Below are 71681 nucleotides of genomic sequence, written 5' to 3'. Positions count from 1 at the left end.
ACTTTAATTTATATTTGCTAAGTTGTGACTCTTAAGCCTCTTAAAGACAGTGAAGATGCAGATGGGCAAATGTAGTTTTTTTAATACTAAAAATTATGACAATCTTATAATTAGAACAATCTCATCTCGTACGTGCTGAAGTTTGACACAGTGCATTAGCTGAAGGTTAAATTACAACAAAGTACAGCTGAAAAGTTCAGAAGAGTAAAACTTCTCTAAAAAAAAAAAAATACATACACTTCTTTAATTCACTGCCACACATTTGTTCTCCAGTAGCTGGATTCACATTTTGATTTCTGGGAGGGAAAGTTTCATTCCCTGTTTGAAGTAGTTTTTGAAGGAAGGAAAAAGGTCACTTTGAAAACTGTTGACGTCTGCAAACGGGGGAAAACTCCTGATTGATTTATGTTTGTTTGTACCATGTGTGATGGGAACTGAAATATTAAGTAAAGGGTGTGGGGAGGGCATCAGGAATCCTGTATTAGAGAAGGTCAGGTTCTATTTTCAAATGTCTTAATTTTTTCAAGACTCTGGCTTTCTCTCACATTTAATAGTTATGGCATTTGCTGTGTAAATTCCTAACTCAAATATATCAGCAGAAAGATGACCTTGCCAGATTGCAGAAATATGCTAAATATTAAATCCCTGAAGGCTTAGGCTTCGCTCACACATGCAAAGAAGTTTCAAGAAATGATTATGAAATACAAATACGCATCACAGCTACACTGAACTTACATAATATCTTAGACAAGAAAGTTAAGTTTTGATAGCTGACTTTTAGATGCCACTGCCACAGGAAAATTCAGGAAGAAAGATCATCTTGGGATGCTAAGGGAAACATACTCCACACTATTTTTCATGCAAGAAAGACAGAAGCTCTCTTAGTTTCCCTAAAACTTGAGCTGAATCAAAATACCAAATCAAAATGCTTTTATCTCTCAGAATTCTTTAAATGTCCATGTGTTTGTGCCCACACAGGCAATATCTGGAGCTAAACACATCAATTGGATGCCCTGGCCAAAAACTCACCTCATACCTTCATATCTCAGGGCTGGCATCATCTTTAATTGATTGATTGCCCAGAAAAAAAGAGCTGAAAATAACCTGTGCTTTGAGTGCCAGTTCAGTTAATGAGCTTAACTAGATAATCCTGCCAGGTCTGAAGTTAAATACCACAGCTAAGGAAAGGTATTACCCCTGTTTTCCTCCTCACTCTGACTTTACCAAGTGCACAGTTCCAAGATAAAAGACGAGGGGCACAGCCCAGTGTCCAGAAAAATAATCCAAACCACTTCAATTTTGTACAGGAAGAACACAAATTCTTCCATCAACACCTCAACAAAGTTTTAAAAGTCAGCTTCTCATTTTTTAATAGGAGAAACTACCTGACTCTTGAAACGAGTAAGCAAAAAATAAAAATAAAAAAATAGAAAAACCCACAAAAAATGGGAAAAAAAGAGAGAAAAAGAACTTTTAACCCCAGAGACTGCAACGTGCTCCTTATTTTAGCAGTGCAGCTCTTACCAAGGTAAGCTAGCAGAGGTGCAGTGAGCTTTTCTAAAACTTCAGCTGTATCCAGACTCTCTCATGTTGCACTAAGTGGGAGAATAACAGAGTTATTCTGCTGAACAGGGTATTTAGATAGAAATCTCTCTCAGATCAATTAACTTGGTTGACTGTACGTAGGCGAGAAACAGATTTCTCTGAAATATCTGGCCTTAGTTAATCAGGGAAGTGATCAGGCTGTGTCAGTGTCAGGCTGTAGCAATGAGCTCTTTTTCTTTCTTTTCAGGTTAGAGGATGAAGGATCCTGTAAAAATTGTCAATTTCTCAGTTATGATTCCCAACTAATTTTTCACTGCAGAGTGAAAATCCCTAAATTGCCATGAAGTCATAAATACCCTGGGTTATGTAATCCAGCCTCACATCCTCATTAAAAGTGATGTCTTCAGCATCATTTATTAATTCCTCATTTTTTCCCCAACTTTGGTGAAAACTGCCTTGCAAGGATTGCACCTCCAACACCTGTCACTGAGGGATTTTTTGTTTGTCCTTTACTGTGACTTTCCAGTCTCTTAACTATTTCCCTCTGGTATCACATGAGCATTTCTAACACAAACCCTGCTGCAGTGAATGTGGATGCTCGATATAAATCAGGAAGGAGCAGTGGATTGGATCTGGAAATGGGATAAACTCCTCTCCACCTCACCAAACTGAGGTGATTTTGCTGCAGAAGGAGGCTGGACACTTCCAAGGGTTGTGTCATGGGCTTACTTTACCTTTAAGAAAGTTAAAGTTGTTGGGGACTGCCTGGAGCCTTTTCTCCTGACCAATTATCGGTCATTGCTGAGAATTGACAGCAGTTTTAGCCATTGAAAAGTAAAATCAACTTGTGAACCCCACCTTAAAGTGTAAAACCAGAACTCTCTTGTTCTCTTTGTTTCCTGGCTGTGAAAGGTAGCAGAGCTCGGGCTGGCCTCCGGTTCCCTGCCCAGGCCATGGGGGCCGGGCTGGGCCTGCCACGTCTCCCGGCCGGGAGATGGGGCCTGCGGGGGCTTGCCCCGGGCCAAGCCGGGCCAGGCCGGTTCCTGGCTTGGCTGCAGGTTTTGCTGTGATGGAATTTACCAGAAAACTGTCGAGTAAAGAAGGAGAAGAGCTCTAAGCCTGCTGCAAGCAGAGACGATGACCATGCTCTCCAGAGCAGCCATGAGGAACTTTCCATCGCAGACAGCTCCAGCTCCTGTTCAGCAGAGATCACCGAACCATCTACAAAAGCTTGGGCAGGATTTTAACTCTTTCTTATCCAGATGAGACTTGCGGATTAATCTTTTTATCCAGAGAGAGAAAAGGAGAGTGATCAACATGAAAAGAGACTTTATAAACTATTAGTGGCAAAAAAGAAAAGAAACTTCAAGAAAGGTAGAGAATTAAGAAGATGCTTTAATTAAGCTGAAATATCTTTATGTTAAAACTATGGGGATGGACAATGAAGTCCTGAAAAAAACTCCTTTAATTCATGATAGAGTGTGGGGAGGAATAGAGTGTTCAAAGTGTAAATTTGAGTAAAAAGTGAAGTAATTGTGGTATAGTGAAGTGCTGGGAGATTTGAAGCCTTGAGAGGCAATGAGAAAACTGTTTTCTAGTGAAGCTCACAAAAACAGATGAAGAATACTTTTTGCCTTTGAATAACTTATCCTTAAAAGTGCTATCCTCAAACTAATGACCTATAACACATTTCAGAGTGATGTGGAATAGGAGGGGTGGGCTCTGATAACAGCAGCTCTGAGCAGCTGATATCAGAGAAACGGGAAACTATAACAAAAAATAGTTTTCTTGTGAGAAACTCCATAAATTAACAGAAAGGAACTTCTGTTTCTCTACAAAGACTCATGAAAAGACTATAGAAGGAATTAAGAATTGTTTAAACCATCAAAAATTCTAGAGTTTTTGTCTCTGTTGTCATGTGAACAAAAGAATGGTGGGCAGTGAGAAATGAAAAGGTTTTTCTAAAAGTTTATTCTGGTGTTCTTATTCTTGTAGTTTGTCAATAAACTTTCTTTATTCCTTTTAAGTTTTATGCCTGGTTTGCTCTTGTTTTAATCCATATCTCACAGCAAGAAATAAGTAATTCTTTTTTTCCCCTTTTTGTTAATTACTGGTTCAAAACCACGACAGGTTGGCAGCCAGATTAAATCCTGAGAAGTGCCTATATAGGGGGTCAGCTTGGTTTTCTGTCAAAAAAGGGGAATTTCAGCACCAGGAGAAGGTCCTGTTCCTCCAGAGTTCCTCCAAACTCTCTCTGCAGGCAGTTCCTGCACAGCAGATTAGAGATGCTGATATGCAACCAGACAGAATTTGTTTGGCTTTGTTTCTGATTCCACAGACACATCAAAAAACAATCAGATGTCACTGCAGCTATATTTACAAATGGATGGCTAATAAGTGGAAGCTGGTGCAAATTAAGTCAGATTTATTTCACTCTAGGTGAGAGCTTGTTAATAACAGTGAAATGCACGAGGAAGAGAGGCTCTGCTAAATCTCCCTGCTTGGCAGAAGCCTCATCCATCACGGACTTGCTGCAGTTGGATATGGCACATTTACACAGACTGTGAAAGATTTGCAAAAGCACCCAGGGGATTAAAGTGCACGAGTGCCAATGACTTTAAATGGTACTTGCTTTTGCAAATTTCATCCCCTGAGACTTCAGTAAACTCAATAATGCACAAAAATACAGTCTGAAGTGCAATCCAGCTTTACATATGCTGGGCAAGTCTTGCTTTTGTTTTAATTTGGCTGGTCTTTTAAGGGGAAAACAAAAATGATTGGATTTTTTGTTATTTTTTGGGTTTTTTTAAGAAATTATCAGACTGGAAAGTAGATTTTTAAACAATACTTAAATTCTAGGCTCACAAATACAAAAGTTTCTAACAGCCAACAGACCTGATGGTTTTTTTCAGCGTGAATCAACAGGTTTTATGTCAGAGAAGAGGCAGGCAAAAGGAATTAAGTGGCTTTGACTAATCATCTCACCTAAAGAATATCGCTGCTGACAGAGCACAGGAAAAGGGAGTTACAGGAGGGAACAGAATAGCCTAAAGCACACAAACAAAAGTAACCTTTTAAAGTTGATTTGCATCAGAGGCTGTGGACCATTGTCTAAAAATACTAATGTTGACTCCAGCAAGCTAATCGAGCCTTATGCAGTGTATCAGGAGCAAAGCTTTTCAGCTGGGAATGCTTTGGCAGGAAAATTGAGAGTGAAATTCGGTTGCTAGGACAAAGAACAAGCAAGCCAAGTGCGTGCCTGCTCATGCCACGAGAGCTAAGGCATGATCTGAAAGCCTGGAAGAGCTGAGAAACCAAACTTTCTGTGTACATGAGTCCTCCTGGGCCGCGTGGTTTTATATTCCTGAGCTGCAAGACATTTTTCAGTGGCGTTTTGCAAGTCCCAGACTCATCACCTGCTTATTGTCAGCCCTTTCCAGGGCAGAGAGGGAGAAGGACGCTCCAGAAGTGGCAAGCAGGGGATGTCTTCAAGGTTTCCTGATGAATGATCCCTGTGGATGAAGCAGTGGCTTCCACACACACACAGACCTGTTTTGTATCAATATATTACAATGTCACTCCGGTCTGGCTGGGTGGGAAGATGACAAAGCTCACCAAAGCAGCCCAAGAGCTGCCCCCCTGTGCCTGCAGAGTCACAGGATCCCAGAATCAGCAAGGCTGGAAACATTTCCAAGACTGAGTCCAAGCTGTGACCCATCCCCACCCTGTCACATCCTTGGACACCTCCAGGGATGGGGACTCCACTGCCACCCTGCACATCTGTCTCAATGTTTAACAATCCCTGCAGCTGGAAAACCTGAATTTCTGAGGAAATTCCTCCTGATGCCCAGCCTGAACCTCCCCTGGCACATCTTGAAGCCCTCTGCCCTCCCCAGCAAGGGAGGCTGAGCTGCAGCAGACTCTGTGTGATAAATTCTGAGGTGATAACTTCCAGCACCAGGAGCAGGGAAGCAGCTCCAGGAGCTGTATCTCACCTTTATGGAGCACATCCTCCCTCATGCTGCAGCCCTGCAGCGAGGTGGCACCTGAGGAAAATCAAAATCAAGGGCAGGAGCAAGGTTTATGGCGTGCTGGTGCACCCAGGGAAGGAGCTGTGCACGCAAGCCCGAGCTCTGACTGCACTGGCACTGAAGGAAATGCTGTGCAGATGAAAAAGGGATGTTTATTATTTGGGGGTTTGTTTCCTCAAAGGAGAATTATCTGTTTCTGTGCAGGCAAAAAAAAAAAAAAAAAAGTCATAGAGAGTCATAGAGAGAATTTCCCCTCCTCGCTGGATACTTTCAGGATTTCCTTTATTCTTTTTACTTTTACTTTTTGCTTTGTTGCTAGTCCTTGAAGCTTTGGCAGCTCTAAACTAAAAATACTATTGAAAATTAGTATTATTGACTACAAAGTGTGCAGGATTACAATTTCAATGTGCAGCACAGAATCAAGATAATGGACTTTTAATTCAGATGACAGGCACTAAGTCATGTACATCTGTGAGAATGAAGCAATAGCAGGTAGCTCTCTGGTGCCAAGAAAACTTGTATTAATGGAAAGTGCCTCTATGAAAGGACCATTAACTTCTTCTGTATAAAAGTATGAAGAATATGATGTGTAATCCAAGCTTTCCCCTTGTGGGCATCCACACAGCAGTTCTGAAAAAGAGCAGAAATAGAGGAGCTAATCATCCATCTTTTTGCTATGCAGCAGATGTCAATAAACTGGAGTTTGTGTTCCATTCCACTAAAATCCCAATGTCCCAGGCAATAACCTGTCTTTCAATAAAGCCAGGGCTAATGTCCATTGAGATGTGAGCTAATGCTGAGTGGAAAATGACTTCTCTGTTTACCTACACCCAAATTGCCTTTTATTCATTTTCGTTTACCAGATAAAACCAATTGATTGCCTCAGCTTATCCTTTGTAAAGAAAAGGCCTTTGTGAACAGGGGAACATTGATGGCACAACAATTCCAGCGGAATAAAATTGCTTTCCCCGTGAACAATGATTTTAATGTCTCCACAGATGATGTCTCCCCATCCCCTTTTTAAGCCCTGGATGCAAGAGGTGGTTTGGGTGCTCTCCAGAGGCACCATATGTCAGGGGGAAGTCTAGAGGGCAAACTACAGGCTGACTGATCAAACACTGAGGCTTTTATTTTTAACTCTGCCAGAATTTCCACTGCACAGCTGTGATCCTCAGCTGCCTGCCTTGCATAACCTGGGCACGCTGCGATACCTCAGCCCTGCTGCCCAGGTATCCCTGCAGACAGCACCACATGGCCTGGTTTTATATAACTCCAGGGGAAATCTGGGAAGTTAAGTCTGGAATCCACCCCACCAAGCACGAGAGTGAGTGGGACACAATCACCTCCCATCCCTGCCACCCTTCCCTCTCCTCCCACCCTTCCTGCCAGCGCTCTCTGCCCACACCCCGTGCCTCCCCCTCGAAGCGCTGTTATTACACCTGTCCCCTTCACCTTCCCCAAAACCCTTCCCTTTCCACTGCAGGAATCCCCTTCCCTGCTCCCAGGCTCTGCTGCCATCTCCATCCTCTACCCTTTGGGAGGGTGGTGGCTCCATTAGAGCTCAAGGCTCAAATGCTGGTGCCTATTTTGGCCTTTTTTGCTGGTGTTTTGGCACTGAGATTTGCCTGTTCTCAGAATTTATCACCAGGTGGGCAGGTAAGTGCCCCCATCAGGCCCTAAAAGGCTCCACCTCAAGGTTTGCAGGACTGCTCTGAGTTTTGTCAAAACACCTGATAAATGAGAGACTTGACACAAACCTAAGAGTGCCTGAAGGGCTCTGCTACATCCCCACGAGATCTTAACTCAGACAGGACACGGCAAGCCCTGTGCAGAGATGGGGAAATTGGGATGTGCCCAGAAATGTCCCTGGTGCCAGAGGGGACAATTTGCTGCCACCACAGCTGGGTTTGGTCCCAGCAGGAGGAGGGTGACAGCCCTGCCCATGCCACACAGAGAAAAGGGTCAGCATGGCTTTTGTGTGTGTGAACTAAATGTGTTTTGGAGAGATCATGGCTTGGCTTGGCTTGGAAGGGCTCTTAAAGATCGTGTAATTCCAGCCCTGCCATGGCAGGGACACCTCCCACTGTCCCAGGCTGCTCCAAACCCATCCAGCCTGGCCTTGGCCACTGCCAGGGATCCAGGGGCAGCCAGAGCCTGCCCAGGGAACAATTTTTTCCTAATATCCAATCCAAAGCTGCTGTCTTTCACTTTGAAGCCATTCCCCCTTGTCCTGTCACCAGCTGCTCTTGTGATGCCTGTCTTTTGGAAACCTGTCAATTTTCCCCTTGCTGTAGTAATTATTGTTTCTGTTATTAATCATTGCCATCATCTTCTGCAGGTTTTTTTTGTTCTTTTTTTCAATAATTCACTCTATTAAGCACAGGCTTGGCTCCCAACAAGAAATTACAACGGCTCAAGGCATACAGGGATATAATTTTGCCAAGATCTGCAAACCAAGCACAGAAAGTCACTGTACTTTGTGTACTTGATGAGGCCAACAGATCATGTGCTCACACCCCCTCCCTTTGTCACATTAGTCCTCAAGATTTCTGCAGGAATATTCTTGCTGGAAACTACCACTGAATGTGAGTAATAGTATCAGTTTGGCCTTTGTGGAAAGATCATTAAATCACAACGCACTGAGAAGGGACAAGAGTCCTCAGGCTCATTTCAAAAGCTATTTTTAGCTGTGGATATGAAGACTTTTCTTATCAAATAATTAGTCATCAGCAGTAAAGGCAAGTTAACTTTTCAGAATAAAATAGGAAGTCATTGAAACCTTTTCTGAGTTTCCAAAAAAAGATTGATTTAGAGATCATTGAAGCCTCTGCACCTGACTGTAATTATTTAGTAACAGAAAATGGGAAAGCACCAAAAAAAAAAAAATAATTGAAACTATTACAATTCCTGCCTTATTTGAAGGAAAAAGTGCTGCAGATAAAGACATTTACCCAGATTTCTGTGTTGTATTATAGAGGTGCAGGGGGATCATAAAATTTTTTTAAAAAGATGTTTTACAGCCAGAGTAGTCTTTTGCAGGAAAAACAAAAAAAGGTGAAATCCTGAGCAGCCAGAGAGATCATACAGCAACTCCATATTCTTGGGAAATGATATTCTGACTACAAAATAATGCTGTCACAAAAAAAAAAAAGCCAAAAGCCATGTAAATTTGTGGTGAGGGGCTCGTCACTTGTAAAATAGTGGAGATAATGATGCTGCTGTGCCTGGCACTGGGTACATTTCATCTGGATGGCTGCATTCCATCCCAGGCACACAGATAAATTGGCAGAGTTCAAAGGAGAGTAACAAAAAAGAACGAAAAGGGCTGAAAAGGAGACCTACAAGATAAGATTAGGGAAACTGGGTATAGCTGGACTGGAACAAATTAATCTAAATGGCAGGAGGGAGGATTTAGGTTTTAAGTATGAACCAACCTTTATAGCTTTAAGAAAAGTTCAGCCATGGAACAAGCTGCCAAGGAAGGTTTTAGCCTTACCATCACTAGAGATACTAAAAGGCAGGAGACCATCTGTCAGGGAGAGTTTAGGGATTTAAAAAAAAAAACAGAAAAAAAAAAATGCACTGCCTTAATTTAAGAATTGAGCTAAATAACCCATTCGTGACTAGACTTTAAGGGATTAGAAATGGCACAGCTTCTCTTTTGAGGGGAAGCTCCAGGATCTTTCCACTCTGAAGATTGTCTTGATCATATAAACCAATACAAGGGATTTCTGCTGTTTTCAGATTGAGAAGGATATTTGCATTTAAATGCTTCCAGGAGATAGATGTCTAAATATTAACTTCATCATATTGATAGTACACTCTGCTTTTTTCCCATCAGGCCTTGAACACTTGTCTAGAGCTAATATTGAATAAAGAATTATAGAACCATGGAATATCCTGAGTGGGAAGGGACCCATAGGGATCATCAAAGTCCAACTCCTGGCCCTGCACAGGCATCCCAAAATCCCACCCTGTACCTGAGACCATTTTCCAAACACTCCTGGAATTCTGGCAGCCTTGGGGGTGTGATCACTACCCTGGGGAGCCCATATAACAAATTATCACCTTACTTCTTCTTCTCTGGGACCCTTTTCTCCCCAACCTCAGCTCCTCTAAGAGGCACTCAAGGCAGTCCTGTTAAAACTTCTGGAAAATCCAGGTGCTCCTGGGTTACCATTTCCCACTGTCATCTCCACCAGCAGCAGGTTTGGGAAGCACAGCTGCCATGGGGCTGGTGGTGATGTATCATGGCTGTATTTTATCATATTGTTTCTCTCTCAAGGCTCCTAGTGAAGTTGCTCTTGGGAAGTCTCTGAATTCTGCTAAATAACATTTTCTATCTAAGTAAGATTTCTAGAATATGTTGTTAATTTGCCCAGGAGCTGAGGCCAGTGGGAGCAATGGTTTGAACAAGGCAGGTGTTGAGCTCCTCCACAGGCCGTGGGTGAACCTCATGCAGTCCTGGTGATTTATTGGCATTAATTTGTTGATACTTGAGGGTCAGTTCAGATGGGATATTGGGATGGAATTCCTCCCTGGCAGGGTGGGCAGGGGCTGGGATGGAATTGCCAGAGCAGCTGGGGCTGCCCCTGGATCCCTGACAGTGCCAGGTTGGACACTTGGAGCACCTGGGACAGTGGATGTTCCCTTCCTGTGGAAGAGAAGGTTAGAAAGAGATGATTTTTAAGAACCCATCCAACCCAACCCATTCCATGGCTCGATTCTATGATCCTGTGATTTTGCCAGGTTGCTCCAAACTCTGTTGTGGGAGCCTCTGCTCTGGGCATTAATCCAAGACTCATTTCTACTTTCTGTAAAACCTCCACTTCCCCCACAGGCCTGGCTGTGGTTTACTTTTCTGTCTTTAACTTGATAGACTCCACATTCTTTGCTGTTTTCCTTGTGTGGGCACTCCTGTGCTTTTTGATGGCTTTTGGTTCCTCCTATTGTTCTCCTCTGTGTTTACTTCCACAGGTTATTTTATGGCCCAGGCAACGATGTGAACTAAGGATTTCAAAGGCTCAGGCAATTGTTCTGATCACTCAGCTGTAGGTTTTTCTCCTCTGGGATAATCTGGCAGCAATTTGGAGCAGAGGCAGCATGGATGTGTCCAGGGAGGGTGTAGGTGTTGGTGGTGGGAGCCAGAACCCATTTCCTGCAAAATCTACTGCTCTGAATATTCTTCCATGTTACCTAAGGGAACTTTATCAGCACAGATATCCCCCTAATTTAAATCTTTCTTTCCATTATTCACAGTTAGGCAGAGCTCAGTGAGTGTCTGGAAGTTAAAAGGCCCACATTATCCCTGGAATATTTAACTGTCTTTCACCCATCCTGGTTTAATCCAACTCCTTTTCTCACCTCAGCCAAACCCAGATAGGTCTTTGAAAAAAGTGAGTTAGTGGTAAGAAAAGAAATTAACAGCTGTCACCTTGGATGTGGGCAAAGGATGAGTGAAGATCACGACTCAGGAGCAAGAAAGCTCTTGAAAGAGCATGAACTGAACCTGTGTGCAAACACATTTGCATAAAAAGGAAATTGTCTGTCAGGGGCAACCGCAATTATTCCAAATTTCATGCCAGATCACTGTTTCCTCGTTGTGTTTCACTGTACATTAGGGCTGTGTCTGTAAGATGCACTCTGAACTGAATGTTGAAGAACAGCCCTGCTGCTGAAAGAGCCGTAATTCATTTACTAGCAGCCCCTGTTGCTGAGCTTCAATAATGCAATGGTTTTCTGTGTGTCCCAACCATATGATTACTCCTGTTGTGTAGGAAATTTAAGTCCAAGGAATGTCAGATCAAATATAAAAGCCTAGTGCTTACCCATAGTTTTTATTCAATTAAGTAGCCATTACAGAGCTCATGCTGTTTCAAATGACATAATGCAGAACACAAATGCAGTCTTTTATTACAAATGTATGTTCATCTAAACAAAATGGCACCAAAACAATCCAAAGCCATTACAATTTTTAGATTATTATGCTTAGGCTATTATTATATGGTGAGCAGTCGCTGTGAAAGACAAGTGGGGGAACTGGGGCCTCCACGAGCCACACTTTGAGCACAGCAGCGCTGTTATTTGAGATTTGTGAAATTTTTAAATGCAGAAGAACAGTGCTGATAAAAAAAATAATGAAAGCACTGAGCTAGAGCTTGGAGGATGCTTTGGCTTTGCAGGTGATGAGTGGGAAAGTCATGCCTAGGACCTGACACAGACAGAAGTGGCACAGGCAGGATCTGGGCAGCTTTAGGTGTTTTGTTTCTAGAACAAAATGAGTTCTAGAACACTCTGTGCCTTCCCACCCAGTCTCAAACACTTCACCAATGTTTGCAGATACTTTCTTCACTGCCCACAGGATTTCTCCTGCTCAGCATCCCTGAGGGCTCCCCGTAACCAGCAGGGAGCCAGAGCTCTTGGCACCACCACTAAAATGATGCCCAGCATCACAAGTGCCTTAACCTGCAGGTGGTTTTTCCTTTTTCTTTGTAATCCCACAGCTCTGCACCCCTCCAGCATTGCTGCCTGATGGGCTCCTGTGGGAAGGTCATGAGATCCCTCCTTTCTCTCTGTTCCTGCCTCCTGCTCTGCCTTTCTGTTTAAAGGCAACTAATGATGCATTTGTCCCTTGCCTGGTGACCAAACTCTCCTGTGGAAGGTGGGAGAGGAAGAAAAGAATCCCCCTGGGCAGAGCTGGGAGTGCCACCTGGATCTGTCCCCCCTGGAGGAGTGAAAGGCTGGCAAGGCTGTCACCACTCACTCCCCAGTTCCAGACACGTCGTAGCTGCTTTTCGTTGATCCAAAGCTGGGCTAGCAGAGTGATAAAGGGGCTCAAAGCTGAACACACAACAGTGCAAATGGACACAGGAAGCCTCTTATTTACTCCTTAAATACTGAAAATAATAAGGAAATAGAGATGGCACAGAAACTGTTGTTGCTTATGTAGAGACTGAAAAACAGCATCAAGAAATAAGAGTTTAGACGGTCAGTTTCTATTTTTACGGACAAAAATAATTCCCAAACTTCCAAAGGTATTTTGTGTCTGGTTTATTATTTTCTTTCCATAACAGTCAATGAGGTCCAAGATCTCTGAATGTTATCATGCAAAGAGGAAGGACAGGCACAATTTCCCCACTCAAACCACTTTATTGACACACTTGCAAGACAAAAATAAACTGTTCCCTGCTTCCTACACCCTCATGCCAGCTTCTGTCTGCAACTTTTTTGTTGTTGTTGTTTTTACATTCAGCTCATTACGAGAAAGTCATTTTATTTTCACATTTTGCTGGCAGCTGGAATTCTCCAAATGAGGGAAGCAGGGCTGGGATGCATCTCTCTGATCCCTCAGCAAAAATCCCTGCAACATACGGTGCTGTTATGACTCTGAGCTTTAGGTGGAGAGGGAAACAGGCATCTGGGCTGGGTTCATTTGTAACGCTGCACTTGCTGGATTAATATGGAAAGACAGATGAAGGCAGACACTTTAATTACTTCACCCTAACTTTTTATTACAACATCAAGTAAAATGGTGAGTTACAGAGGGTAATGGGTGTGAAACATCTGGGATGAAGTCGCACACAAGCTCATGGGTTGTTATCTGCCAATGGGGTTTTAAATATTGATAATTTCTGTACATGCATCTTTGTGTTATTTCTGATCTTCTGGATAAATCATCTCAGGATTACTTTGTTTTGCGCTGTGAGGTAGCTACTAGGACTGGGACCCCGCTTTTTTCTTCTGGAATTTTCTGAACTGGGACTGTATCGCCACGGCCGCCCGCTCTGTCTCTGGCGCGTCCATGTCTATGTCAAACTCCTCCTGGACCTTCTTTTGCCCATCTGCTCAAAGGAAACAGAACAAAAACATCAACAGGTGTTTCAGACAGGGATAATCACTAAAGAGCACAGGTGGGAAATTCTGCTTCTTTCTCTTTCTTCACTCATCCAACATCTGGGCAAGTCCCCCCAGCCCAGGGAGCCAACGGTGAGGGACACAGGGACTCTTCTGTGCCACCTGGCAGGGAGAACTTAAAGGTCTTTTCCAACCTAAATTATTCTATGTTTACTCTATTAAAAAAAGGGCAGATTAAAATACTTTGAAGTAAAGGCATTAAGACCCTATTCTTATCACACTTCCAACACGAGAGGAAGAGATAATACTTCCTAAGGCTAATTTCCATCCTTTCCACTCATTTCCTGCCTCATCCCTTCCAACACACACAGCTCTTTCCCTTTGAATCATTTATGTCCAATCTCTCCACCACTGAGCTGCTTCCCTCACTTCTCTCCAGGCTCTGCTCTTGTCTTTCATCCTCGATCCTTGGCTCTTTGCCTTCCTTTATTCCCAGGCCTCAGCTTTCCCTTCAGCTGCATTTGGCCTCCACGTGGACAACCCAGCTGACTCTGCTGAATTTTCCTTCACCCACCTACAAGTTAAAAGTGCAGCCCTGAGAAATTTCCTGCCCTGGTTGCAAAGATAACCCTAAAATGTCTGGAGTGAGTCAGTGGGAGCACACATTCACCCCACTAACCTCGTCACAGCAGCGAGTTTTTCACCACAGACTTGTTTGTTAAACTCATTTATGTAACTGCTGTGTGAACGTCACACCAGGAGCCTGCAGGGAGCTCGACTTGGGGGAATTCACCCATTTTGAAGCACTTTGCTTTTAACTCTTGGCATTAATACCTCCAGGACGCTCATCCCCAAGTACCATAAATGCAAATAAAGGCAACGCTTTCCAAGTATTATTAAAATGAAAAGAAACTTATCCCCCGTTGTCTCTGTCCTGCACAGAAAACAGGGATGCCATTCCATGATTTTTAGCATGAGTCCTGCAGTATTTCTTGCCTTTACTTCTCATTCTTACTCAGAACTCAGTTTTTATGTCCATTTTCCATGGACCACTCTAAACTGAGAAAATATTTGAAGGGAAGGTTTTGCAATATTCCATATTGATTTTATTTTAACTACAACAACCAAATAAATGCAGCTGTGCTAACCTAAGAGAAATGTTCACTTAGTATTTTATTAGTAAACATTATTATTTAGTAAATATATTAGTAAATTAGTGTTTAGTAAACATCTAAGAAGAAAGATGAAAATGGAAGCAGGAAGAGAAAATCTGGATAAAAGGAACAGCTTGAGAGCTCACCAAGTTTTATTATACAGGCTAATGAAAAGCTAAGCTATCAAAACAATGATTTTTGTGGAAGAAAATCAATCCATTAACTTTATGTCATTAAATCACAGAACCACGTCATTAAATCCGAGAATTCTGCATGGTTTGTGGAACTACTGGAGCAATACAACCACCCTAATTACAAAAATACAATTACAGTTTATCTGCCGTGGGGAAAGGGACATGAAGGTCACAAGTGACACAGCCAAGGGAAAACTGGAACTGATTTTCATTTGGTATTTATGGGTTAAAGGCTACCTAACAGTAAAAGTGGAGTCTATCCATAGATTTTAGCCTTTCAGTGTATTAATTACTGTCCTTTGGAAATGCCAGTTGGGAAGACCAGATGGGTGGATGAGTAGACACAATTGGGTTTGTATCTCTTGATGAAATCTGGTTTGTACAGCTCATTTCCTATTAGAGCCAAGTTTTAGCACTATCTTAACTTGCAACAGTGACTCAGCAATCTCATGTTAAGACCTAAGAAAATGCAGCATTTAGTGTAATTCGCCTCTAGAATTTCCAGGACACTTAAATCTTTGATTGATGTGTATCCTCATCACTGCCTTAAAAATCAATTGCAGCACAGTAATTTACAATGTCTTAAGGTTTGACTTCCTTTTATTTTTTTCTGACTCGCTGTTCTTGACATCAAAACCAAAATTCCATACGCACTCTTCCTATATTTCTATTTTTCTATCACCACTGAGAAATGGTAGGATGAGAAATTTTCAGCCATGACTTAAGACTTGTGATTAAGAAATTAGAAGTATTCAAAAGGGCCAAGATATTTATATGAATAATGAAGAAATTAATAATTGGCAGATGGTAGGGAAATATAATGTGCGTAATACACATTATAAAGCAACATATGCATTATCTATATACAATGTAATAGACATACCTGTATAAATTACCTTCTCCCTATGCTCATATTTCACTTTTTTATACATGTATGGTCCATCCACATTTGCATACACAGAGAATATCTATTAATAAATATATATTTGCACATACATAGAGAGTTTAAGTCCTCTGTTAAATCTGAAAAGAGATGGATTGGGTATTTCCCAAATTTTGGGAGTGGATTTTCTTGGAGTTCTCCCCAAACCATTTTCTATTGATACCTGTCACAACACAGATACTTTAACAGATGGACTGTCTGGAGAGAAAATTCAGTGGGGTGCCAGCTCGGGTTTTGTCTAAGGGAATAAAATTTTAGCTTTTATCTTGAGCTGCTTTCCTAAAAGCAGCCTTGTGATTTTGCACACCCTGCAAATGACATGGTTTTACTGGTTAGGAGCAGGAGTTCCAACTCCCTTGTGACAAATCTCTAAGGTCTCTTCCAACCACACCATTCTATGATTCTACAAATTAAGAATTAACCATTTAATTAAAATGAAAACCCAGCCTGGGCTTAGGACCTGCACAGACTAGAAATCACCTCACTGCACTGATAAAAAGACTAAAAGCCTTTTTGCATCCTTCCTACTCCATATCCACCATGTCACGCTAACTTCTACCTGTCAGTAGTTGTTCACGTATCTCAAGCGTGCAGGCTGTTGGATTTGAGTCCTCAAGTCATTAAATTTCTGCACAGAGATGAAAGCAAGCCCGTAGAAACGCTCCTCTTTCATGCACCATCTCCCACTCCTGGTTCTCCTTTCACAAGGGATAATTATCTTGGAAATTGTGTGAAAACCCAGGAAATTCTCTCTCTCAGCAGGCCACAGCACAAGAAAGCACTGGCACAGGTTTTACTCTTGGACTTGATTTTTTCATTCCTACTGGTGAGGGCCAACCATTCTGATAACAAACCATCTTCTTCCAAGCTACCTTTATGTGGCAATAAAGGTGGATCAGGATTCCACCCTCTGCCACACAAAACCTTCTGTTGTTATCTTCACTTTCTAAATTACACGATGATTCCTTCCACATGGATATCTGAGGATCACTGGGCTATACCCACCATGAGAAAACCAGGGAAAACAAAACTGCTGTCAGCAGACTTAAACTCAGGAGCTTCTTGTGATTTTACGGGATTCAGAGATGGTTGATAAGCCCTGGGCTGCATTTTCTGCTTTTTGTGGGGGGGATCTGCTTTCACCATAATAAATAAATGCCCCTAACCCTTCCCACTAAACACAGCTATTTCAAGGCTTTCCCTGAAAGATTTTCCCTGGAAGATTGCTGGACTCTCCTGAACACAGCCTGACAAACCAGGGCAGTCAGTGCCTGTCCCTGCTAACAGGGGAGGTGAACAATCCCACGCCAGCACTTGCCAGATACAACAAAAGATCATTACCCAATGAATTTTCCAAAATCAGGTGTTTAACCACGGACTGGCTCTGGTGCACATCTGTTCAGTGGTGGGACAAACTCCTTGGAACACAACATCAACAGCTTGCTGCCAAGGGGCAGCCCACACCCCAGCACCACCACACTGCAGGGCTGAAGCCAGAGAACATTTCTAGGGTGCAGGTTTTCCCTCACCACAGGCAGCACTCATCCCAGCAGGAGAGCCTGAAGCAGCAACTAATGAGCTGCTTTCCAAGTCTCCCATCATCTTGTGCTGTTGCAACTGAAAAAAGATCTATGTATTCCCTTTCCAGATGAAACACTCAGCATTAGAATGCCGTCTCCATGATCTGCTACAGCGCCTCGTGAACCATGGCAAACACTGGATGGATAATGAAGCTGAAGGAAAACAATAAAATCTTACACATAAATCTACCCATCAAACTCTGAAGAAATATGGTGCAAATGTAATTATTCACAAGTTTGCCTCCAGCTATTTCTTTCATTTACTTTTCAACTATGAAGTAAAATGAATTCTGACAACGCTGGGAAAAAGAAACATTGCTTATTCCATATGGGCCGAAAGTCTAAAGCAGTCTTGTGTGACATTTGAACACAGCCTAAACAGACCAGTCCTGCCCAAAACTGCTCAGGGAAGGGAAGAGGTTAGTGGGGTGGAAAAGGGGACTCAGTCTTCAGTCTCAGAAATTCCCATCTTCCAGATGAAACAGAAATTGCTCATCACATTCTGGAAAAACCATTCAGCTTGAAAAATCACACGGGCTGAAGCCTCAGACTGGCATTTCACATCTCAGGCGCCATCCTCTGCCCCTGCTCACCCTGCTCACATCTAACAGGAGTTATGGGCCCAGACCAAAGATGGAATACACTCATAAAAATACTGCATTTTTCAGGGGCTAAACTGCAGCGTTTGGGAAAGAAGATTCAATGGAGTGTGGGACAGAATCATAGTGCCCCGTAACAGGCCAGAAGCGCTATTTTGCCTCAGGCAGGATCATTACCTCCCACTGCTCCAAAGATTTTTCAAGCTGTGACAATCTTTATCCCAAGCTATTACACCAGCCTGTCCAATGAGGCAGAAAAGCCCCTAATTAAAGAGGACCAAAATGGGCAGGAATCACATGGATGCTGACATCCATGTGGAGCATTATCCTTATGCGATGGGAAGAGTCATTTTATCAGCCCAGACTCCACAGAGAAACCAGACAGCTGGAGAAAACATATGGATGCTCAGAGGTGTGGAGGCCACACCTCTCACACACACTCCTCACAAGCAATAGTTTCAAAAGCCAAGAACTGATGTTGGCCATTATTTCCTCTCTGTAACTCCTTGAAGGTAAGGAATTAAGAGTCCCATTTTTAGGGGAGTTACAGAATCATGGAATGGCCTGGGCTGGAAGGGACCTTGGAGATCCTCCAGTGCCATGAGCAGGGACACCTTCCACTGCTCCAGGCTGCTCCAAGTCCCGATGTCCAACCTGGCCTTGGACACTTCCAGGGATGGGGCATCCAAAAAATTTCTGGGCAAGCTGTTACAGTTCCTTACTAAGCACAAAGTAAAGAATTTCCTCTGATATCTGACCTAAACCTACTCTCTGTCACTTGGAAGCCATTCCCTCTTCCCAGCTCCTTCAGGCCCTGCAAGGCCACCCTGAGCTCAGCCCAAAGCTTCTCCTGGCCAGGCTGAACAATGGCAGCTGTGCCAGCCTTTCCTGCCAGCAGAGCTGCTCCATCCCTCTGCTCATCCTGGAGCCTCCTCTGGGCTCTCTCCAGCAGCTCCAGCTGCTCCCTGGGCTGGGCCCCAGGGCTGGGGGCAGCAGAATCCCCCCCCACCTTCCTGCCAGGGACTTGTGCAGAGCCACAAGGGCCCCCTGAGCCTCCTTTGCTCCAGGCTGAGCCCCTTTCCCAGCTCCCTCAGCCCCTCCTGGGGCTCCAGACCCTTCCCAGCTCCGTTCCCTGCCCTGGACACGCTCCAGCCCCTCCAGGGCTCTCCTGCACCAGCCACAACTGGAGCCAGCCCTGGAGGGGCCTCTCAGAGCCAGCACAGAGGGACAATCCCTGCCCTGCTCCTGCTGGACACACAATTCCTCACCCAGCCCAGAGGCCCAGCTATCTTGGCCACAAATATTCAGCTTCTTCATTAATAAGCACAGAATTTTTCTCTAATTCAATGAGGAACAACAATAATTTTCCTTCCTGCTCATTAAAAGTGCTGCAGGGTGAGATGCTCGTTTTGTGACAAGGACTCCATCCCTGAAGCTGTTCTTGTTTCGTCACTCCAAAAGGAACCCAGACATTCCAGGGCCACCTTCCCGAGTCCAGGGCTCACTGTTCTTTCTGTCAGGACAGAGGCACTCGATGGTGGGGAATTATAGCTTTACACAAGGGGTTTTTGTCTTCAGGTTTTTAAAGGTGGAAGATGCTGGGGAAATGGGAAGTCCACAAGAGAACCATCTCTGAAATTGAAAAGCAACCCCTGGAGCTCAGCAGTCTCATGAGACTTCAAAAGCTCCACATGGAAAAAATAAAGGTTATCATTAATGATAAGACTAAATGTAACGGCTATTTTTATCTTAACTACACCAACTGGCCCCAGAATATCACTCAAAGCAAGCCAGAAATAATTAATATCATTTGATTCAGCTGTAAATTACAATTTGGTATAAAGAACATGACCTTATTAGGCAACCAGAATCTTTTATTTTTCAAATTGACCTTTACTTTCAGAATATGGTGTTGCTATCTCGAACTCAAAAAATTAGTTTTGCTGCAGAAAATAATGGCTGTTCTTCTATAATTTTAAAAATGTTATTTCAGCATGAGGCTTTTGAAATGTCTGATTAATCTTTTTTTTTTTTTTCCTAGTTGTAATAATGATCGAGAACAGGAATATTATTTCTGACATAAGATAAACGAAGTAGCACAAAAAATATGTACATTGGGGTAACATAATGGAAAAGAAAAGAATAGCAATAAAATTCAGTTTACAAAACCAGCATTCTCAAGTAGACTGTAGCCAACTACAGATGAATTGATTTTGCTCAACAATTAATATAGAAACAAATATTGTTTTTCCTTAAATGCTAATATTAGTTAAGCAATCATTCCTCATCTTCAAAGTAATTAATGGATCACTGCCAACCTTTTAAAATGGTTTACAAACTCATAACTGATGCACAGGTAGGTACATAATTCATGGGAGGCATGCTGGGAATGAAACCAGAGGCCCTAATTCACATTCCCACATGGAGATCAAACTTTCTGGAAGTTTAACTGGGAACCCAGCAAACAAAAGCAGCCATCTCAGCTCTATAATCTCATCTCTCACCAGCTAAAGCTGTCTGAGGGGTGCTGAACTGGCAAATTCAGTGGCAGCCTCTGGGAGCTGAAAGGAAATGGTGCTGGGGATCAACTGCTGGCACTGCCGGAGAATCACAGAATTCCCTGAGCTGGGAGGGAGCCACAAGGAGCATCGAGTCCAGCTCCTGTCAGGTCCCTCTGGCCCTGCAGAACGATGCCCACCAGTGAGGACAACACACCCAGCCCCAGCTCAGCCTCTCCTCCAGGTCAGGATGTCAAAATCCTCCTCACAAATTCAGCCCAGAGCTGTGGGAGTCTCGTTCTGCAGCTCCCTGTGATGCCCAAGGCTCCAGCCAAGTTTCAAATGGAAATTGTTACGACACAATTTTCATTTCCTCTGCCATTTCCAGTTCTCATTTCCCCAGTTAAACGCTGTGCCTTTAACCAGCTTTGCTGTGGAGGGAGCTGCATTTCAGCAGTGCATGAAGCAAGCTGCCCTCCTGACTCGCTCCTCGACTGCTTGATTAATATATGATCATTTATTTCCCTATTATGGTAGCATCCAGGCTCTCCCAGCCCGAGCTGGGAGCCCTAATGTGGTTACAAATGCAGAACAATAAATTCTTTCCCCTCCGCCGCCCCTCAGTGCTCTGACCTTTGCAAAAGTGTCTTCAGCAATAACGTTTAAAATAACAACAGGAGAACTTCCTCAGGGCTACCTCGACACCAGCACATTATCCAAGGCCCCAACACAGCTCAGCCATCATCCACAGCTTCCCTAAATATCTGAGAGGTGGTGCAGTCATGGGCATGGCTGGGATTGTTCCAGCCAGACTCTGCCCATGGACTGTGGTGGCAGAGTGTGGGACCCCTGGGTTGGTGAAGGACAGTTTAGCCCTTTTGATTCAAGCCATGCTGCACCACTTTCCATCAAAACCATCTAAAAGGCTCTAAACCCATCTTGTTTCCTAAGAGAGATGTTGCCCCCAGAAGTTCCAAACACTTTTGTACTCCAGACTGCAAAAGAGCTGCTTCAAAATGAGCTGGCACTCGCTGTTAATTGTGGGGTGACGGATGGTACCTGAGAGCACTCGCCAGGAAAACCCAAAACAGGATTTCATCTTCCAGTGCAGCACTGTCTCCCTGGGCTTTGCTTTCCAGGGATGCTCCCTCACCCCAGCACCCCCCTGAAGAGCAGCTGGGGAAGAAGCTCAGAGAAGTGGCAGCGATCACAACATGCCACACAGGAGTGGCACGAAAGGGGCATCAAATCCGTGCCTGCCAAAGTGACAGGAGCTGGTGAAGGTGGCACAGGTTACAGAGCAAAACCTGTCAGTCACAGAAAGGAGAGGAATCAATCAAAAGCACTGTGATACAGAGTCAGAAGATGGGTTTTTTCCCACACACAAAGAAAAGAAAGACTTTGACCTGCTCATCTTCAAAGTGGAAAATAAGAAATAAGGGCATTTTCTTGGAGTCACTGGATACCAGCATATCTGTTAGCAACTAATGAGAGGCTATTTTAAGTTTACAGGGTAATTTTAATAAAAACTACTTTATGAGCACTTGGAAAGTCACACTGAGAAAACACTCTCCTCTTGTAAAATCCATCACAGGTTTTAATTACAAATGACTTAATCCCACACTCAGAGGTGCACAGTGTAAGGTACAGGAACTGAGCTCTGCCATTCAATATCACATTCTCAAGCAAAGAAGATATTGCAGAGGAATTGTTCCCTGTGAGGATTGGGCACAGAGTGCCCAGAGAAGCTGTGGCTGCCCCTGGAAATGTCCAAGGCCAGGCTGGACAGGGCTTGGAGCCACCTGCATAGTGGATGTTCCCTTCCTATGGAATGAGATGATTTTTAAGAACCCTTCTGATCCAAACCATTCTATGATTCTATTTCAGTATTTTCTAAGCCTTGTAAATATGATCAGTAAGAAGCACTCACTTTACTGCACAGATTAAGTGCAGAAACAAATAACTTTAATAATGGCCAAATAGTGCAGCTTTTATTTGCACAAACGTGGGCATTGCTCCATGCTGGGCATTGCTCCCTGATAATTAATTTAGCACAATCACACCACAAAAAAAGCCACTGCTTCAATATATGTAGCATGTTTTTTTAACATCTTGCACTACCTGCCAGTTTGGGGATGCTTGTGGAGGCAACTGGTCAATAACTGGGTAGAAGTGGAGCTTGTGAGGTTAAAAAATGCCCAAGGAAGTATTTGGAGTCCTTCAGTGACAGCAAAGAATTGTCAGAGGCTGGGATGAACAAACTTGCTCTAAGACATTCCTTTAGGAGATGACAAAAAAGTTTGTCACCCCTCCATGAATCCAAACTCAGCCCTTCAGGAGACCCCAGAAATGTGATGGATTTAAAATCCAGGCTTCTGGAGCAGCTCCAAGGTAGTTCAGCCTGAGCAAAGACCAGGAAACTCTGATGGACATTGATTTACCATGAAACTTGGCCTGCCAGTGGGTCTCACATGCTCCTGCATCACTTGGCTTTGTTACTTCTGCTCCAGCATCCACAAGTTCAGCCAGAGTGCTGGATAGATTCAGTCTGACCAGAAATTTTACTGAATGTTCCAAAGAATGAAATTTTCTCACAAAAGGCACAGAATTTTAATATCTTTCACTCCTGAAAGAAGTCACCCAGCTGTAGTTTTCCACCATAAAGCAAAGAAATCCTGTTGCAGGAGGGTTGGTTCTAGGAAATTTCCACTGTTTTCTTTTGCTTGGGCTGTTACCCGAACAGAATCATTAATTTGAGTTTACCATGTCTCCACTGAACGCAAAAAGCCACATTCTCTGTTTATTTCCCCTGCAGGCTGGCTTGCTTAACTTTCTTAGGAAGAGAGGAGGGGCTTCTCAGGAGAATGTAGGGTAACACTGAAACAGCAGCACAGGGGAGATAAATTAAGATCCAGTGGCTCTGAAACAGGATGAGAAGGAATTAAATGCTGGAGGGTACTGTCAGTGTGTTCCAGGCTGTCTTGCCCAAGAGCCACTTGGAAAGCCGTGTTACATGTTCTGCAGAAGCTCATTAAGCCAAATATTTCCAAACCAGATTCTAGGTAAAAGCTCTGGCCAATTCCTAAGGGGAAAAATATCCCTAACCTAACTTAGAATCATAGAATCATTCAGGTAGGAAAAGATCTTTGAGATCATCAAGTCCAGCTGTAAAGAAAGCCAAACTTGCAGGTGTTTAGAAATACACCAGTGGAGAAAAGCAGGGATACCAAGGGTGCAATTCCAGTATTTTTTGGACAGCATGAATCTCACCCTTGAATCCCCTTGCCATAGTGGTTAGCTCTCTATTAGCTGTAAAGGCAGTTCAGAGGGACTGGTTCAGGTGTAGGTATTGTTCTTTAAATGAATTACATTGCCTGAGCCTGAGTGGTGCCTGAACTACACACTGTAGAATTTCAGATCAACACACTTACCTGCTATTTCATGAGAAATTCTTTCTCACCAAATGAATTATTTAGCCCTTATGAAAAGTACTACACTGAAATTGCAGCAGCTAAGAAATCTTGTTTGCTGCAGGAAGGAAAAGAATAAAATAAAATAAAATAAAGGTAGGCACACCTTCTCACACAACTCCATCTGTGTGCTCTGCTCCCATGGGATGGAGGAGAGAACAGCTCACCTTCAATAGAGGGTCAGAATGAACATTTGTTCCCTCTGCTGAGATGGCCAGGGAAGCTGCCAGTCGTGGAGCTGATCTGGATCCTCTCATGCTCCCTCAGGAGCTGACTGAACAGTGTGCATACACTTTTCTTTTTATAGAAATATCATTGAACAGACAAAATAAACCTGTATCAGCACCTCTCGCTCTCCTTTCAGTTTATTTCAGAGATAGTGAATTTTTGTGTACACTGTGTGCCTTTATGTGTACATCAGTAAGACTCCTTCTCTATCTCTAATAAGGGATTACAGCTAACACCACGACAAGCAATATCAAATGCTTCATGTGAACAAGCAGCCAAATGACAGCTTCTGTGAGAACTGTAATTGAATTCACCAGCTACAGCAAACACCAAACCTCTGCTCTGCTACTTAGCTAAGAATGAGCCAGGTGATGGCTGCTGCCATCCTGGAGGGTGGAGGTGCTCCAAGGAACCTTGCTGCTCCCAGCACGTGGCAAAGGCAGCCAAAACAGCACTAAGAATGCAGGAGAAATAAAATGTGGGCATCAGATGTGCTGGGTGGCCATCTGTAGAAGACAAGAACACTTTAAAAGGTATTGCCATCATTCTCATGGCTGATTCAAGCCAAGGAACACTGACATGAGACTGGGATCTGCATGCAGAGCTCAGAAAAACACAGTGACCACCTCCTAGTGCAGCTCCCTGACACGGTGCACACTGCAGAGAATTCGGATTTCACAGCACAATTACACTCACACGTTCCTTACATGCCAAAGCACACAATTTCATCATTCCTTAATGGAAGAAATACAGCCCCACCACTTGTTTTTTTCTTTCCCCTCCCCTATTGTGGAAACTGATGCTGAGGTGGACACGACTGCTGGCTCTGAGGCAGAACTGGAGCACAGCTCTGCTCTTCCACTAATTTCCTGTCCCACAGTAATAGGACACATTATTGTCACATAGGACAGTTTACTGTTTAGCATAGGAAGTAAAAAATGGCAGTGAACAGGTCCTATAAAAGAGGGGGGAATGAATCCAGAAGGGCAAGGTGTCCTTCTGAGCAGCCCTTTTACTACCTGAAGGCAGTTACTGTACTGGGAGGCTAAAGCCTGGAATTCTAACAAGCCAGTACCAAAGCTCTGTGGGATTTCTTGTCCCTGCCCTTAGTTTCTGTATTTATTGAGTGAGGACCGATGGTTGTAGGCTAATGTAATTTTCCAAGCCTTTCCAAAGCAGCGAAGATAATGAGTAAGGTTGGGCTCCAAAACCACTAGACAGTATTTCAAATCTTGCTTCTGCATTTTTTTTTTCCCTTTCCCCCATCTCATAAAAAAACAGAATTCCAAACCTTCTAGGTCCTAGGCACTGACTCAGCAACATCCTCTTTTTAACTGGATGCTATTTCAGATAAAGGGTGGAGGGGTTGTTCTCCCCTAAGAGTGCAGTTCTGAGTTCTGACAAGCATCTGACAAGCTTCTGACTAAAGTGAGGATCATTAAGGCTGCCTTGCAGTGGGCTTATTCTCAGGTGTGTAGCAAGGAGGAGTATCCACCTTTTTATAGCCTGTGTATTGATTAATCACACCCACACACCTTTTTATTTTATTTTTTTTTTTAATGTGCATAAAAGCAAGCATGTTTTTCCAATGAAGCGCCTGCAGAAGGAGAAAGCAGGTCCATATTCCGAGTTCTTTATCTACATCAGGAGGTTATGGAGCAGGGAAGTGAAAATGGTCTCATTATCCTGACAGATGGTGCACTTAACAAACCCACACAGAACACTGAGGACACAAAGGAAGGTTGTACGTGCTGCAAGTGTGGTGCATCTCTGAGCTGCGAGAGAAGTGGTGTGTGAGGTACCACACTGGCCCTCCAGCCTTGCTGCTCTCCAATCCCCAGAGCTGGAACAAATTGCTTTTGTCATTCCCTGCCTCCTTCTCCAGAAGGGACTATGCCCCTTTTTAATCCTCCCATCCTGCAACATCTCCAAGGAAGCTCAGGAAGTTTCCTCCGTAACTTCAATTTTCTTTTTCAATGCAAAAACCATGTTAAGGCAAAACAAAACAAAAAGCAAGCTTTATTAATATGAGCTGCCTAAAAGAAAAGGAGGGTTCTTATTCATCTTATCTTGGTTTTCACCTCACTAAGTTTTCACCTGGTGCCTTTTAACAACGGCTATTTAAAATCAATTTTATCAGGAGGGGTGGCCATTGATTTAGCTAAGTGCTGCAATTGCAATTAGAAAGTTATTAAACCCTGTGCCAGATAGACTAATTGACATGAAAATCTAACTGAGACTGGGGGATAAAGGTTTCTCCTGCTTCAGCTGTAAGTTTATTGCACACATAAAGCTATCTTAAAAGAACATTCAGGTTGCAAAGATGAACACAAGAAAGTTAATAAATGACAAAATTAATTGACACCATTAGGCAAAATTAACTGAACCACTGCGTGGACAACTTTAATTTTTGACATTGAAACTTTCATGGTCTTAGGAGCACAGTGTTTTCAAGATTTAAAGCAAAAAAAAATGTATTTTGATGCAACATATGGATCCCCAAATGGCTCCTCCTCAGCACAGCTGCTTGGAACTGTTAAATCCAACACCAATTTTAATGGTGTAATTGGCAGGGGTGGGAGGCTGCTGTCCTGTTCATGAATCAGCAGGAAAGGGAATGAACTTGACTATTTTTTGGGTGGGATTCATAAAGCTGACAGGAAAGGAACAATGAGAAAATTCTGATGCCTTCAGATGTGGGGGCTGCTCCTCTTCCACCTCCTCCATCCCAGCTCAGGGCCAGCCCAGCTCTCCCCCAGCCCCGATGGTCACCACAGTTCCTCAGCAATGCTGTGTCTTTATTCAGCTCCTCCTGCTCCCCAAAACTGCACCAGAACATTCCCTAACCTCAAAATTCCAGCCCCTTCCCACACCAGGAGACTCCTGCTCACCCCTCCAGTTCTCACATTCCGGGCCATATTCCTCCCTCCCAGTCCTGCTTTCCATCCCAAAAGCATCAAATCCTGCCTCATCCTCTGTGGCTGCAGCTTCCTGATGAGAGCTACCCAGCTCCTTTGTCATTCCATCCTTCCAGCTCCCTGCTCCAGCTTCAGGGACCCTCTGCTTCCCAGGAAGGAGGCACATTTTTTCCTAATCAATTGTGATGTTTTGGGAGCACAGAAAGGGCACGACCCTACCCTTGGCTTCAGTTTCTGACCAAAGCATTGCTGAATGTAGCAGCAATTAAGGAAAATTATGATTTCCTTAAGCCTTTCAAAGACAGTGTTGGTTTAATTGCTTTAGTGTTTACTATATGGCTCAGTGATGTTGTTTTTATGGCAAAAAAAAATAATTAACTGCTTCACTGAACTCACACAAATGCAAGACTTGTCCTTCCAAACATTTATAATTTGGCCTCTATAACAGATAGAAAAGTCACATCCCAGATGACAAATCTTACATTTCTGCTCAAAATGACAAAGGCTCAAAGCAGTCAGACAAAAGGCCACCAGAAATTGTTTTTAATTTCTTGATGTGCTAACATTTTGCTCAAGCCTCATTTTTGGAAACTACTGGAATGACTTTGCTGAACCCTTCCAAAGTAATTCTGCTTGAGGCAAGCAATCAAAATGACAAATTTCAGCCTGAGCAATTGGATTTTGGCAAGGTTGTGTACAACTGAAAAGAGAGCTTTTAACCAGCAGAGTTCAGCAGCTGTTAATCGGCCTTGCCACCAATCCAGATTGCAACAAACAAAGTAAGTGGATGTAATACCAATGAAGGAATGTAAACTAAATGAAATAAAAGCTATGGATAGCTGGAAAATCTTTAAAAGGGATCAAAACCAGAGGGTGAATGTTACTGTGCTGGTGTTTTGAGAGTTGCCAATGACTTCTTGAAGATTTAAGCATAGGAAAAAAATTGAAAACAGTTGAGTCACTTAAAACGATTACATGGAAGACAAAGATTAATCTAAGTAGTGCTTTATACATTCTATGTTGAGGATTTCTCTCACACTTATCTCTGCTACTCATTTAAAAAATCTCTAGAAAACATTTTCCCTTGTGTGAATTTAAACCCTGACAGGAACTTTTTAAGACCTGTCTGGATTTACAGACATGTCAGATTGTCAATGAAGCTGATCAGAAAGAGCATCTGAGCTGACACACACGGGTGGCCAACCTCAAATCATCTCTCCAGCCCTTGTCTTCTGATCTGGGGAGATCCATTCTTCGATTACAAGGACATGAGCTTACAAGTATCTGGAAGAAGAAGGACTAAACCTTTCATGCATCTGTTCAGCTTCAGAGAACACGAGCTGGATTGGTGTAAAGGACTTAAATTGGAACTCACATTCCTCATTGCCTCCAAAGTGCTGGCATGTGCAGAATGCACAGGATATAGCACACCCCAGTCCCTGTTCCACTAAATTGTTCCCACCTAATTGTCTTTACTGCTTGAATTTTAGATTTCAATGTAAACAGGACCAAATTTTTTGTTTTCCCCTTCCTTCCTTCCTTCCTTCCTTCCTTCCTTCCTTCCTTCCTTCCTTCCTTCCTTCCTTCCTTCCTTCCTTCCTTCCTTCCTTCCTTCCTTCCTTCCTTCCTTCCTTCCTTCCTTCCTTCCTTCCTTCCTTCCTTCCTTCCTTCCTTCCTTCCTTCCTTCCTTCCTTCCTTCCTTCCTTCCTTCCTTCCTTCCTTCCTTCCTTCCTTCCTTCCTTCCTTCCTTCCTTCCTTCCTCCCTCCCTCCCTCCCTCCCTCCCTTCCTCCCTCCCTTTCTCTACATTAAATTTTCTTTATCACTTACAGATGTTTTTCTACTTCCAGGTAATTCCTCACCTGGCCCTTCCTTAAACCTAGTCTGGAAAATTTTTTGTGTGACTGGAGAGAAATGAGAAACTTCAGGTGAGGGTCATTATAACCCCAAATTAGAGAATTAGTGAGGAACTAATTTCTTTTTGGCAAATGAATTTTCTTTACTAATGACTCAGACTACAAATTTGCCTGGGAAAACAGGAGAGGAAATTTGCCAGTTAGAGGGAGAAGCAGCACTTGACCTGGCTGTGCTGAAGAGACACAAAATTCTCATGGGGAGGAGAAGGAATGAGAGGTGAGACAGAAGAAATGAAGGAGACAGGAAGAGAGGCAGACAGAGAAGACCCTACTTGTGGAAAAGATGAAAGACAAAAATGACAAAAATAAGGAATAATTAACTTGGCCCATCTCAGCAGCCTGGCCTGCCTGGCAGGAAGGACCAGCAGTTTGGATTCATGCTGGAGCATCCCACTGCACCACGGGCTTCATCCCACTCCCATGGGCACATTCACTTGCTGCCTGTACCAAGGGGTCTCAGTGGCAGGAAAACATCTCCTTACACAAGCCAGTGACTGGTTAAAAGCTTCAATATTGTGAGTAAATGTCTCTCAGGCCTTGCAAAAACCAGTAGAAACCACTGCCAGGAGACCTCTGGCCATGTGCACCAAGGATCTGAGTATTTTCTAGTGCTCACCTCAATCTGTGCAGCTTTTCCTGACTAGTAAAGAGCAAAACTTTCTTCCTTTTTTTTTTTTAACCAAATCGATCAGATTTTCTCCTGAAACAACTCACTGGAGGGGGCAGAACACCCTGGGGGTTTTTGAGCTGCCTGGACTGAAAGTCAACATTGCTTTTTGTTTTATTTTCCAGCATGCTGGCCAAGCTTATCAAGTGTTTTGTCACATTCAGACAGCATCACTTACAACAACAAAAGGCATCCCTGACACCAGCAAAGGAGGCTGGCAGCTCTGGGCTGCATCATTCCCTATCTCAGCAATTACACTGAAATAAAATAAACTCAGCCTTTTGCTGCCAGGACAGAACCCCCACAAATAAACAGCAGAATAGAAGAAGCTGCTCTCTAACTCAGCTCAGGTTAATTGTTGGTTTCTATTCTACAAGTTCAGTCAGGAAATTCAGCCCCAAATATACCCCATAGTACTACAGAATCCTGCAGAAAACTACTTACAGCCACAGGAAATTAGTGTGATGTCCAAAGAGTTGTGGGAGACTCAAAACAAGGGTCAAATTTATGGTAGTTATAAAACCTTTTCATGCCAAGTTTCAAGTAAATTTGGATATATTTATAGTTTGGAGAGGAAAACAGTAACTTCTTAGTGGTCTCACATAGTACCCACTCAAAAATAATTGCAGTTGAGGATGTAGTTATATTTATTTTCATTTAAACTTGAAACTTAGAACCAAAGTGAGTTGAAATTAAAAGCTCACATAAACAGTTATATGGGGAGAAAGTAAAAAGCACTGGTATCCCTTGATGCAGCTTTCCTCACTGGCTTTTTCTGTGTCCATCATATTCTGCTGCAAGAAGAAAACTTAATAAAAGGAAAGAAATAAGTATTCTAATTCCAACTCAGTCTGGACTTCAGCCAGTCCACCATGTAATAGCAAAAATGCTAATGTTAGCTGCAGTAATCTTCTTAGGATGATGAATAGAGACCAAAAACCTACACTAACTCTGCTGCTTCTGAGAACAGCTTCTAGACTGTGCTGTTCCCCAGGTTTGCCCATGGCATGGGGAGGAATGGGAGGGAATTGCCAAAAATTACATTTTCTTTTTGATGTTCTTTCATAATGGAATGGTTCTGAGCTGAGGAACCCCTGGAGGATTCCATCTCATGACTTAGGTCTTTTGCTTTTTATTTCTCTGCTCTCTCCTGTGAAAACCATAAATACTTAAACAAGAATTGTGACACTTTTCTCTGGCACAGCTCTGGAAAAGCTTCAAAGAGGTCCAGCAAGTGAGAGCAGATAACATCCACCAACCTTCCCACACCTGGTCCCGTTGGGCAAATAGCACAGGAATAAACACAATTGTTTATGGACCATTAATCTCCAAACTTCTTCCCACTGGGGTCTAGAAAACCTGTTTCTTTCTCTTTAATTTGACAGAGGAAGGAATTTAAACCAAAGAAGTTTGAGATGAGACCAAGTGGTGCTGATGGAGAGAATGATTGACTGGCAAAGCCAATGTCTTGCCCTCTGCTGACAGCATCCATCACCCTTTGACAGAAAAGGTCCAAACCTCCACATCTTCCATTTGTCTTCTTACCTTCTTAGCTAAAATAAGCCAGCAATGTTTTTCCCCCAGTTTCTCCAAATTTTTGCCTGCCAGAGGCAAAGCTCTCACCAGACACAGGGAGTTCTCACCAGAGACACAGAATTTTGTTGTGAACAGATTCACTGGAAAGGTCACCAAGAACTTTCTGCCAGTGACAAATACAGCCGTCTGCTTGATGAATACAATCATTAGGTGAGACTGAAATCCACATTTTCTGCCAGGAATTATTCTGCTGGCTGCTAGACCCAGAGGTGGCTGCTTCAGGACACCAACCAGCCTTGGATCCAGCTCAGCTCTGTCTCAACATCCTTCCCTTGATGGGTTCTGTTCCCTGAGAGGTGAAAAGAGTAGGAGGCTGATCCTCACCTGTGCTGTATGAACCTGGATAAACCAGGATGGGGATTTATGTGCTCCCACCATTCCTCAGGATGGGACCCAAATACAACTGGAGGTCTGGAATACACACAAATGTAACCACACCTTCCCTCAAAGCCACCACACCTGATAACCTACATTCAGCTCTGAAATCAAAGAGCAGAAGAATAAACAATCCTTCAGGCTTAATTAATCTCACCTCTCCCACCCTTCTGTTTGGTTCTAGATGTAGCACAGAATTTTCCTCATGGCAAATCCCTGCTTCCTGTCAGAAACCCAGGTCAGAAATTCTCTGCAGTGTCTTTGGGCACCATAAACTAAATTTTAGGTGTCTATCAGTATGAGAGCTTTAGCTTAGATTAGGAGCTGCAATGATAGTTACTGTTGGATTAGCACAGGCACATAATTAATTCCAAAATCCTGCAGTAACATGTTGTGCTCCTGGCTATTAGCCTGGGTTTTAATTAGTTTGTGCTAATGAATATATTTGTACATGTCCATCTTTTATTGGCAGCTTTTAGAGAAGTAGTAAATTGGTCACTGTGGAGTGCCAGTGTTTCACTAAAACCTAAGGAATAATTAATGCTTTCTCCACCTAGAGTCAACCAGCAGTCTCAGGGGGTTTTAGGTATAAATTAGAATGAAAGATGAGATACTCAAAATACAGTTAGAGAACTCATTCATCAACAGTGATTAAATAATGTCACTGAGACCCTGGAGAAGTGCTGAGAGCTGATTTCCAGCTCTGGAATACCCACACCATCTCCCAGGAGCTGCCAGAGCACCCTGCCCTATTTTTTTTCCACTGTGACTTTCAAAATGCCTTTTCCATATCGGGTGCTATCCAACTTTCTTCTGTTCTTGGAAATTCCTCCTTGGAAAATATGTATTTTTCTCAGTCTTTCCTATTCATAACCACTGTGGGCTGGGGGAAAAATGAACCAACACTCTTTAGCCTAAGAGTGCTTGGCTAAAGCAAATGCCTCCATCAAATCCAGTATCCTGGCTAACAAAATCCTCAAGCCAGAAAATATTTGGATGTTTTCATGTCTCCACAGAGAAAATGGCTGTGAGAGCTGGCACAAGGTGGTCAGGATAAGTCAAATCTGAATAAGGATGGAATGGTGTGAGTTGGATTTAAGGTAAAGTTAAATGTCCAGGTATAAACCAGACACTCTGAAATACCCTTCTGAGCATCCAGTTAACTCCAGAGACAGACAAAAAGCTCTTAGATGTATGATTTCTTTTATTACATTACTTTTATTATTTTGTAATGTTAGTATTACCCACAAATTCCTCAGCCTTGAGAGAGCTAAGCAGATTAGAAGCCTAAATCAAATTAAGATCTACAAACACCAGGCTCTCCAGAGGAGGTCATTCTGATGAACACAAAAAAATGTCACCAAAAAATAATTTTTCACAGTTGAGAGCAAACAGAGCTTTAGGTCTCTCACCCAAAGAGGCAGACATGAAGAGGCACAGGAACCCAAGAGATGTGTGGGGCTGACTTTGAGACACCCTTCTCTTCCCTCAGACAAGCAACCTAAACATTTTATATAAGGTCCTGAAATACTCTCAGCATGGGGACTGAAGGTGAAGTGTTGTTCTGGCTCCTGATGCAACATCTACTTCCTTCCTGCTTGTTCTGGCCACCAGTTCAGCAAAAGACCACATTTTCATCATGTCTGTAACACTCCTGCAGCTCTAAATTCTGGTGCCTGCTTGCAGAAGGGAGCCTGATAACACCAAATTACAAACTAATTTTGGATCATCGAGCTAAGTGCCTGAAGACAGCTGTGTGCTACAAATTAAAATCTTCAAAACCTTCAGAAAAAAAATATGATTAATCATTTACCGATTGCTAACGGAGGAGCTCTTAAGCAGGAAAGTATTTTCATTCCATTACAAACCCAAGTCAGAAGAAAACAAAAGCCTGTGGTGTGAAGTAAAGCAGGTCTGTGTACAGTCATGTCTGTACAATCAAAAAGAAAAGTGATGTTTCCACAACAGTAAATCCTGGTAACCACTGTTGGGCATTGATTGTGTTCCTCTTTCATTTTTCACTTTGACTAAATTAAAAAAAACATGCTGCTCAGCTGTATGCACCTCTTGTAGCCCTTTAATCATCTGCTGTTAGTGTCGGGGAGTGAATGTGGAGAAATGAATCCCCAAGTTGTGCCAGTCAGCCCAGCTTCATGTAAATATTGTAAGATGTAAATATTCCAGCTCCCATACCCCACTGACTCCAATCCTGACACACCCCAAACCACCCTTGGTGATGCAGGGCCAGATTCATTTCTGAGGTAACTTTAGAGGTGTTACCAAGGTTATTGAGGGGCTGGCTTGAGCTGTGTCCTCCCTTTGGGTCAGCACCAGCACCAGAGCAGAACCACAGGCTCCTGCTGCGAAGGGAACACATTTTCCAGGCACTGCACATTTGGGGAAGCCAGCCAGTTACGTGCCAGTCACGGAAAAAAGGCTCCTTCTCCCTGGTGCACAGTCAGGCAGCTCCCTGGTAATTACAGACTGATTTCCAGAAGAAATATGGCACTTGTCAAAAGCATCATTTCAATTCTGTCTTTCCTCATTAACACTTGATGGGAACTCCAGTGTATTTATGACTCATCCAAAAGGCAAAACCCACCGGTATCACCACAGCTTTATTTTCTTTTGCTTAATTTCATTTTGAAATCATTTCTAATCATTGACTTTTTTTCCCCCCTAATGACCTTAGCTGATTTTCCAGTTTCTCAGAAAGGAGCTGGGCTACCACCACCTTTCAGGTGCTCAAATGCCCACTTAAATGAGGCACCTCACAATGACTTCCTTGAGCTTCTCCTGATCTCAATACTGCAGGAATGCTGCAGTTCTACTGACTTCTACCTCCTGCAAAGGAGCAGACTGTAAGGGACCATATAGAAATATATATATATATATATATATATATATAACTCCTATACATGTGTTCATCTCTCACATTTTTAGAAATGCAGCCGGATTTTTGGAGGCACTCGGTTTGAGAACATCGCATCCACGCAGGCACACAAGGTTCCCAAGCTGTGTGCAGGCACTGTGTGCAAAACAAAGATCCCATAAATTAATCAAGTTGTTCTCCTGGCAAGCTGGAAAGAAAGAGGTGGACCAGGGCAAGAATTGTTATTGTTATCTCTATTTTTAAATACTTGGAAGACTCTCAGTTACTATGGTGGTGAGGACCATATAAGTACCTAGACAGATTCACTGGTAGCACAAGTATTAAGTGTGAAGATTCCCCATGTCAAAGGTACCAGTTAATAGAAACTTTATATTTTGAAATAATTTCCCATTTTTTAAGTCCTTAAACAGCAGGTTTAAAAAGCTGAATTTTTTATTCTATGCTTGTGCTGTTCTGCTCCATATTTTCTTTTCCTTGTGAGACTTCTGCATTAAAAAAAGAAAACAAGAAACCCAAAACATGCAAGCAAAAGCTGCAAAATTAACATTATATAGCAACATACTGACAGATATCCTTCCTGTGGCTAGTGCTGTACTCTTTGTGTGGGAAGATGGACTTATTTGGGAGTCATGAGAGTGGTTATAAATGATACACAAAATAAAACTTGTGGGGAATTCCAGAGCAAGGGCACAAGCCAGACTACAAGAGCACTGCCGTTAATTGATGAAACTTTTAATACAATCTTTTTTTTTTTTTGAAGATGCTTCTGCCTGAACTTTTAACAAATGAAAGCTCCTCATTACCAGATGAAGTGCAGCTGTAATGCACAGTGTCAAAGCCAACTTGACAGATAACAGAAAAATACAAACAATATCTACTCTTTCAGAAGTGTAACTTCAGTTTAGATCAGACACATTGATCAAATTCACCCAGAGGCTCCTCTCCATGAAAGCAGATGGTCACTGCACATGGACAGGCACACGTGGGTGCAGGTGAAGTTTCAGTGCAGAAGGTGCCCACATTATCTCAAACACACATAAAAATCATCACTTTGGAAGTTCTGTTGCTGGGTAAACACCAAAAATTGTTGGTCAGAGAATTTTTGTGAACAATCCTTCACTGCCCTCATCACCCCAAATAAATAAGCACACAGCATCCCTCTGGAGAGGGGATGCTCATGCTCATCCCTGGCCTCCAGAAATGGAGGAAATAAAGTTCATGTATAATTCCCTTCTCTTCCTCTCAGCATCCTCTCCAGGGAAGATCTGTGAACAATCCCAGAGCCTTATTAAGGCTCAATCTGCCTTTAACTGAGCCCTGCTGGCTGCCTGCAGGGATGGGCACATTCCTTGATAAACACATCAGGATGGGCACAGGAAGAGAACCAGGCCAGGAGAGGACCTGAGACATCTTTGGTTTGGTTCTGGGTGAACTTTATGTACAGCTGTCCCCAGGCAAATGCCTAAACTGAAACTCAGCAGTTTCCTGCAGCATTTTTGCCATGTCTTGAGATGGGATTCATCTAGAACTGTTTACTTGGGACTTTTTCTCCTCTCATCTGATCCACCCTCGGCTACAGATCACAGTGTTGAGTTCTCACAGGGTTTTTACACCTCTCTCTGAGCCTGAGTGATCTGTACATGACCGAACACAAGTTATGTAACCATGCTGAGGGTTCAGACACTTTTGGATTTAGGCTCTGTGAAGGTGTTATGGTATTTGGTGGTTGCAGACACGTCTGGGAATGTTGCTGAGGCACAGACTTTTTATTTTAAGAGATGTGGGATGAGGTACAACAAATCATTCTCATTTCACCTCCCAAATCCCCACTAGGACCAGCTAGACTGGATGAAACAGGGCAGAATTTGGCTTTGCATACAGGCTGAAAGTAGAATAAGAGAGACAGGCTGAAAGTAGAATAAGAGAGACTGCATTACTGGGAGAGCATATCCCTTGAAGCACCACTTAAAAGGGATGAGGAATTTTAGAACACCACAGTGAAAATAGACAACAAGGCAAGCTAATTTCCCTGCCAGCTCTCAACCTATCACCCAGGAAAACTCAATATTAATTACCTTCATCCAATACTCCCCATCCTAACTTCTGATTAGTGCTGTGGGGGTGAAATATCAGAGAGCAGCAGTTTGAAAGGGTTGGGTATTTTGGGGTTTTTTTACATTGATTCAGCAGTTGCTTGCAATACCGAAGATTCATCTCTTGCCACACAAGCAATGTTTTGTGGGAAAGAAAATGCATGAGCATTGCAATGCAGCAGCTCAGGCTCTGTCCCTTCCTTTGAACTAAAAGATGTGACCTCTAGGCCCAGGAAGATACAACAAACCATGTTCCATGAGGTCCTTTGAATATTTATACAAATTACCCTCATGTCTTCCCCTCCCTCCTCAGAATCGCTTTTTCCACCACCAAGTTTATTTGTAGGGCTGTTCCCAAAAACAGCACATTTTTTACGCAGTCATTGGAGAATATTAGTGGAAAATTAATTTTGAGTTCTTAAAGAGATATTTATATTAGCCCATACTACAATAATGATCCTGGCCTCTAGCCAGGAATTGAAGCTCTATTAAGCTAAGCACTCTACATAAATAACTATGAAGATTTTTATTCACTCTGTCGGATCTGGCAAGATTTTCTTTTTTTTTTCCTGAGTGCATTGAGCAGAACTTCCCAAATTTCTTGAGTAGAGGGAGTGGGTGAATGGTCTGTTGATAACACTGCAAGATGCCTCTCCCTACACCAGAAAACCTTAATAGAGAGAGATCTCTATTCTCCCACGCAGAATTGCTTTGCAATTATTTACCCTTACCCTTAATGTTTTCTAGAAGCATTCAGACTGAAGTGACTCCATTTTAGATGGAAAATACAATAATTTACTTTATTAACTCTACTGTATCTTCATCTTTTACATAGAGGCATCCCATAGATAGGATAAAACACAGAATATTTATTCATGTATAATTTTCTGAATGCCCCAAAGCAGAGTTCATACAGTGACAAGTGTTTGGGAATGAGAAGAAACTGAAAATACAACTGACCATCTTGCTGTGATTGGATTAATCCACCACGACATCTCAGTTCATGCAAAACCTACTCATTTTCATTTCACTCAGCGCCAGGAAGGCATTGAGTTCATCCCATGAAAACACTTACTTTGTTATCATAAATATTCATGTTACTGAATGATAAATCTCATCTTCCAAGAAAAATTATTAATACCAATTAATAATCACATGCTTTATGTACTTTGAGAAGAAAGGGTGAGATCTATTAATAGGAAAAAGAGTGATTCTAAATTTGAAAATAGAAATAATTGCTTCTGATGTAATTGTTTCCCTGGCAGTTGTGCTGGGCTATTAAAGAGTAGATTGCATGAGAGCAGCTTGCAAATTACACCACAAGAATAAAAACAACACAGGGCAATGTGAAACAGAACAAGAAGTGACAAGTGTTAACCTACAAAGGAACTTTGTGACATTGCCAAGGTCACAGAGAAGAATCACTTATTCACTTAGTCATGGAGGAACATTCTGTTTTCATATTTGCATCTGCAAATATGATTGTCCCAACTAATCAAACCAGGTGAGCATAAAGGAAATTACAGCTTCTTATCCCACACTGAGCTGTGTGGGAATAGCAGTGCTGTCTTTCCTTCGGATTTTCTACCAGAGAGAACAGCGTTATGTAACAGGTTTACAAGTTACGTTTGCAGTTTCCCAAATAAGCATCTCTTGAGTTTCAGGTAGACTGAGGTCCTTCAAGGTCCCAGTGAGGTTATGGGTTCAGTACTGGGCCCAGATTGTTTAATTTGCTCACAAATGCCTTGGATGAAGGGGCAGAAGCCTCCTCAGCAAGTCTGATGATGACACAGAGCTTGGAGGAGCAGCTGATCCCCCCCAAGGGCTGTGCAGCCCTTCAGAGGGACCTCAACAGGTTGGAGAGATGGGCAGAGAAGAACTGTCTGAAATTTAACCAGGGCAAAGTCTGGTCCTTCACCTGGGGGAGAATGACCCCAGGCAGCAGCACAGGCTGGGGGCGACCTGCTGGGGAAGGACCTGGGGGACACCGAGCAGAGTCCTGGGGCAGGAAGGCCAAAGGGATCCTGGGGGACATCGGGATGAGCATTCCCAGCAGCTCAGGGCTGATGCTGCCCCTGTGCCCAGCCCTGGAGGCACCTCTGGGCTGCTGTGTCCAGCCCTGGCTCCTCAGCACAGCAGGGACAGGAGCTCCTGGAGCTGAGGAAGGGCCTGGAGCATCTCCGTGCCCAGGAAAGGCTGAGGGAGCTGGGGCTGCTCAGCCTGGAGAGGAGCCCCAGCTGAGAGGGGCCTCAGCCCTGGCTGTCCCAGGCTGTCCCTGTCCATCCCTGGCTGTCCCTGGGTGTCCCTGGGGTGTCCCTGGCTGTCCCTGTCCATCCCTGGCTGTCCCTGGCTGTCCCTGTCCATCCCTGGCTGTCCCTGTCCATCCCTGTCCGTCCCTGTCCATCCCTGTCCATCCCTGTCCGTCCCTGTCCATCCCTGTCCATCCCTGGCTGTCCCTGTCCATCCCTGTCCGTCCCTGTCCATCCCTGTCCATCCCTGTCCATCCCTGGCTGTCCCTGGGTGCAGGAGGGGCAGAGCAGGCCCAGGCTCTGCTCCAGGCCCAGCAATGGCACCAGAGCCACAGGCAGGGGCTGAGCCCAGCAATTCCCCCTGCACAGGAGGCACAACTTGTGCCCTGGGCAGTGCCCAGCCCTGAGCAGAGAGCAGAGAGGGGCTGGAGTCTCCTCCTGGGGATATTGCAGAGCCCTCTGGACACAGCCCTGTGTCCACTGCTCTGGGAGCAGGGAGGTGGCACCAGATGTCCCCCTGTGGTCCCTTCCATCCTCCCCCATCCCGTGTGTGCAGCAGAGCAGTCCCTGCTGCTGAAGTGAGGTTTGCTAAGAGCTGCCACTGCTGCTGTGGGCGTAGGAACTAAACACAATTAAGGATAGACTGTTCCTGTCCAAGGAAGGTCAAACAAGAACATGCATTTGTGTCTACCCAAACCATCCCTGCTATAAAAGGAATCCCCAGAGACTGAATTTCCCTGAGTGCTGCAGGGTGACAGCAAGGCCATACATGTCTTCAAAGAGGGACACTGCTGCCTGCCATGGTCATGATTTTATTTTCTTCAGTTTCGACCTAACCTAGAGGCAAGCCCAAAATTCATTTTCTACTGCAATGCACGAACAAAGCTCGACCCCACAGTGTCTCACTGTGTGAATCAAACCCTGAGAAAAGCCAAGCATCTTTATTTGTTGTCTGGGCCAGTTTTCAGCAGCTTTTCCTGATCTGTAAACAAGAGCAAAGACAGCAACCAGACCAGTTTGCTTTTGCAAACACTGTCAGAGCATGACTTTTCTTTTTTTTTTTCCTTTCTTTTTATAAGATGAAAGAGTTTTTTGTTTCTCCACCCTCCCTCCTTTTCAACAAGAGGGAAACAAGAAGGAAAGTTTCCTTTTGACAGGGAAACAAACACTTGGAGAAGAGGCTAATAACATTTAAGACATGGACATATTGCAGACTTCTGTCCAGAAAAACAGGGAACAGAGGATTTATATTCTGTATGTAGGTCTACAGCACACCCCAATTTTCAGAGCAATAAATCACTGCTTCAGTTCTAACCACACAGAGCTAATAAGGACAAAGAGTTACACATTTCTGCTTCTTTGATTTAGCGTTCAATCTCAGGTTCAAAGTTTTGATTCTGCTTTATATTTATGCAAGCATGTGGGCTGGGGAGATCAGAGGACTCTATTCCATCTCCCCTGCTGTTCCTGTGTTTTATGTAGGTGACAGCTTTTCTGCTATAATTTCATTACAAAAAATAATTGGTATCTGTTTGCCCAAGATTAACTGCGCATCTGTCTGTGTATGCTACACATAAAATTATGCTACAACTAGAACCATATATATTTTTGAATTAATGATGCAGCCCTTGCTCACTCAAAATCCCCACTAAGAAAAAAAAAATTGCTTTTAAAAAGGCTGCAGGATCAGTAAATCTAAGCTAAACTTGACAACAGGACAATCTTTTTCGGAAAGAAATTTTTATTTGGGAAAGAAATTCAAAGCAAATGAGCTGAGTTCATAATGTGCTCAAATAGAAAAGAGAAAAGCACACTCCCCATGCTGCCCGAATGGCTGACATAATTTTGCTTGCTTTCCTTCCCTGTTAACTTGAAAATGCAAATTGCTTTGCTGTCAGGGTACATTTGTTCCCACTAATTCAAGACACTATAACAAGCCAAAATATTTATTTTGTTGTTTTTTTTTTTCTCCCCACTCCAATTTGTGTTTTATCATAGTGGGAGCATCATCTACAGATTTCATTTACTGAAACATTATGCAAACAGCCCTTATGGGAAAGTCACCTCCCTGTAATAGGAAAACTATCCATAAAGAAGGCTCTTAATGCTTTAGGATGTGTTGCTTCAAAGGGCCCAAAATTCTACTCTGACCAACACTTTAAAGACCAAAACACAAATCCAAAATAACTGCACAAATGACCCATTGGAAAAGCCTTGGTATTTCAGAGAAGGGACTTGGATCTTCCCTGATTTTCAGGGGAAGGGATGGACACAGAACACATGCTTTTAATTAAAACTGGATGAACAAACAGAAGCAGAGAGCACATTTTATAGTTCAATCCTCTTTCTGACGCTGCTTCTTTTTCAGCTGGGTATATTAAAATATACATATTCGAAAAATGTTTCTGATGGTAACCAGCTTTTAACCAATCATCACTTGTATGTAAAGCATCTCTGCTCCTCTAAGAAAGAAAATGAGATTTCAGCTGATAAAACCATAAATAATTACTGTTTACCTGAAAATTCAGTTTTGCATTCTTCTGGGAAAAAAAAGAAAATCACCATTTTTTAATTAGAATTGTTCATGCAACTTAAAGGGCTGAAATTGGTCTCTTCCAGCCCCTAAGGTCTGAAAAAGCCCCACGAGTCTCTCCTTGGAGGAGTGGAGAGGAGTCCAGACTCGCTCCAGTGATGAAATTGGGAGCCTCTTTGCCATCTGGTCCTTCCATGAGAGCTGCTCCATCCATAGCTTCTCTTTGGCAACACTCAAATGAGCTCTAAACAAGTGGATTTCAACTTTGGTATCTTAGTTCTGGGCCTAAACTTAGGCAGGATTAATCAGACTACAGAAACATGATGAGCAAATCCTTTGAAACTTTATTTCTCTTCACCTTCCTCATTCATGGAGCAGCTCATAATACCCCACCTTGTTTTTTTGTTGTCCTTTTCACACGTATCTAATCTTGTTTTAGCCCCATTTGTGTCTGCTCTGACTTCTGTGAAGTCCTTTGGTTTATCACAGTACACACTCAGAAAAGAGATTCTACTTTAGCAAAGGGTTTAAAAATACAAATGAAAAGAAAACAAACCCACTGAAGCCCTTCCAGTTTCTCAAACACAATCAAAAGGTAAGTTATGACACCAAAGCCTTCACTACAGGCATCTGTCATAACAGTAAAAGGTATTTGGGCTCCATTTTACTCAGTATTCTTCATCCAGAAATAAAGGCAACCCTTACCATTCTCACCAGACGTCTTGTCCTTCCCATTCGCAGCCCCGGTTCCTTGTCTCTGTTAGAGGGGACAAAAAAAAACACAAAACAGGAGGTTAGAACACACTTGAACATGCATTTTCCCCTTGGAATTCCTGGTAATTACAGCTTGATTTCTCCTCAGTACACTGGATAATCCATTCACCCCTGTGCTACACTGCTTTGAGACACTGCCTGTGAACCAGGAATGCTGAGCTCCATTTCAGGGTTGGACTCTGTGATCCTGGAGTTCTTTTCCAGCACAAACAACTCTGATTTAGGTCCAGCTGCATCACTCAGTGTGTCCCTGGATGTAATTATCACAATGAGTGATACATATGTGTGTAATCAGGTTCCCTGCAGTATAAGGGTAGGAGCTACACTGCAGCATTTCATTTCTTCAGCTCCCTGCTGTGCCTCCCCTTCCATGACTCAGGGGGACTACAGGGAAGCTGTGAGGTTTTGCAGGGACAAAATTATAAGGGTCAAAGCCCAGCCTGAAGTCAGTGTGGACACTGCCATAAAAAAGCCACAATAACAATGTTCCTAGAAATATATTAGGAATGAAAGGAGGGCTAAGGAGAATCTCCAGACTTCATTCTGGCTAGAAGATTCATTTTCTGCTTTGGCCACAAGAGAAGATGGAACTTCCCACTTTAATTTACTTTGTCCAAAGAATAGCCTCCAGAATTTCCATGAAAAAAAACTGATTTAGATCAGTCTGCCAACTGACAGGTGGCAAACACCTGGCAGTGTAAATATTCCCAGTGGCAGAGTATTGGAGTGGTTACAATAGTAGGGAACTTCCCAGCTTAGGAATGGTCACCCTATGAAAATTATTCTGCATCCTCCAGAGAAAGCATCTCAAGGTGGATTAAGGTATTTAAAGAGTATGCCAAAGGTAACATCTCTTATGCAAAATTATTCATGCTTGTGTGTGTTACTGAAATGGAACTAAAGAAATCAGCCTCTAGGGTTGTACATGTAAAAATCCGGGAATATTGAACTTGGGGAATAAATCCTGCTGCACTCAGCCTTCAAAGGCAGCACATCCTCAAGCACCAGGGCAGTGAAGAGGTACAGAAGCATTGCAAACCAAATGTTCTGTACCGACATCTGGACAGTCATGTGGATTGTCCCATGAAAATTCATACAGCCATACTTGTCTGAAGGCATTTTCTCTAAAATTCCTGGTTAAAACCTTCTCTGTTTTGGTTTCTGTCTTTTGCCTTTCCAAGCAGTGGAATTTGGTATTTCCAAGATGTTTTTTGTATATAGACCGAGTCATGAGGTAAGTACAAAAGTTTCATGTGTGCTCTTAGCTCTGTCATGGAAAATGGAAACACTTTTTTTTCCTCCCTTGAGCCTCAGAGCCAAGACAAAAACTTGGCCAATAACAGAGAATGGGATTCTAAAGGGATAAACACCTTTGACAAAAGCATAAGTTACCAACAGCCAGAAATCAATACATCCACCCAACAACCAGTTTTGTTTTGTGCCTTTATTTAAAGTCTGGTTAATAATTCCATGTTTCAGCACTTTAAAGAAGATTTTCATGTTCATTTACAAAATACCTTATTTTTCTTATCAATAAAAAGGTACCTATATTCCTTTTCCTTCCCCTGTATATTTTTAAATGCTTTTTCAAGCTGTCTTATTTCCTGAGCATTTCAGCCTGTACTGCTTAGGCTTTATGAAAGCTTCTCTTTCCTCCCTAGGCTATACCTGTCAGGTTCAGTCTGCTTATGATGGAGTGCTGGAATATGGATTCACACATTTATTTCATGTCTCAAGATTTCCCCTCGGGGAGAGTACAATGTAGTCAAAGAAAAAGAATAAAAACTTGGGTTTGGTAAATTAAGGTTTTTATATTCATGAGGTCACGTTATTTTTCTTGAAGTGTGAAATCAGTTGCAATATTCTGCAGCCATTTGTTTGATTGGTGACCATTGGACTAGCAAAGAAAGAAATCTGAAAGTCTGCCAAACCAGCTTCTAAGAGCTTTTCCTTCAGTTATAGACATATTTTGATCTATAAGCTCTGTGCTGTCTTCCAAGTGATTGCAATGGATTTGGAAGTGAGAATCAGCTTCTCATTGACAAGGCACTGAAACTCAGGAAAAAGCCAGATACAATGGGATCATCCTCCTGCAAAGCCTCTAGTCTTTTATTTCAATACATTCAGTGGACCTGCTTTTCAAAACATTTTCAAGGTGTTGGTATTATTAGCAGCTGGAGTTTCTTTCTTCTTTCATCATCTTTCATGATGCTACTGCAGGTTGCAGAACAAAGCTGGGCTTTTTAATGTGGTTCAAAGCAAAAGGGGACTAAACACGAGGAGGGGTTACTGGGGGTATTTTCAAGAAGCAATGGATAAAATGCTGGTATAGAAAATATTGTTCACAGATGAAACAGATGAAATTAAAATCACTGAAATACAAGAAAAGCAACATTAATTTCTGGGATCTGATAGGCTGAACAGCCCCAGCGCCACAGCCTTTCCTCCCAAGAGAGGATTCCCATCCCCTATAACTTGCAGCCAGCTCCCTTCATTCAGAGATTGCTTCTGGAAACCCACAGTGTCTTTTAAGGAAAGCACCAGGACAGAAATACTGAATAAACTTTCCACCAGGCATCAGAAACATCAGAGCTAAACTGAACATGAGTGCAAACCTGTAACGATTGCACAGTAAAACATGATAAACAGTTTTGTTGCTATGTTGCGTAGGAGGAAACAGAGTTTATGACTGCTTTGGGCTATATTAATTTTTAACTCAGTGGTTTTACAAAACACCAAAGACACATAATTAAAAATGTCTCCAAAAATCAAAGTGACTCCCAATTTGTCAGCAGAGGAAGTTGAAAAGATTTCTGCCATATGCTCAAAATCCCAGTAAGAAAAGAACAGGTTTGCTTTCCTGTTAAACTCTCACAGCTATATGCAGAGGCCATTTAATGTGGTATGAAAATCTCTACTAAATTAGTCCCCAAGGCGAGGAAACTAAGGTCAAAAGTGAATTTGCAGCCATGAGGACATTTCAAGAAGAATGTTAAATTACTGCAGCAGCTTCTCGACTCATTCTTCTAGCCCCTCTTGCACCCCCAAGCCTAATTTCTGCCTTTAATCTTACATTCTGTTCTTGTCTTAAAAAAGCCTGACCTTTTCAGAGATGCTTTTAATTAGCACCTCAGTGTTAGGGATTGCAGCCCAGTGTTGATTAGAGAATTTTTGGGGGCAGAAGGGTTGTTTGTTTTATGGTGAGCTACAAAAAGTCCAAGATCAGGGACATGAAACTGCCAGAATGTTCTGACAAATGGGCTCTTCCAGATAATAACATCATGCTGATGCTTCACCTCAGTGCAGGGTCAACAAGGTACACAGGGCTGTATCCCAGGAAAGCAGTGGCTGCAGATTTTCAACAGGATGTGCTTCTACATAAAAGAATGGGAAAAAAAACATCCAAGAGTGGAATTAGAAGAATAGAAACAAGTGGAAAGTTTCAGTAAAGTGGACAGCAGAAAAAAATCAGCATAGACTGACAGGGGTGACACATATGAAATGTTATTTAGGATGTTCTGTATTGGTAAAGAGAACAGCTGGGAAATTTGTGCATATCCTGAGCTCTTCCTAAGCTTTGTTTTGTTACCCTAAGGTGTGACAAAAGGAAATACATGTTGGTACTAAGCAACACAAAAAAGCTGTGACTTTGCCAGCACTGTGCCAAGCAAGCCTTCCTTCTGCATCATCACCCATTCCCTGTACAAAGATTTCTCTTTAAGAAACATAAATGGAATCCAACTAAACTATTTCATAAGGACTTTATTTTTTATAGTATTCTGCATTAATTAAAAAAAAAAAAAAACAAGCTCAGCTGTTTCAGCCTTAATGTGAAAAAAGTACTGAAAAAATACATTTCAAAGGTTTATGAAGTTTATGATCTTTCTGCAAATAAAAATGTCACTGAAAATTTCTGCTTAGGAACTTGTGATGTTTTCCAAGCAAGGAAAGATTCCCAATTGCAGGAGAATGATCAGGACATACATCAGAACCTAAATGAAGATCCAGAATTTAAGTAGGGGCAAGAAGCAAGCAACCTGAAATGAGGGGCTAGACTCTGCAGAATTTGGGATTTTAATATGATTATTTAGGTTAAGTTCTTTACTGGAGATTTCTGTGTCACTGCCTCTTTCTAACATCATGTACCAACCTGAAACCATGGCATGCAGCATTTCACACCTTGAAGTGTAAAAAAAAAATTACTCTTAGCCACAACACAACAATAATTTGGTTTAGAAATAGATAAAATAAATCACAATGCTTAAAATAAAAATTAAGAGCAGGAAAAGTTATATTGCTGTGACAAATGGATTTTGGCTGCTAAAGCTGCAAGGGATCCCTGACCTCTAAGTAAGAGGACTGGAATTTTAGTACTAGTGTATCTCTTGGAATTATGTATCAGAAAACATGGAAATGAACAGCTGGGAGAGATAAAGCGCACTGCTGGAGAGCCAGGCACAACTTCTATCATTTCACTCATTTCCTTCTAATTATTCTTCTCCAAACTGGTCTGCAGCACAGGCAGATGGCAAATCCCAAACCAACTGTGTGACGTCCAGGTTCACTCACATCAGTCACCTACAGAACATCTGCAGGCAAAGCTGAAGAACCCCCAACAGGAGCTGGGATAAAGCAATAAAAATTGCACAAGACACTACACAAATAAACCTTTCTCACTCGTCTGCTTGCGCCTCCTTTCCAAGTTCCTCCACTCCTCCGCGCATTTTTATAGATGTGCTACTGAATATTTATGAGATGAAAGTGTCCTTCAAAGGCCACATTTAAAGGAACTGCAGCAGGTACACAACACCTAGCTGAGATTTTGTCAGAATGATGGATAAATCTGATAATGTGTCTGTTACTTCTGTCTTACACATCATGGTGAGAAATCGCAGACCGCATTTCCTGCACCGTCTGACAGAAAGAAAAATTATTTATCAACTTACACTTCCTCACCTATGTATCCCCTCCTCCCTGCATGCTCCTCTACTCCAAGGGAGCTTTCCACAGCCAGTTTTCTCTCTGTTTTGCTTTGCCAGGGCAGCACAATGTTGCCAGAGCAAGAGCACCAGAATCCATCTTTCCATACTGGCTGTCAAAGCTAAATGATCCCTGGCACTTTGACAATTCCTGTAATTATCCTCATGGGTCAGGCAGTTTTCTACTTGACTGGGCTCCTGATTGTCCCTAATTTTATTAAGGCTTTCTTATAGCTATTTTAATAAATTAAAGCTACACAGGTGGGCTGAGATGAGCTGATGGGATTCAAACTGCAGTAGCTACAAGCTGACAAAGGGACAGTGGTTTTTTGAGATTTTTTTTAGTCACTGAAGAGACATGGTTATGGACATGAATGCACACTGTCATCCTGGAAAGCACAGAATTATCTGTTCAAAATTAACAAGTCTATGATAACTACAAATGGTGTTGTTTGCAGTGTGGCCATTGCCCATGTGGAACACACATTTTTATTTACATGGCTACACAAAATGTCCATTGAGTGCTTAATCACATGGCTGCTCATAGGCTAAAGGCATTTGTTTCAATTTAGGAGGAGTGATTTGTTCATTATTGTCCAGACAGAACTTCTGGCTTGAGGTAAATCCTCGAAACAGGTACTTCTGAGTGTACACAGAGAGCAGGAGGTCCTTCAATGCTGAGCACACTTAGAACCATGGAATGGTTTGGGTTGGAAGGAACCTTAAAGATCATCCAGAGCCACCCCAGCCATGGCAGGGACACCTCCCACTGTCCCAGGAGCTCCCAATGTCCAGCCTGGCCTTGGGCACTGCCAGGGATCCAGGGGCAGCCCCAGCTGCTCTGGCAATTCCATCCCAGCCCCTGCCCACCCTGCCAGGGAACAATTCCTGCCCAAGATCCCAAGATCCAGCCCTGCCCTCTGCCACTGGCAGCCATTCCCTGGCTCCTGGCAATTCCTGCAGCCCTTGGCAATTGTCTCTCTCCAGCTTTCCTGGGGCTCCTTCAGGCCCTGCAAGGCCACCCTGAGCTCAGCCCAAAGCTTCTCCTGGCCAGGCTGAACAATGGCAGCTGTGCCAGCCTTTCCTGCCAGCAGAGCTGCTCCATCCCTCTGCTCATCCTGGAGCCTCCTCTGGGCTCTCTCCAGCAGCTCCAGCTGCTCCCTGGGCTGGTCCCAGGGCTGGGGCAGCTCTGCAGGTGGTGTCTCACCAGTTGCAGGACACAGGGACAGAATCTCCTCCCTTGCCCTGCTGATTTTGCTGCTTTTGATTTTGATTTGATGGGGGGAAAATTCATAAAATGTCACCAAAACCCAGGTGCCCCAGGGCTGGGGCAGCTCTCAGGATAAATTTGGAGGCATCTGATGAAAATGGGCTGAGGGAATTTCTGTCTGGGATAGACGAACCTACTTACAGTGCTGATTTTAAATATTCTAAGAGCACAGAAAAGAACTTTAGCTGTGCCCCACTTTTGCCGATGCTGGGCTGTAATTTATAAATCAGCACAGTGAGAACCTGCTGATTTTGTATTCAGATTCCATATAATGTTCTAAACTGAATATTTACACCAACACCAAATGTAATCAACGTAATTAGCACAAACAGTAGCTTGTTTAATATTTAGGTTATTAGCATATTTTGAATTAAAACATTATTTCTCCGAAGACATTGTAATCACAATTTTTTATTTTTTTTTTCAGAGGCAGGGATTAATGGAATCTTTGAAGTTAATTTTGAAAGCAGCTGCAAGAATGTATTTCCCAAATCCTGTTAATTACCATGCCAGCCATGAGAAGTAATCCCTTTTTTTTTTTTTCCTGCAGGAAATGGAAGATTTGATCCAGCATGATTTATTTACAGGGCTCTCAGACATGGACAAGGAGTTGTCTTCAACCCAGCAGAATTACTTTTATGAGTAGAATTGGAACCTCAGCGTGGTACTGTGGCATTTCCCTAAATTGCACATTGGGTTTTGTTTAGCAAAGGGCAAGGAGAGTAAAATCAACTACAAAAAACCCCTTCTCACACCACTTGCCAAGAAGTGACCTCAGTTCTCATCTGGACATGGGTGATACAGCCCAAATCCCAATTCCATGGAGGTCTCCTCTCTATCCATTTCCAAGGTGACCCAAGAGGAATATTTCAATTACATAAAAATTGATTAAGCTAGATGGAATAAATAAAAACTGACTGTGCTTCTAAAGGTGGTTTCTTCTGTTTTTTCTCCTATTATTTCTTATCTATTGGTAGCATCAGACCTGGCATTACAGCTCCAAAAAGGGCATTTTTGGGCAGGAAACCTGCCTTAAGAACTCCTACTTCCCATTAGAGCCCAATCCAGCCACACCTTCCCATCCCCAAGGCCTCATTTCTTTGGAAACAATTGTTTGCAAGGTCACACAGAAAATAGAAGCACTAAAATTATTCAAGTTAAAAATAACCCTTCAGCAGAGTTGTGTTGAAAACAATCATTGAAATGAACCAGCTAAAAAAAGAAATACGTATTTCAACTGTTTCTGTTGATCATTTCAGTCGTGTAGTTGATGTCTCTGATCCACAGTTATAGCAGAGCAACCTCAATTATCAGCCTTGGTCCCCTGTGTGGGAAATACAGGCAGTGCACCTGATTAGGAAGAAGAGAACCTTGGGGATCTGGAAACAGAGTTTAGATACAGACAATATCCTGGGTATCCTTTCATATCAGCATCCTCAGACAGGAAGAGTGTCCTAAGCCAATTAAGGGGCCAGAGTCCCTGCCTAGGCATAATATAACTGAATACCAACAGTGGTTTTGTAGCAAAAAATTTACTTTATATTTTATTCTTCTGAACCCTTCTGAAGTTTTGGGTAATGCAATTTGCTGAGTTCTAAACCCAGCTATAATTGAGTTAGAGCTTGTCTTCAAGGGATAGCTTGGATTATTCACAGCAAAAATCAGCGCTGACAAATTGCTTCATCTCTGATCGTATTGGCTATCATTATTAAAACAGGCTGCTTCTTCCCAGACTGCAAAAATTCTGGTGGTTGTTTTTTTCTGTTGGCAGGTTTTTATTTCCAGTTGTACAATTAAAAAAAAAAAAAAATCTGTTCTTATTTCCCTGCTGTTTCCCTACATATTTCAGAGGTAAACAGGTATTATCTCAGTCAGACTGCTCTAGTAAATGGGCCAGACAGGATTTTCCAAAAATATTCATTATGGCAGTTTCAAGCCACCATGCAAAGGAACTTTCTGCCTTCAGCCTCAGGCAAAGCCTTTGATTTTCAAGACAAGAGCAAGACCAAGTGGCAGGGATGTTTCCACATCACTTCCTCCACTGCTCCACCCAGCCCGGGCAGGCTGTCTGGTCACAGGGAGGAACCTGGAGCAGCCCCCCAGCCATCTGCTGGGATGACAGGAACCTCTCCAGGGTCATTCCAGCAGCAGGGAATCACTGCACTGCCAATGTGCTGCAGCCTTGGCAGCTCAGCCTGCCCAGGGGGATGACACAAACCTGGCACTGCTGGCTCCGTGCCGCGGGCACATCCCTGCCAGGGCACCAAGGATGGGCTGCTGGAGCTGCCCTTGACATGGGGCATCGCTCAACAGAGGATTTGTCCAGCATTGTTCCAACCTGGATCAGGAATGACCCGCTGAGAGCTTTAGGGGAGCTGCTTTGTTAGGGGAGGATGTGGATCAGAGCAGAGCTCTTGGCACTGGGAGGAAAAACCACAGCCAAGGGATTAGAAACAAACAACCCTGCCACAGTGAAAGGAAAACGGGCAGGGTGAGGCACAAGGTCACCTTGATGGTCAGGAATCAGGGACAGTGATCAAATAAGCTCATATGTAGCAAGCAGAAGACATCAGGTCACTGCCTCTGTCCAAGAGATGGACAGAAAACTGAAATTTCCACAAATCAGAAACTCTGAGGACCCTGCAGCTGCTCAGGGGAACTGTTGCTGTGATCCACTTCATTGCTAACAGCAGCAGAGAAGACAAGGAAGCAATTTTCACAGAAAAGCTTTAAGAGTTCCCAGGTTCCCTGGCCCCAGCAGAGACATTCCAGGTTACCTGCCCTAAGACTGAACCTGTCCCTGTGAGGGTGGGGAGGCCCTGGCACTGGCTGGCCAGAGAATCTGAGGATGCCCCATCCCTGGAACTGTCCAAGGCCAAGAGGAACAGGGAATAGTAGAAGGTGTCCTTGCCCATGGAAGGGCTGGAACGAGAAGATCTTTAAGTCCTTTCCAACCCAAACCATTCTGTGACTCTATTAACTGTGTTTTCCAACTCAAGTTCAATGAAAACTTGAAAGTTTCTTCATGGAGTCCTCTTTCATTCCCTCTGTCTTCAGCCTCATATTATGAACCAGGCTCCATTCTGCACTTTGTGCCTTGCATATGAAGCTAAAGACAAAACATTACCCATCTAAACATTTACATCTCATTGACACATGAACATGGCAAAACATCCTGGAACGCCATTAAAAATGGCCCTTAGGTGCTCCTACAAGAAAAGTTATGTACTTTGGTAATAGTCTCCTAAGCTTATCCCGTGACCAGAGAGAAAATAGGTTCCTTAGAAGTTCCATGTGGAAAGCAAATTTAGATCCAGCTGTGCTGCCTGACACATTGCAGTCAGACAAAAACATCTGTTAAAGACTTACATGGCATGACTGCAAAAGCTATTGCTAGAATTCAGGTAATTTGCAATTTAGGTTCTCTGCAATTCATGGCATTAAGGTAGAACCTTTGCTACCAACGTTCCCACACCTGCAGATCCATCCCCTAAGTCCAATTCCAGGAGGGAAGAGCACAAAGCTTTTGATCCACGTAAGAAATACAAAGCAATGCTCAGAATAAAAGCCCTGTGAGAAAGAGAGGATCTCCCAATCTATCCTGAGAGGTTCATTCAGCTAGCTTTGGGTGTTAGTGCTCTCCAGTAGCTTATAAAATATGCTGAAGGAAAGAAGTGATAACTAGCCAAGTCTGACTGGCAAATTAAAATTGGCATCAAGCTGGCCTGCCTTAGGCATTTGGCTGCCCTGCTTAAACTGCAGCACATGTGTGCTGGCACATGCACTCTCAAGTGTGCCAAGCCAACAATATGTTTGCTCTCTTCCAGGGGTGTGTATCTGTCAGCTCTGACTGGAGCACTGATATGTGTGAAGCAGCCATGAAGCCACATGGCTCATTTCCCCCCCTCATGTCATCTGCCTGCCCAGCCATCCTTCCTCCTCCTTCCTTCCCATCAACTTAATGCTTCTAATTTCTGGCAGTTTATCTTCTGCCTCCCTCAACCTCAACATTTTATAAGTACTCTTTTGGAATTGCAAGAAACAGATTTCCATGTCATTCACATTTCTTCCTAGAACACTACAATAAAAAGTTCAAATAAAAGTCATTCCTCAGAGCATTTCCATTAGTGTTAAAATTACGTGCTTTAGAGTCAACATGTAGAAGTATTCAGTATTTTAATACAAGAATAATTTAATGCTGGTTATTGCAAAGAGAAGACTATTTCTTCCAAGGGAAAAAGAGAAAGAAAGATCCTCAAGAGAAAAAAGAACCCCATTTCTTGCATCATTAAGGCTGGAGAATAAAAATCCCTAAAATTCAAATGAAGAACACACTTGTGATTTTTATGAGGATTATTTTTCTGCCTCCATACCTCTCACCTAAACTTGGACTTCAGCCTTTTCAAATGTGTTTTCTTATTTATTGAGGCATTAGACTCTGATACTTACCTGGTCAAACCAACCTCACCATACTGCCTGGGGAGGCAAACATTTCATGAAAAAATGCCATGATGTCTGTGAAAACCATTCTCAAAAATCACTGGTCTTCCTTTGTACCCTTAGCATCACTAGGAAAAGGTCTAATATCATCCAAATCCTCAAGAAATCACTTATGCCCTCAGATCTATTAACTTTTGCTTCATCTGCTGTTGCACACTTGCATTTTGGGGAAAAGGCTGTTGAGATCACAGCACCTGCTGGATACCAAGGCCGATTGTGTTGGTCACAGTGGACACATGAGCAAATCATCCCCAGATATTAGCAATGGGTGCTGTCAGCTTCCTAACATTCTGCCCAGGGATTCTGAAACTGTGCAGACCACAAGTCTTTTAAGATCTCTTCCATCCACCCCAATTCACTCCAGAAGAACCTGCAAACTCTCATTAAGCTGATTTACATACATGGGTATGTCCCATTTCCAGGGTCAACTCTAGCTTGGGCATTTCTGAGCTGTGCCCCATCATTTCCAGAAAAGGTGCACCCAAAAAAATCCCTGCAAATCCATCCATGCCAGTGTGTGCAGCCAGGCAGGATCCCCAAAGGGATCTTTTCCTTTCAGTTTTAGGAGACTCCTGTTGTACAGCAATCACTCATGACCTTCCACAGCCCTGCTCACTCCAAGTTTAAACCATCATAACCTGACCACAATTCAGGTTTCTCTGGTTCTACTGCTGCAGCTTTTGACTTCTGCTGGCACCATTCAGTAGCTGTGGCCCCACACCCCACCAAGAATCCAACTGCCAGCCAAGTAACACCAAGTAAGGCTGGTGACAAAGCAGCTCAGACCTTTCTGTCAGGCATCTGGACACTCAGACTCATTGTTAAAGATATTAAATACACACCTCCAAACTTTTTGGCAGAGCTAGAGTCTGTTTCCAAGATGTGATGCCCTCCTACCTGGTGCCACCCTTCTCACCAGCTCCTTGTCTCAAGCCCAGGGATCTCTGAGGTCTCCAAGGTCAGACAGAAGGACACCAGATTTTGCAAGTTTTTTTTACTTTCTTCTTTTTCCTTTTGTTTCTTACTTTTATCTCTCACAAAAGATCTCTCTAACATCATTCTGTCTACTGTTACAGCACTCACAGTGCTACACCACTGGTTAGGGTCATATTTCATACACTGCAGAGTAAGGTGATAATGCAAGAACATTCAGCGTCTATAAAGTAATACTTTTCTCTTTAAGAGGAAAGACAGTTCAGCTGTAACTAATATTCAAGTCATGTAGACAGACAATTTTCATTTCTTCTCTGACTGAACTTGTGCTTCTCCCTTCAAATTCTATGTTAGTGCATAAATAAGGCTTTATCCCTCTTGGAATGAATTGATGAGATGAGGCAGCACCAGCCAGAGAGCTGCTCTGTGTGACACTTTCCCAATTTACCTTTAACTACCCTTAGTGTGGTCTGTGAGGAAGCAGACATAGAGAGTGGGGATAAACTGTGACCCCACATTCTGTCATTTTTAATGTTTCACAACCGATTTCCTTTGCAGTTGCTTGCTATTTATTTTCCTAATAAGATAAATGTATATAGTCTGTCTTCCACCTCTTTTTATAAGAGAACTAGAGGTTGGTTTTCCAAATTAAAATTAGAGGACAAAGTTAAAAAGGGATTATTTACTATTTGACTTAGTTTATAGGTATCTACCATATTATTTTAAATTTATTTAAAAACCCAGTATCCAAACAAGTGATGAACAGAGGAGCTTTCCTTAGAAAGAGGGGGAATACATGTTTTTAATCTTCATGAGAAGATCCTGTGTCTTGCAGAGAACCCAGTAAATGGCTCAGGGAATTTATTGTTGCAAGTGAGAGGCTGAAGGAAGGCATTGCTTTTCCCTGCTGCTTTCTCCCTCCTCTTCAGCCAAGGGGGTGTCTCAGGATTGACATACCCAGTGTTTAGCCCACTCTGTTACAAGCTCTTCCATAGCAGAGTTAGAAGCAAACATTTTCCAAGCCATCCCTACAAAAAACTGAGACAGACAAGAGCAAATGGCAGATTGGAAATCCAATATTTTATTCAAATTTAAAAAAGAAACAAAACAACAATAAAATAACCCCAGAAACCTTTAACGGAAATGCCACTGCTGTTCCTGCTGAAGTTAACTGCTATTTTACACATTTCATCACTAGCATGATCTAGATAATGTAATAACTGTTGGATGATGACTCCTACAAGGTTGCCAATTCATTACAAATTTAGGGATATTGGACTAGAAATTAATATTTCTTTGCAGCCTGAAATTATATTGTATTGTCAAGTCCTGCAGCATGAAGGTTGGAGTAAGTTATTCTTTCACAAGGAAACATGATATTGAAGTACACAATTAAAGCTAAATGTCCTTTTTTAGTGTGTTGCCTGAATCTGTTGGCATTCTATACATGGCAAGAAAACCCGTGAGCTTCTGCCAGTGTCATCAAATTAAGATCAATTTCCAACATCACTTCTAAGTGCTATTTTAGAAGATGCTTGATCCCACTGAAACCACACTGATGGAAAGAGTAGGCAAAGTGACAGATGTAAAACTTATTGTTCTCCCTTCTTCCTCCTCTTTTGAGCTGCAATTTACCACTCAGCTAATAAATAGATGTGAGTTAAAATTAAAAACTGATGTTCATGTGCTTATCGATCCCACCCCCATCCTGTAACAGCTGCAGAATTTCCTCCTCCACTCTGCCATGTTCTTGCTGGGGTTTTTAGAGCTGCACAGTTTTTGTACCTACTGTGGGTATAATGAGGCAAATAATTAACAATTGGGGCTATGGCAAAATCTGAAAAATGCAACCAGAAGGTTCCCCCCTAAGGTGAGGGATTGGCTCAGACACCTGCCAGGACTGGAAACACCAGAGCAGAGAACAGGAGCTCCTCTAAACAAATATGGTATGTTCTTTCCTTACAAACAACAGTTCTTTGATTTAGTGCCATCAGGATTATGGTTGTGTAATCCTCACTTGTGTTTATGTGGTTCCAAGATGCTAAATACCATTTAAATGGAATGGTTTTAAGGGAATTCAGGAGAACAACCAAGGAAAGAACCCCAGTTTTACCATTTAACCACCGGAAGCAGACAGTTTCAGCCACAAACCTCCACTTACACCTCATGTTTCACACAATCCCTGTCCTTCTCCAACAGCCTCCTGCTGAACACACCTGTCCAGAGGGACAGGGACATGTTTCAGGTTCCCCCTCAACTCTGAGGGAAAAGGACACTCTCTCCAAGCCTGCCTGCTGTGGGACATGCCCAAACCATGGGGTATCACTTGTTTGGACAGCAGAGGCTGCCTTGCTGATGTGTGTCACCTCCAGCACTGGTGAAGCTCCTTTTTCAGAAGAACATCTTTGAGCCCAGGTTTATCCCGTGGCAGAAGTTGGCTGCTTGGATGCCTCCCAGTGAGGGTGGTCTGAGCTCCAAAGCAAAGGTTCAGCTCTCCAGGCTGCAGAGCAGAGCTGTCTGCATGAGCACACCCACCAGGACAGCTCAGCCCCCAGGAATGCCCTGCACCTCCCAGCTACAGGACACACAAACACCCTCCATGATCCTTCTGCAGGTGGGCACAGCACAGCAGTGGCTACAGGATTCCAAAGCCAGCCTAAGGCAAAGGGAAAGAGCTTGTTTGTAGCTCAAAGCAGCAAGATTTGGTGTTCTTTGCTTTCAAAGCCTGACCAAAATCTCTGCATTTACACAGAGATCAAGTCCCCAGCTCTTCATCTTCCCAACTGAGCGAGTCAGATCCCGAACAGCTCTCTGAATTTCATGTGCCTGGTTGCTTGACACCTGTTTCCAGAAGCAAGCCAGAATATTCTTGCTGCTGTCTGGTAACTAGGCTGATTCTCAAATATAAAAAGCTGCTGGCTCAAAGTACACCCCACTCAAGGGGTGCACATCAGCACCCTGGCAATCAGCGCTGCACTTCACTCACATTGCACAAGGCTCTTCCAATGCATGTTCTTCAATCACAGGTGCCTCAGGCAATCAAAAAGAGATCTCCCAAATGACTCTCCTAAAATCAGACACCTAAATAAGATGTATTAAAGCTGAGCTTGTCCCCTACACCAGCAACACCACTCTGACCCTTTAAAATCAAAAGGAAATAAATGCATCCAAGGCAATCTCTGCTGGAGACTCCTCATCCCAGAGCACTGGAACAGCACCCAGAGAAGACCACATTGCTTAAGTGCTGTCCTCTGTCCTTCCTAAGGCTAGACCTCATTCCTGATGACAACCACGAACATGCCACACAGAAGGCAAGAGTGAACATCACAGAAACATCTGTGTGATCGAATGCTTCTTGTGAACCCTCATGGCAGGGGAATACCACAACCTAACATCATCTGCAACATGTCAGGATAGTAAATGACTGCTCAGATGACAGGATCCCCTGTGGTGAATCGAGCTTATGCCAGATGTGAGTCTAGAGGCTCACTGGTACCAATGCTGACTGTGAATAAAGATTGGGCATTGCTCTGTGGGCCCATTACCCAAGATCTCTTCCCCCAGCTCAGCCTGGGTGACTGGAGATCTTTAATGGAAGCCAGGTTACATCTCATGGCTGCTCATTGACAGCAGCTGGTGTTTTTCAGCACAGCTCTCCTCTCCAGGCTCATTATAAACAACAGAACAGCCACAGACCTACAGAAAAGGCTCTCCAGCTATTTGAGGACAGACTTTGAGACATAAAAATGCATTTCAGTGTACACTGACATTACCAAGGAATTCCCATACAGCTAAGAGACCTGTCTGCCACTCAACAGGGCAGCAGGAAGCATAAATCACAAAGCCAACTCTTACACAGAGTTACAATTACAAGATCAACTCTTACACCTCACATTCCCACTGACTACTTATGGGGCCAGACTTCTGCCCAGCAGAAGGAACTCATTAAACACATTTTCAAATACTGCAGAGAAAGAAGTGCAGTGTTCTGCCTGTAGAAAAGGTTCTTATCCTTCCTGAAAAAATATAAGTTAGCTGCTAGAAAATAGAGAAGTACTACAGCCAGAGTAATGACTATTTAATTTTCAGCTTTTTCTACCAGAAGACTGGTGATCACAGAATGGTTTGGGTTAGCAGGGACCTTAAAGATCATCTTGTTCCACCCCTTGCCGTGGGCAGGGACACCTCCCACTATCCCAGGCTGCTCAGAGCCACATCCAACCTCTTCTAGAACACTTCCAGAGATCCAGGGGCAGCCACAGTTCTCTGCACAACCTGTTGAAGTGCCTCACCACACTCATAAATCACTCTAATTACTGCCCATAAACAAGAAAGAAGTTAATTTTGCTTGAAGCAGTAAAATGAAAATTCATGCAAAGTCTCGGTAAATAACTCAGGGAGATTAAAGCTCTTCTCAAGAGATTTCTGTGACCGCATTTCCAGCGCTGCTCAAATCCAGACAATTGGTAACATAAAGAAAAAAAAAACCTTCCCACCCTCCCAACACTGTTGTACGTGGGATAATCTTTAGAGGGCTCTAATTGAGGCTCTTTTCAATCACCCTGTCCACAGATCTTTTTTTTTTTTTTAGCAGATTAAGCCAAAAATAAAAATATCTTTCAATTACAGCATTGCAAGCTAAAACCACTGAGACACCTCCCTCCCCCCCAACAGCAAAGAGCTATCTAAAAGCTTCCTTTCTAATCTGGGGGTTTTTTGCCACATTTTTTTAACAATCTTTTGCAGTGAGGTGGTTTGGGGTGGTGTAGTTGCTCTCCTCTGCCTTTTGGGGAAGAGCTGACAGCAAGGAACAGCAGGAAGGCTTTTCTTCACTGGAGCTGTGAGTGATTAACTCCCCAGTTTTGTCAGGGGAATGACAGCAGCACTGAAGACACCGAGTGCAGTGCTCAGTGTCACAGGCACAGGACACAGCTCTGCGCCAGTGAAACATCTCCCAGCTCCAGGGGTTTGCCAGGAACACAGCTCTGTCAGGAACAAACAAATGCACTGTGGATAAAGAACCCCTGTGCTGGTAGCAGGGAGGATCTTTATCTTCACTAGGTCTCTTTAAATCCAAAAGGCAATCAGTCTTAATTCAGATTTTGAAAGGTAATTACTGAGCAAATACAACCCAGCACAAAGCTGTGATAAGAATGCCTTGTACAGTTGCAGTAGGCACAGCAGTTCCACCCAAATATTACTTCTCTCCATAAGATTTTCCCCCAAATTATAAATGTAAAGAGTGGAATAGTGCTGCTGCATCTCACAGCACACTTCAGCCAGCCTGGGCAGCAAAGTCACAGTGGCTGAAAAAATTAAAAAAAAGCAACAAAAAGCCAAACCCACACTGCATAAACTCCATCCAGGTGATGGAAATACATCAGCAGCGGAGGAGAGGTCCTGAAGAAATCACTGTAGGCAGCAGCCATGAGGATTTCCTCTGCTCTCCCCACCTGGCATGACCTGAAAGCCAAAATGTGAGCAGCTCCTCACAAATCCCTGCACCACAGACCAGGCTGCTCCTGCTTTTCATCTCTGCTTTACACCTCGTGGAAAACCACAGCTGAGTGTAACACCTGCACAGCAAACAGTCACAGCTTATCCGGTGTGGTGTCACTCTCAATTTTGCTTCTAAAAAAAGGAAAATCCCATTTGTTAATGGAGTAGCAGGTGTTTTGTAACAAACAGCCTCCAAAAATAGGTGCTGGGTAAGGCATAGTTACAGGTACCTCTGCTGATTCCCAAAGAATAAGCTGCGCTAGAAAATGTGGGATCTCTCAGCTGAACCTAAGGAGTCCTGTCAATACCTTTAACTAAAAAAAAATTCTAGTTTGAACTTTCCTGCTGCAGAGGAAAAAAAAAACCCAAAAAACAAGAAAAAATAAAGAGAAGGGCAAGCAAATAAACCCACAAGTGCAAAATTTCAAGGGTACAAGTGATCCTTACATGTTTGGCACTATTTACATTTTTTCCCCTAGACTGTAATCCTTCTCAGGACACTACTTACAAAGTTTACATCAGCACCCAACCACAAACAGGGAAGCTTTTTCCATGAGCTCTAGCAGGGAACTTTCCCACAACTTATTAAATCCTCTCTTTTACACAGGAAAGCGCCGGGTAGAGATGAGAAATTATCGGGGATTTTTAATTAGGAACGTCCACCGGCGTGCCTGGCCCTTCAAAGGGCAAACCCAGCCCCTTGCCTTCTGCTCTGCAGGCACAGACACACACACACCCCTGAGGGGATGCGTTTATCAGGGATTGAGACCCCGCTCCCAGGACCTCCGGAGCGCCCCCGCCTTCCCAGCCCGGGACGCGCCTCTCCCTCCCCGGCTGCCCGCACAGAGGTGAAGGTGACATTGCCCCTGCGGGGGTCCCGTGGCCGGCGCCCCCCGCCCCGCTCGCCCGGCTCACCTCGCTCATGTCGCGACAGTGACAGTGACAGTGACAGCAGCCCCGCCGGCGCTCGGCTCCCGCCGCCTCGCGACGCCCGTTAAGAAGCGGCGCCGCGCGCCCGGCCCGGCCCGCGCCAGCCAATCAGAGCCGCGCGCGCGCGGGCCCCACCCAATCCCCGCGCTCCCCTCATCCCGAGAGCGCGCGGCGCCCCCTGGCGGCTCTCGCGGCCCTCAACGGCCCTCACGGCCGGGAGCGCTTCCCGCGTCCTTCTCCTCATCATCCTCCTCCTCTATTTCCTTTCCTTCCTCCTTTCCTTCCTCCTTTCCCTCCTCTTCCTCCTCCTCCCCTTTCCCCACGTACTTTCCCCGAGTGCCCGGCACCACGCGCACCACTTTAGGGCGGCTTCGGGCATCCCCACGGGAGAGACGAACTCCAGATGTGCTGGAGGCAGCCTGGGAACGGGGAATTACTGTGGCAGATCGGATGAATAAATTAAATTAGGAACATATTTATTTATTTATTTATTTTTACTGTGAGGGTGGTGAGGCACTGGAACAGGTTGGCTGTGGGTGCCTCAAGCCTGGCCGTGTTCAAAGCCAGGTTGGAGCCCTGAGCAGCCTGGAGTGGTGGAAGGTGTCCCATGGCAGAGCAGTTGGGGAAAAAATGATCTTTAAGATCCTTTCCTAATCCCTTAACATTCTGCAATCCTATAAACCAGGCAGAGAATCACTGCTCTGCTCAGCCCTGGCTTTCCTCTCTGTCTCATCAGTCTTGCTGCCATTCCTGTTAAAACATACAGCATTTCTTCCACAGATACACGGAAAATAGCACTTCCTATCATTTCTCTGGTTAATTAAAGCAAGACTTTGGGATGTGTGTTGTTGTGCTCCAGCATCTGTCTTTTGATGGAGCACAATCGCTATGTTTGGCACTACACAGATGCTCTGACTCACATATCTGTGAAGAAATATATGTTCAATTAGTTCTGGGAACGCACTTAACTCCCTCAAATTTTTCTCAAATCAATAAAAAAGTTAAAATATTATATTGGAGAGCCCAAGAAGCTTGACAAGCCCTCCCACTTCCAGGGACTATCTTGCAGCAGCCTCTTCTCTTCACCAACATCTGTCTTCAGGGCCAGTATTAACAGAGACAGGGAAATAAATTTGATGAGAAACAACGTTTTCCTTGGAGGTGGAGAGGCAGGAGGGGCTGGGCTCCTTCAGCTGAGGATGAGGAGGCTCCATGGCCAGTGGAACAAAGGGTGTGTGTCCTGGGAATATTTTAGGGATGCTGGCCAAATATGCAGGGATGGGATCAAGAAAGCTGAAGCAGAATTGGAGCTGAATTTGGCAAGGGATGTGAAAAACAATAAGGACTTCTACAAGTGTGTTGGCCAGAAAAGGAGGAGGAAAGAAATTTACCCTCCTGGGAAGCAAAACAGGAAATCTGAGATACTGAACACAATTTTTGCCTCTTTTATTATACCACTATTCCCAGGACTTCCACCTGCATCTGGCATTTTTGAAAATTGACACGAATTATCCCAGTTTTTGTTGTGAGTGACCCAAGCAAGCAACAAACATGGTAAGAGTTCATTGCATGAACAGCTTCAGGAGCTGCCCTGTGAGGAGCCTAAATAAAGATGATGAAGTTTAGCCCCTGAAGAAGCTGTGTTTCATGTGAGACTGTTTTCCAGTGAAGAGCAATTGTGGGTGTACTGCATTAGTATTCCTGTTCTGACAGGAGTGCCACTGGTCTGTCAGCTTATGGATACAAAGCACAATGCTAACATAAATTATTAACAGAGTATTGCTGATCAAAGGGCTCCCAATCACATGGGAAGAGACACGGACCACTGAGAGGAAATCTGTTCAGGTCCCTTTGACTCTGAGGAATAACTTCAGTCTCACTCTTCACCATCAGAATAAATGTGTCAAATCCAAGCAGAAAATCTCCTGGTGATAAGTCAGGCTGTGTGCCCCAAGAAGCAGGTTAGCAGAGAAGGCTCTTTGCACTAAATGCTGCAGGAGAACAAACAAAACTCTTATTTTCTTACCTGTTTGGAGGAGCTCACAGCTTTCAGGACAGGCACTCTGGAGGGCACGCTGAGCTGTATCTTGGAGGTGGCACTCAGGAAACAAAATACCAAGCCTGGTGTCTCTTTTAGGGGAACAATGCTGATGGTGGTGACAGTGCTGTCCATGCAGTGACCGCACTCTGAGGACAGCTTGCACATTTTGTGACATGCAGTCACAGTATAAGATGCATTATCTGCCCTCAGACAGGTTCCTGAGTGAGCACAGAACTCCCCTCTCCCAGAAAAAGCCTTGGACCTGCAGAGATGCAGCTGTTTTCTCTCTCCTTCTAAATCTTGTTCCCAGCCTCCCAGTTTTGCATGTCACCCTGCAGAAAATTTCCATAGCCAGCCAAAGCAATCCAGATATGAACTTTGGGCTGAAATGCTCTGTGCCTCTCGTACTTCTCTCTCTGCTGAACTTAATTGTTCTTCAATTCACAAACACAGACACACAGACGCCTCCAAATCTTGGGTCTAACCATCTTAAATGGACAAATCCCGAGTTCTGGAAATGCAGCAGCAACTTGAGCTTTCCAAAATGTTCTTACAATAAAGGTAACTCTGGCAGTTGTTTTATTTATACCCTGTAATTTATGCTGTCTGATGGCTCCACATTTTAGTTTTGAGGTACCCCTTTCCCTGTCAGCCTTTCTAACCCATGGCAGTCCCTCAATTGAAAGGTGTCCCAAAGTTCTGCTTTTACTTAAATGCACAGCTAAGTAGTAGCACTTCTAAGTAGAGAAAATATTCTATGCAATCTATTTTCAAGAGCCATTATATTCTGAAAATTGACTATTAAAATACCACCTTCTTATTCATCAAGTCTGCACTCAGTGTGTGTTCAATCTTGTCTGCTGGCATATGACTGCAATTTTACTGCCTTTTACTCCCACTTACCTGAAAGATACAGCAGAGAGAAGAGAATCTGAGCTGGGTGTTGGAACAGAAAGGCTCTCAGGCTTCCAAGAAGCTTCACCTGCTTAAGGGGACTGAAGATGACTCTTCTGTGCCAGACTGAGCAATCCATAATTGGAGAAGCGTGTGCTAAAGTCATGGAGTGATTTCAGTAAGATCATCTTGTTCCAAATCCCTGCCACGGACAGAGAATCTTCCACTTGCTCAGAGCCCCATAGAGCTTTCAATTCCAGAGGTGGGGAGTCCACAACCTCTTGGGCAACTTGTGCCCACACCTCACCACCCTCACAGGAAAGAATTTCTTCCCAATATCCCATCCATCCCTGCCCTCTGCCAGTTAAAATTAATTCCCCCTTCTCCTGTCACTACATGTGAAAAATCCATCTCCAGCTCTCTCAGAGCCCCTTTAGGCCCTGGAAAGAGGCTCTACAGCCTTTTCTTCAGGCTGAACAGCCCCAGCTTTCTCAGTCTTTCTTCACAGGACAGATGCCCCTCTGGTGCTGTACTTGTATAAGGGGAGAGCTAATTGTGTGCTCAGTCTTTGTCACTGACAGCAACACACAACTGCACAGTCTTGCTTTGCTTTCAATCCCACCACTGAAGGTGTCTGCAGAGTGAAGTGATTTGATCAGAAGCACAGAATTGCTCTGGAAGAGACAGAATCCCAGGATCCCTGAGGCTGGAAAATCCCTCCCAGCCCATGGAGTCCCAGCTGTGCCTGATGCCCACCTTGTCCCCAGCCCAGAGCCCTGAGTGCCACGTCCAGGTGACACCTCCAGGGATGGGCACTGCAAAGCTCCCTGGGCAGCCCCTGCCAAGGCCTGAGCTCCCTTTCCATGGGCAAATTCCTGCTGCTGTCCACCCTGAGCCTCCCCTGGCCCAGCCTGAGGCCATTTCCTCTTATCCTGTCCCTGTCACCTGACTCCAAACTCCTTTCAGGAGCTACCACAGAGGGCTGGGGAAGGTATCTCCTCAGGCTGCTGTATTTTTTAGTCAAAATTTGATTCAAATCAAATCCAAAAAGATCAAAAAGAAAACACGGCTCTGCCTTGAACAGCATTCCACATTCCATCAGAGCAGAACTGCTCTGTTTGGTAGAATATATTTGAATTTTGACTGTGACTGCAAATACTGAAGTTTCCCAGCACTTGAAATTGGTACAGTGAACTGAAACCTCTGCCTCTTGCTGGCTTTATACTCTATGCATTTTTAAAGAGAAGGAACGATTTCACACAAACTTTCTACAAAAGAAGAAAGTCCATGTTGAAGCTGAAATCAAAGATGTTGATTTCAAATGGAAAGCTTTTGTTTCAGAAAGATGTGTGCCTTTGAATCCTAGAAAACAGGAGAGGATCTGAACACAACCTTAATCACAGAGAATATCCTGTGATTATAGGCTTTGGTAGCAATAGATTTAACAAGCATAGCCTCAGATGCTGGATGATAGATGACTGGTCATCTCAGACATATCAGCTAATTTGCCCAAGAAAAAATCTAAAGAGACAGTTTCCACAGCTGAACTCCCATTAGTATGCCTTCTTACCTTTTAATTAAGGAGCTAATGGCTGTGGGTAGTTAATCAACAAAATACCTTTAAAGATCTAGGCCTGAGGGCCTTTGTTACAACCTAACCTTTGTTCCCATGCAAGAGGAATGAGTCAATGGCTCCAACAAAATCTTATCGCTGTCGTTGTCACAAAGATATCAAATATAATTTGAAAAATTGAGTCTTTTCTCAAGAGAGTTACAAGACATGACTTACTGTACAGTGTGAGTCATCTCCCATCTGAAAAAAATACAGCCCAAAACCAATCACCCAAATATATGTGTCAATTCTTCTGCCTGGCCAAAGAGTTTTGATGGATTTAGTTTGGAGCTGTGTCCTTAACTTGGGTGTAAAGAAAGCCACTCTCAATTTAAGCCAAACTCCCTAAACTTTTGAAGGGCTGAAGAATGTTCTGGGGTTTGAGTCCTTGACTGGCTCAGCTCTGCAGAAGCCAGGGGATGTGAAGATGTGGAGCATTCAGATGTTACCTGGCGCTTACCTGTGGCAGTTCCCTTCTTAATTAGAAGGTAAAAAGACATCATAATTACCAGTTAAGAATTTTCAATCTCTGTACAGGCAAAGGACTTAATGTGATTTAGAAGATCCACAATTATAACTTGTGATGTGGAGAGATAAGGAAGTTTAAAGTATATTCATTCCCTTACTTTACTTCAGTGAGTTTGGGGAGGTGAAGGGCAAATTCTCAGGGAGTCTCTTCCCCTAAATCCTTGTTCAGATAATGGATTTTGAAGGCTCCCAGCCTCAAAAGGGCTGAGGTAACAATCCCTGTCAGTATCAACCTCTGGGAGGAGCTCAGGGATCCCATCCTTTTCTCCTACCCCAGCTGCAGAGAGCTGGTTTGGCCAAAAATGAGACCCCATCCACCAAGCACCACCCAGCAGTGCTGCTGGAATGGGGGACCTGCTGGATTATTTTTCTTGGTCTCTGTAACAGCAAAAAGCTGAGGTTCAGAAGAGCTTCTCTCCTATTTGTCTTTCATCTTTTAGACAGAGCAGAGCCCCCAAAACAGCCTCTGATCTTTGTGTCATAGCAGTCCCAAATTTTGCCAGATATTTTACAGGAAAAAAAATAATCAAGTTGAGACATCCAAACCCCTTCTTTCCACTTACTCCAGAAACCTTTTTATTGCTGTGTTGACAGTAATTACACATAACATATTCCAGTAAAAGGAAGCTAAAGTCTCCAGGTCAAGTGATGCCTAGTTAGTGACTGTCAAAAGAGGAAACAAGTGTGAACTCACTTCATCTCTGCTCTTCTCTCATGCAAAGGCACGTTGGGATTCCTCACTTCCTCAGAGGATACAAAAATGCCTCTGCTGTGCAGGATGGGCAGGGATAGGGCATGGAACACAACACAGCAGTTTGCTGGAGAGGGAAAACCCTTATCAATGTGAGGACTCACATATAAGAAGGTCATTGAACAGCAGGAGTTGTCACTATTGCTAAATCCCTTCTTTAAAATATATTTATGGACTGATAAGTGAAGTTTTGCAGTTCTCAACCTCAGCTTCTAGGGCCTTTTTTCCCTTGCATGCTTGGTTTTTGAACAGAGCCAGTTAGGATTAATGTTACATACAGTGTTGGCTGGAGGTAGGAAGCATGAAACGGGCCTGATATTTTGAGAGGCCCTATCTAGGTTTATTTTCTACATTCAGTTTATTCACAAAGTGGAATCTCTTCCACTCAGCAAGGTAAAGATATTTACTCACCATTCAGAAATTGAGCCAGTTAAGGGAAAGGTGAGCTCAGCACTTTTTAATTTCTGAGCTGTGAAGTGCAACAACAGACTGAGACACATTGGGCTGCCTTGTAGAAATACCCATTTAGCAATGGGCATAGTCAGAGACCCAAAACCAGGCACTTTAGCACAGCCTGTTCTGTCCCACTGAGTTAAATCTCTCCTTTTAGCAATGGTTGGTTTGCTGAGAGGAGTGTGAGCCAAGGAAAGGAAAGGAGACATAAAGTATGCTACCAAAAAAAAAGATCCTGTTCGGCATCTAAGGACCTAAGATGATGAATAGATGCAACTAATTTGGCAGAATCTTTTTTAATGATAGTCTTTGTAATTTTTTTATGTTGAAAATGATAAAATGGAGGTGGAAATAAAAGCAACTCCCTGCTGACTGATGGAAAAGAATGACCCCTCACTTTTAACAGAAATAAATGTTTAGCTCCCTTTTCTTCGTCTTTCTTCTACAATGTCTGTGTTACCAATAATAACACCTCATTTAGCTATTTCCTATGGGCTTTGGTGACATTTCAGTTTAATGGTTGATGACTTTTCTGAGGCCCTTGCCCACCTTCTATCCTTGCTAGAAAGTGCTCTCTCCGAGCCAGTCTCTTTATTTGAGATATTATTAAATGAAGGTTCTTGCAAAGGTCAGCACAACTCTAAAATAGATTCACGTTCACAAAAGAGAAATGGTTCTCTGTCCTGGCTCACCGTGGTGCCATTTTATTCGCTTTTCCATGGTGGTATTTCCAAAGCACCATCAGAAGGTGAGCTTGGAAGGTCTGGGCTCTCAGGGATCTTTCTGCAGACCATGAAAAGAAAGTTTCCCCTGAGGTAATTTCAGGACATGACTGACCATCCTGATTTGTGCCCTGCCAGAGCATCTCCCACTCCCTCCCCCTCCCTCTCCTTTAACTTTCTACTCAGGTGAGGCAAAGAAAAAATTCCAAACCTATTTTTTGGGCATTGTGGCTACACCCCTAAGAGCTGACACAGAAACCTTTCTCCTAAAAGATGAAAATCTTCTATGGATGGCACTGGAGGAGGGTGAGAACAAGGCCAAGCTGTGGGATCCCCCAACTCCAACCTCCCAGGCTGCATGTCTGGCACTGTGCTGCTCCTACAGCTTTTTTCTACTGATATTACCTCTTTAAAATGCAAGTGAGGTCACGTGGAGCTTGTTTAACACTTGCTGCTGCACAGAAATTAAAAATAGCTGCACTTTGTTACCTGCAAAGCACAGTGAGGTTTAATGCATTCTTGGGTAGCTGGTTTGTCCCTGAAGCACAAAGAGGTCCAACATTTACACCAGGATTTGGCCAGAACAAAAGTCCAGTCAGTGCTCCCTCAAATGCCCAGAAATGAAATAATTTTGACTCAATTAGAAGCAGTTCAGGCCCTACAATGTCCTTGGCAGTGTGATGGAGCATTGGCTATGAGCCTAATGGACAAACCAGCTCTGATTTCAGCAAGAAAAACCAGTAGTAGTCCTGGATTTACTTTTTTTTTTTTTCATGCATTTTATTTGAATGAATAATAAGTAGGTTCATTTATATAAATTACTCGAAGGAGTTTGTGAAGGTCAGAGGAATCTAATCCCAGGTTCTCTTAAATATTTAGTTTATCTTCTCTTTGTATTTAAAGTTTCAGAAGCTGAAACTTTAATGACGTTATGCAACTGTAAACAGATGAGTTCACCTGATATTGAGGAAGGCAAGGGTGTTAAATAACATAGCTCTTACCCAGGAAAGACCAAAAACCTGCTGGCTTATTTTACAGAGTACATTGCCATTTTGCTGAGCATGTATCTGCCTTGTTTCGTGTTTCAGAGCAATTAAATGGAATTTAAAACAATTCATAGAATCAAAGAATAATTTAGGTCAAAAAGGGATTTCTGGAGGTCACCAGGTTCCTCTGCTGAATGCAAACAAGGAAACATAGTTCAAACACACAATAAAAATTTCTAGACACTGTGTGCAAGGGACTCTGACCTAAACCTGGATTTTTTTTGTTTGTGTGTGTGCATTACTTTTGTCAATAACACATTGTTATGGTGTTGGGTGGCAATGGGTATGTGACTGTATTTTTATACAAATTTCAGATGAGTAAAGATGGCTTTAGTGTAAACTCAGTGTAAACTCAGTGTAGTTCCAGCCTCTAGCAGGAGAATTCAGCAGCCCTAACACGCACTCACAGGGTTCCTGCTGCCATCTGGTCAGGAGTTATTCCTTGGCTGGAGAACTTTGGAGCTGCCTTGAATTACACCCAAATTTTTGGGAGGCAGAAAACCTTCAAATCCAGGGCCTGAGGGCTTGGTCCTGCCCTGTGCTGGACCTGTCTTACCCTGGAGCAGGAGGAAAACCCTGCCAGTCCTGTTCTAGCCAGTATGGGTGACACAGGATCTTAAATGATATCTGAGGCATTACTTCCTAATGGGATTTTCTGTTGTTGTTTGTTCTGGAGAGCTCATCTTGATGAGCACTGATCAGAGCAAAGACCGAGAAGTAGGTGAATGCCCACTGTATACACATCCTCACTAATACCTCATTAAGCAGGATGGTTAATTACACTCTCAGTGCTGCATTTATAAACAGTTTGCTTCTTATCTGCTTAGACCACATTTAAATCCAGGATGAAAAAGCAGTGACAAGTACTGTCACTAACCTGTGCAATATGTGGTGTTCAGTGGGAAAAGGCTCATGATTAGTGTAAAACTGGGGGATTTGGAGACCTGTTGGCAGAACAGGCCAGTATCTGGTCTCAGTCTTCTTCAAAGTAGTGTCTCTCAAGAAAACAGTTTCACATGAAAGCTTTGGTTTACAACACCAGAGCAGCCACGAGAGGCAGCTCCTTGTTGCTGCTGAAATGTCTTCCCCTCTCTGTCCATGTTCTCCTTCCTCCCTCACTGCTGCAGTGCTCTGGACTGTGACCAAAACTGTTGCCAGAGTATGTTTCTTGCTGCTTTCTATTAATGTCAAGCAAAGAAATGTGCAAGTACATAAACACCCCAGCAAAAGCCCATTTCCATATTAGATGTTTATTCCCCCTGTTCCATTACACACATTTCTAATTTAAAGGAGGACGTGAGCGATGCCTGGAGAACAAAGGAACCACCGTGTCCTTTTGAAGTTTTGTGTTATAAATTATCTTTGCCATAAGGTAAATTAAAATTGTACTGTTCCAGGACCTGAAGGGAGCTTACAAGAAAGATGGAGGGAGATTATTTACATGGCCCTGGAGTGACAGGACAAGGGGAAATGGCTTCAAAGTGACAGAGAGCAGGTTTAGATTGGATATTAGGAAAAAATCTTTCCTAATATCCAATCTTTCCTAATGAGGGTGGGCAGGAGCTGGCACAGGGTGCCCAGAGCAGCTGGGGCTGCCCCTGGATCCCTGGCAGTGCCCAAGGCCAGGCTGGACATTGGGAGCAGCTGGGACACTGGGAGGTGTCCCTGCCATGGCAGGGCTGGGATGAGATGATCTTCAGGGTCCCTTCCAAGCCAAACCATTTTGTAACTCTGTGTTTCCATTTGGAATCACCCTGCCCTGCACACTGAAATGCCACTTCTAACCCAGGGGCTGGAATCATTAATTGGCTAATAAAATTGAAAGCATGATAATAGATTTATTACTTAAATTGCTGATTATGCCAATTGACCTTTTACTTAGATCTTAAGGCCTTCATAAAATATTCTTGCTCCCTGACAGGGATTAAAAAAAAAAAAAAAAAAAAAAAAGCAACAACCCTGTGCTATGAAATCTGTTCATTTGACAGCTGTGGTTGAGAAGCAGAAAACAGCAAATGGAGCAAACTGAGTTCAGTGAACTCTCACCTATGGAGTCTCCAGCACGGCATCAACTCAGGCAGAGTGGGCTGAACACTCAGCTCTCTGCACCCACAGCAGGAAAAACAGCCCTGGCCTGGCACTTCCGTGGAAATTGTTGCAATTACACAATTACAGGCTGTTTAGCTGATGTTTTTCATTGCCTTGGTTGCTGACCCACCAGTGTGGCTGAAGGCAGAGTGTCCCTGGGAGGCAAACACAGAACATGAGAGGTGCTGTGCCCTGTCACCCACTCCCCCAGTGAATTTCCATCATTAACAGCTACAAGAGGGCACAAAGGACGCAGGTTCTGCCTGGCAAATCTTGCTCTGTGGCAAAATTAACAAACACAAGCCAAGGAGTGATTTAAATGTTGTAATGTGAGTAACCATAGCTTGTGGCTCTTCTTACAGTTTCCATTTCAAAGCACCATCAGTGCCTCCATAATCCTCTGACATGAATTTTAACCACCTCTGCCCTACCAAAAGGGATTAACAGCTGGAATCAAGTAAACCAAGGCTTTGTAACTTATTAGCTGTAAGCTGCTGAGTGTAGCAGTACAGCAAAAGAAAGAACAGCTCCCTGTTTTGGTGGATGGTCTTCCCAATATACATTAGAAAGTCTTCATTAATTATTTCTGATTGGGTTCATTGAAATAATTGGATCGCATCTGCAATGCAGGGCAGAATTTGTCAGCAGCCTGGGCAGTGAAGGAAAAGGATACAGATTTCCTTCCTTATTTCTTCTGCAGTGCCATGTGGCTGCTCACAGAGCTTTCCAGCCAGTCCAGGCACCTGCTCTGAGGCATTTGGGTTCCTGATTAAATGAGTAGAGCTCTGAGAGTCGACAACAAATTGAGGGCAGAGGGGGAGAAAAGAAGCATCTGCAAAGAAGGGTGAGAAAGAAAACTTTCTGGAGGGAAATAAAACATTAGTGGCAGTAGTGCTGCATAGTCCAGCAGTGGTTTTGTCGCAGCAGGAAAGGAGTTGCAGTGAAAAGGTTTCTGAACACTGAAATTTCTTTGGGCATCTGCTTAGGGGCAGCACCATGGGGTGACAGGGCTGAGTGGCCTCTGCATGGATACACACAGGTGACTCAGTGAACACACAGTGATGAAGGCAAAAGGCTCATTTCCCTCTTCCCTGTACGACCACAGGGTCCCCTGTTATGTGGCAAAGGGAGCTTTGCCCCCTCCAAAAAAAATAAAAACAAACCAAGCCCAGCCTGTCCCTGTGGGTGAAGGATGTTCCCACCTGTGCCCTGTGAGTGATGCTGTGGCTGTTTGAGAAGGAACCCCTGTGGCAGGGACACCAAGGACCACAAAGAGAATCCCAGAGAGCAGCACTGAGGCTGGAGAAAGCATCTAAGATCAGAGTCC

The 71681-nt window shown here is 43.4% G+C and overlaps 1 protein-coding gene across 1 annotated transcript; it reads right to left on the bottom strand.

Annotated features, from left to right (window-relative positions):
• Positions 1-12609: 12609 nt before the first annotated feature.
• PCP4 (Purkinje cell protein 4) lies at positions 12610-60315 on the bottom strand. The gene is made up of 3 exons (XM_058834336.1): positions 60205-60315; positions 42040-42091; positions 12610-13417 (listed from the first exon to the last, which is right to left on the bottom strand). The coding sequence occupies exons 1-3, from the start codon at positions 60211-60213 to the stop codon at positions 13290-13292; spliced, it is 189 nt and encodes a 62-aa protein (XP_058690319.1). The 5' UTR covers positions 60214-60315; the 3' UTR covers positions 12610-13289.
• Between the last annotated feature and the right edge of the window lie 11366 nt (positions 60316-71681).

Source organism: Poecile atricapillus, chromosome 1, assembly GCF_030490865.1.
Source record: "Poecile atricapillus isolate bPoeAtr1 chromosome 1, bPoeAtr1.hap1, whole genome shotgun sequence".
Classification (NCBI taxonomy): Eukaryota; Metazoa; Chordata; class Aves; order Passeriformes; family Paridae; genus Poecile; species Poecile atricapillus.
Note: the sequence above shows the minus strand (reverse complement) of the source record. Positions and strands in the feature narration are given on the sequence as shown.

Excerpts from the sequence above, each read along its gene's own strand:
- PCP4 (XM_058834336.1), bottom strand. Across the intron at positions 13,418-42,039 it reads CAAGACGTCTGGTGAGAATG|ATGGGCAAAAGAAGGTCCAG; the intron begins GTAAGGGTTGCC and ends TCCTTTGAGCAG.